Here is a 72,089-nt window from a genome sequence, read left to right on the forward strand (position 1 = left end):
CAACAGTTAACAGGTCTTCATGTTCACTAAAGAATTTCCTACACAGATGATGGTGGAAACCATAATTCTAAAAGATTTAATATTTTAAATCAGAGCCATTTGTTAGTTTTCATAAATGTGCTTGTTCCAGACTATCAGTACATTTGTACACCTCACTGTTTCTTGTTGAGATGCACCTTGCATGATGTCCTATCCTTTTATTGCAGTTCTACTCACTGGTCTGCTGTGAGAGCAGATACTAGAGAATTTCATTGATAATTATGACCTGATGAAGTTTCACTTCATGTATCTGTGTCACTAGATTTATTTGGAGCCTGCAAGTGTTTTTAAATAATAGTTCCATTATTTAAACCTGTTTCATTTCATTCACACATTATATTCAGATAAAATTGGTGTCAAATTGACCTCGGATTGCTCAGCAGAAAGCCAGTCTAATCCCAAATGTTTGGCTGATGGCATCTGATAATGTACAAACTAAACCCACCTTCCTAGATTTAATCCATATTGAATTTCCTTAATACTAAACCATCATAAAATAAGAAAACAGTCAGGCACTACCAACACGGTCTACACTAGAATTTCACACTGCCTTGACCTTTATCTTCCTTTGCTTAAAGGAATTCTCTTGTGGAATCTGTGAAAATTACTCCTCTATTTCTCAGTATAAAGACAGATTTAAACTCTTTCTAATTTCCCCCCTTTCATTGAACAGAAATATTTTGTGGCTTGTTAATGATGAAGAGAGAGATTCAAATTAGATCTTTGTAAATGTTATAGAAAGACCTTTCATACTGATGAGGAAGGAGTGGGACTGTAATGCAGGGCCAGTTTTAATTAGGCAAACAGAATAGGAATGTCACAATTTCTTCGTATAAGAGTGAATACTCTCCATGAATCACTGGGCAAGTCCTCCCTAGCTGCTTAAACCAGGGCCAATACAAAGCATTTATGTACCTGACTGGTCTTGACACAACCATTTTGTTTTCCAGATGTACCCAGGCAAATCCAGTATGACACCAGGTTGGTGTCAAGCTAGTCCAGCTGGGCTGATATTACATCAAACCCACTAGACCTTTTTCCTCCTTGTCATTGTTGCTGCTTTCCTCCTTAGATAACACCTGCCCTATGCCTCTGGATAGAGACTTCTCCCTTGTCCACAGAATAATAGAGGCTTCTATAAAGTAGATGGTGAGGTGCAATGTTGAGGCCCACTTATCCCAGACAAGGGTGAGGAATACAAAAGTGAGAATGCTGAAAGTTTCCTATATTTACTCATTGGGTTGTTGTAGGTTTTTCAGACTATATGATCAAGTTCTAGAAGCATGCTTCTAGAACATGGCCATGAAGCCTGAAAAACTTACAACAATCCAGTGATTCCAGCCATGAAAGCCTTCAGCAATACATATGTACTCATTGTTAGACTGTTAGACATTGTACTGTTTTTATTTGAATGCTATGCTTTGTTTAAATGTTGTTGATGTTAGATCTATCATACTCAATGATATCACCAGAGACTCTCCCATCATCAGGGACTGTTTTCTAGCCTCATGTTTATATAAGGTGCATGCACATGCGCGCACGCATGCACACACACACACACATTCGTACCTTGAACTTGCTGTGAATAGGTCACATGATATATTGCTGATTCTGCAGCAGCCAGCAGTCTGTCACAAGAAGAGCAGGAAGTTACTTCAGAGTTTCCAGGAATCTCTGAAGTGACCCTTGGTCTTTTTTATTTTTGGATAGCTGGATCAGGATGGATCTGAGATGTTCCAGTGTCCACACATAAAAAAGACCTACTGCTGTTTCCCCAGCCAGAATCAGATCCCTAGCAGAACATTGCTGGTGATGTACCTTATGGTGATCACATGGCTGGGCATCAGCTTTGACCTCAGCAGAACCAAAGCTCTGCTGGTGAGCTTCTTCCAGTATGTGAAACCATGGGGGCATCGCTCAGGAGTACAATGCACCAGTACCAATGTACTGTCATCCCGATAAGCTATGTGGACTACAAAATGGCTTTAGGGGACTTCCAAAATGGTATATGTGAACTCCATGTGGTGTAGTTGAGGCAGTACCAGAACCGACTACTGCAGAGTAATTCTCTAGACATATAGATAAAGCCTAGGTCTTGACTTTTAACCCTGGGATGTTACTGATCTGGTAGCCTTATACAGTTTGAATGCATTTTCCTTTATCCCTCATTATTTTAAGGGGTGGTGTTCAATAAGAACATGCTGCTTAGGTTTGAATTGACCCATAGTATGCCACACACATCATTGTTTTTTCCAGCTTTTCAGACACATTTACAGCAAGGGTGGCTGCTTCAAGCTCCTCAATTCATGCCTGCCAATATGTCCCTCAGATTTACAGCAACCTCTGGGAGAAGAGACATATTCATTTTCTATGCGCAGCCCAGGCAGCGTACTACATTCCGAGAGGCATCTACAGCTCCTGTTTTATCATCAGTCAGGGCCTGAGAATAAGTTCTGAATAAATGAGGAAAACTTTTGAAATATTAATAAGGCCTTCATTGCAAGAAGCTTTGATTTGTACAAAACTGATGCCTTCCTTCAGAAATCGCCATGGACCTGAGCCAGTTCCTTCAGTACAACCCGCCGTCATTTGTGTACAGCTGCAAATATTATTCAGTTGGCACTTAGTGAAGAAAAGAAAATATTGATTAATTGATAGGCCTCTTGCCATCTCAGCTGTTCAGAAGTTAATTACGGGAGTGCCGAGTGGAGAGAGAGAAAAATCCTTCACTATTTGCCCAGTGTAAAACAAGAAAGAGAACAAAAAAGATACAGCGAGAATCCATAGTCATTAAGAAAGTAACCAGGGAAAAAATCAACAAAGCCAACAGAAACATTTCACTAAATGTGCTATTAAAATGGTGATCATAAAATAACAGGAAATTTGATCCAATTACCACTGGAGCCCAAAGAACAGTAGTTATATTACAGGAACTATGTGTTTCAAGCTTACAATAAGCTTATTGTAGAAAATAGCAAAGTGGAGCTTTGATGACATACAAGGGTCCACCAACAAACATTTCCATTTTTCTAAGCATCCTAGAAGGTTACGGATAATGTGATAAAATGTTCAATTTACATTTGCTTCTTCTTTTAGATTAAAGTAGCACATTGTGATTTGTCCACAAGTATTTCCTTTTTGACATATGTTCAGATGTGTACATTTTGAGATACACACTTGTAAGGCATGTTGGAGTAGTACTTTAGTTCTACTTCTCAGGGAGATGTTTATTTAATGTATCAGAATTAAGAAACATAGAATGCTCACTTTTCATGGAATTACTTGTTTGTAAGAGTCATCCAGTTAAGAAATTCTAATGAATTTGAAAAGGAAATTTATTTGCTTCCTTGCAACAGACTATCTTACATATAGTAAACATATCAGACAGGGAACTAAGCACAGTATAACTCGAGTTTGATATGGGGAGATCGTCTCGTGAAGAATACACACACTGATTAAAATATGGGTTATGAGGTTTGAGAGTAAGACTGTATCTATGTGGAGCTAAAGGGGTATATTCCATTTTTAGGGGGTTGCAAGAACTCTAAATAAACTAAGGGTACCTCTACCCTGTTGAATTAACACAGTTTGACACCATTTTCACTATTGTGGCTCAATGCTATGTAATCATGAGCTATGTAGTTCGCAGAAGCACCAGAATTCTTTGACTAAAGATCTCCTAAAACTAAAACTCTCATGAGTCCATAGCATTGAATCATGGCAGTTGAAGTGGTGTCCAGCTGCATTAATTCTACAGTGTAGATACACTCTAAGAGTGTGAAAGACTTTGGAAGAGAGGCAGGCAGAGATTACTGCAGGTCAGAGAGGAACTAAGAAGGAAAGTTGTCTTGGGAGACTTGTGTCATTCATGGGTTAGAAAAACTAGGACCTCTTCACCTGCAATCCAACTCCCCCTTCTCCAGTTCTCACACACTTCTGAAACAGTTCTCTGGTCAAGCGTCCCAGAGCCCATCAAATGATACAGACAGACTTCTGCCTGTCATCTGTGATACTCTTGTCAGAAAACCATCATAAGACATTATCCCACACAGCCCTCCTCCCATTTCTAAACATGTGTAATACAGAAAAGAAACCATATATAATTATGTATATCAGATGACACAGGGGAACTTCCTCTCTGTGTCCATCATGTCTCATCAAAGCAAAGATCATCTTCTGAACTCAGGAATTACTATGAAACTTGATAAAAAATGGGGAAAAACATTTGGGATGAATCTGTCAAATTTGTGCATGTTGAATCATTTCAGAGACATGGAGTAAAGGGTTTACCTATGGGCGGTCTCCTATCAAGCATTGACATTTCTCTCCCAAGATTTTGCTTTGTGAGCCTGGGATGATGATTTTTTAGAATAAAACTTTATTTATAGACCTTCCCCTCTCCCCGAGGGGACTCAAGGCGGTTAAAATTTAATTTAATAATGGTAATTTTAAAATCAATATAATTGTTAGAAAAACTGAAATGTCAAGATATCACTTTGTTTTCCTGTCATTTCTCCCATTTCTCCTTCATAGTAATCTTGGCTTTCAAAATTGCGCTACTGCTAGCTTTTTAAGCTTTGTTTCAGACTTCCGCGATTGAGAGTAATGAGATTGGGAAGAAAGGAGTGGCGCCACTAGAATTAAGAATAATACTTTAAGAATTATACCTCCTGTCTCCTCAAAAGTATGTGGATTGGGAAGGAACATAAAGGAGCCCAGAAGTCATATCTATTTTATGAATGGTACCTTGGGTCACCTCTAGAACAGTGGTCCTCAATTTATTTTTATACAGATGGCTAGTTCATGATCCCTCAGACTGTTGGGAGGTTGGACTATAGTTTGAAAAAAATTATTGTTTTTATTTATTTATTTGCAATATTTGTATACCGCCCTTCTCAACCCCTAAGGGGACTCAGTGTGGCTCACAGTGAACAAATTCCTTTGCACACTGCACATATCTTATTTGTAGTGCAAAAAAAAATGAAATAACAATACAATATTTAAAATGAAAAGCAATTTTAACCAACATAAACTCACCAGCATTTCAATGGGAAGTGTGGGCCTACTTTTGGTTGATGAGATAGTGAAGTTAATTAGAATTGTTGTTGTTGTGTTCCTTCAAATAGTTTCAGACTGAGAGGAGAAGGGAGGGCACACGGGGTACTGTGAGTCACCCTGCACATCTTCCCTTTCCCTGGCGAAAATCAGCAAGACAGAATGGCCCAGGTGGGCTGTGTGACAAGATCCTAATGCAGATACAGATGCTATACAGATCCTGTGTTGTATCTTGCCATAGATTCCCATGTGCTGGTTCTCAACAAGTTTCAAGGTGGAGATCAAGTGTATGTGTAGTTTCTTCTTTTTTCCACTACCACTACCTCAACCATCACCATTACTTGGTTTTCCTGAGAGATCCATGGCTACAAGAACAACTTATATCAGCGTTCCCCAATGTGACTAATAATTTGGACCATACCTATATCTTAAGCTAAAGGTCAAAGAGGGAAAATATCACAAGTTTACCAAGCTAGAGAAGGCTGATCTGCACAAATACAATTGGTTTTTGGAGCAACCAATTGCATTAGATTTGACCTGGGGGGAGGGGGGATCAACCTGCTCCACAAAACCCACAAAACAGAGTATAGTTGACTCAATTCCACCCCTCCCTACCCAAATTACCAATTTTGGCATATATCATCAAACAAATTATCACCAGACCAATAGCATCTTGACCACATAGAGTTTTCATGCTGAAATCTATGCATTTCTCAAATATAACTGTGATTGAGAAAAAGAAAGTGTGAATGACAAGGCAAGGAACTTTTAGATTTGTTGGTATTTTTCTTTTCTTTTCAGGTAGGTGTCATCTTAAGGCAGATGATGATTCTGAATGAAAAGCTGCCTGGTTTAGCTGTCTGGCAATGCCCTGTGTGACACTTTCTCATCTCCAGTTTAAATGACATTTGTCACACTTAAGCACAAACAATTATTAATAATTTTCATTTCATTAGAAGCACTACAATGAAATGTCAACAACTTTTAAAAATGCAGCAGGAGTGTACAAATTAATTTTGATTTTCAGAACTGTAATTATTTTTGTAAGTACCACACTGTGTAATCATTTTGGGTGCTATTACTCGTGCAATCAATTATTCTGAGAAATACTTATCTGGTTTCAAACATGATTTCCTACTGTCACCTGTTGGCAGGATAGATGTTGCTTGATGAAAGAACATTAGGAATTGCTTCCCAGCTTTGTATGCAACCCAGGGGGCTTATTTTGAATTTTTTTAAAGAACAACCTATTTTAATTTTGCGGATAAGTCTGTTTATCAGTGATGGAAAGAGGAGAGCGTGATGTGTGTGTGCATTTTTATTTAATCCTCAGTTGTCTAGTTTTATAGTAGAGACCAGATCACTGTATTTTGATGGACATTAGTTTGTGTCCTTCAGAAATGATGCAAAAGTTGTTGTCATTTTGCAATCAACATAATAAATAACTGGCCCCAAGTCCCTTTACATATCAAAGTAAGTATAGGCATTTGAGAACTACTCACTTGTGTCAAGCTGTAATAGTTCCAGCTCTATAATGCCATGCATTATAAAGCAAATTAGGCATGCTGCATTTGAGAACAGTTTTGGCACTCGAGAGTTCTGGTTTGGTTACTCTTGTTTTATAGTGTCTTGACGTTCCGATGTATTGTTATTGTTATTGTTTATTCTGCTTAACTGTTTTTAATTTGCTTTAGGTATTGTATTGTTGTATTGCGTTTGAGGCCTTGGCCTGTGTGAGCCGCATCAAGTCCTGTGGGAGATGCTAGCGGGGTACAAATAAAATAATAATAATAATAATAATAATAATAATAATAATAATAATAAAAAGCCACAGTAAAAATCAGCAACAAGAAATGTCCATGAACAAGATCAAAAACCCACAGTAACACTGTTAAATCCTGGAACCTGTTAGCAATCCACTAACCGTACTTGAAGCAACTAGAAAGCCTCTTAGGAATAAGGCCACTGGAATCAGGAGACCTGCCAAGGATGATGCTTGAATCTGGAACGATGCCTGGTCTGAAGATGCATCCAGGCGTGAGGTTCTTAAGGACGAGAAATCTATTACGTGACACGCCTGCCGGCTTTGTTTGCATTTCTCTCAGTCTAACTGACCTTCGTAAACTTTGTGATTCTCCCCTGCTCTGCCAAATCTGCCCTCTCCTATCCTCATTAGAGAGACCAGGTGTCAGATTCTCTGGAGAGCTAAGACTGGGAGGAAAAAGGAGTGAAAGTTCACCACTTGGTTCTGAAATATTCTCATGGGAATTTGGACTTTCACTTTCCAAGGCTGCAGGAGTTTCACTACACACACCATCATCTTCTACATTGCCCTCAGAATCAACATCTTCATTGGCATCAGGAAATACAATCAGAGAATCAGGTTCAGGTTCACACACAGGCTGAACCCCAACAACTTCATGGACCGCTGTTACCTTCCCACTGGAGCAATACCTATTGATTTACTCACATTTGCATGTTTTCAAACTGCTAGGTTGGAAGAAGCTGGGGCTAACAGCAGGAACTCACACCGTTCCCTGTATTCCAACCTGCGACCTTTCAGTCAGCAAGTTCAGTAGCTCAGCGCTTTAATCCACTGCACCACTGGGGCCTTGTTTTTATTCGATGTAAATTACATATTTTAATTTGTTGTATATTGTTTACTGTTGTTTTATGTTTAAATTACCACTTGGTTTTCTGTTTCATAGACATTGAATGTTTGCCAGCTTTGTTGGAAATTGCCCGAGAGATAGGGTGGGATACAAATAAAGTTTATTATTATTACTTATTATTATTGCAACAAGCATGTGTCCAGAGGAGAGCCACTAAAATGATAAAAGGTCTGGAGAACAAGCCCTATGAGGAACGGCTTAAGGAGCTGGGCATGTTTAGCCTGAAGAAGAGAAGGCTGAGAGGAGATATGATAGCCATGTATAAATATGTGAGAGGAAGCCACAGGGAGGAGGGAGCAAGCTTGTTTTCTGCTTTCTTGGAGACTAGGACGTGGAACAATGGCTTCAAACTACAAGAGAAGAGATTCCATCTGAACATGAGGAAGAACTTCCTGACTGTGAGAGCCGTTCAGCAGTGGAACTCTCTGCCCCAGAGTGTGGTGGAGGCTCCTTCTTTGGAAGCTTTTAAACAGAGGCTGGATGGCCATCTGTCGGGGGTTATTTGAATGCGATGTTCCTGCTTCTTGGCAGAATGGGGTTGGACTGGATGGCCCATGAGGTGTCTTCCAACTCTTAGATTCTATGATTCTATCTTATAGCCATTCGGTTCTGATGGTTGGTATAACCTCCTAGGGTGAAAACTGGCATATTGTATAACCATGGAGCTCAATTTAATCATGAGAGTGGAAGTTGTAGTAATAATCTTGAATGTTCCATTGCACCTTCATTTTTTGTAAGGGAAATGTGTTTTCCTCTGTGTTCCATGATTTCTACTATAACTACTCCATTATGTAAAACAAGTTTCTGCAAAGATCAGCAAAGGGAAGTAAGCATGCCTGTCCCATATTATGTTTCTGAGGGACATAAGCAGAATTTGTTTAAGTGCTTATGTGTAAGATTTTGGTTTGCGTATTACAGAAGTCCTGTTGCAAAAAACAAAACAAAACCAAACCAAAAAAAAAAAAAAACATGTTGGAGCTGCCAGGGCAGATCTGACAATAGCTTGCCTATCCCTGCAAGGCTGACAGAAAAAAGAGTTGATCTCTTTCCAGCAAAGGAGCTTGCCAATTTTCCCCTTTAAGCAGGAATCTCCAACTGGTTTAAATTTCAGATGCCATATGCTTGAGAGACTTTTACAGCTGTATTAGACTGCTTGAGAGGGCGGCCACTGTCACCAAGCTGAGAACTAGTTATGAGATCCTACCTTCTTTGTCCCTTGCGTTAGACTATGTTTATCTCCACAAAATCATCTAGGAATTGTTTGAGTCTGAGCATTTAGTACAGCTTGCTGCATTGCGAATTAGCATCTGTTGATGAAAAATAAATAATGCAAAATAATTTTGAAACCAAGGAACATACTAACACAGTTATGTTGCCCTTTCAGGATTTTTCTGCTTTCTAAAAAGGTAGGAAGGATGGGTTGAAAACATATTTTGTACTAAATCATCCATATAGCTGTGATGCCAGACTAACATGGGGAGAATTAATTGCAGTAGCATGAGATGGTTCTCGTTCTACTTTCATATCCATTGAAAATTAAATTTGACTGTTTTTGCAAATTTCCCCTCAACACCACTGTGATGTGAATTTCTCCTCAGAGGGCCGACCACACACCAAACAATTTGGCTTATCAAGAAAACTAAGAGATAATTAAGGGTTTTTTTAAAAACCAGATTTAAATTCTCAGCAATTACAAAGAACTGAGTTCCAAATGAAGTGTGTGTGTCCAGATCACAGCAGCTACAAGAAGAATATGATTTTTTTGTGTGTCAGTGTAGATGAGCCCTCTTAAAAGAATTCAGGAGCTTTGTAAAGATGTGTGATTCTTTGAATAAACATTATGACCCTCCCTCCTTATCCCGCCCCAGTTGTTTTAAATAATAATAATAATAATAATAATAATAATAATAATAATAACTTTATTGATAGACCACCCACTCTCCCCAAGGGGACTCAGGGTGGGTTACACACAAGAAAGGCAAACATTAAATGCCCCACACAAATACAAACATTTCAAACAAAAACAAAAGAATACAAAAATAATCTGTAAACTTATGACAAAAGATAAATTAACAGCAAAATGAAAACCAAATAAAAATAATCGGACAAATATAATTATACTAGTAACATAAATTAACCATTAAGACATAAATCCTGAAAAGGCTATTAAAATACATTAAAATGACTATCATGGTTGTTCTTTTCTCATGTAGTGTAGCAACAATGGAATACAAATATGTTAGCTAGTGTTCCAATGGAATTGAAATGTCCTTGTATTCAATCACTGGAATGTTGTGTGCTTTCCAGGCTGTATGACCATGTTCGAGTAGCATTTTCTCCTGATTTTTCACCTGCAACTGTGGCTGGTGAAATGTCAGGAGAAAATGCTACTAGAACACGGCCATATAGCCTGGAAAACATACAACACTCCAGTGATTCTGGCCATGAAAGCTTTCAACAATACGTATTTATTCATTTCTTGAATTTATATCCCACCTTTTTCTCAAAGTGAGATCCAAGGAGGCTATATCTAGACTTAAGTGCAGTGACATTCATAGTCATCTTTACAGAATCAAAATTCACTGTAGGAAAATCCAGATAACTCTCTATAGGATGTCTGGACAAATAATTTGGATTTATTAAATCGTTGGAGTAGTGGAGGCACAACTTTTCCTTAAGAAGATGCTTTAGGTTGCATTGAAGTCCTCCAGAGCCATTCTGTACATTATCCTCCAGAGCCATTCTGTACATTACGCATCACCCCTTATGAACCAGTTAGGACATTAAGATCGTCCGGGGAGGCCCTGCTCTCGATCCCGCCAGCCTCACAAGCACGGCTGGTGGGGACGAGAGACAGGGCCTTCTCAGTGGTGGCCCCTCGGCTGTGGAACGCCCTTCCCGCAGACGTTAGATCGGCTCCCTCCCTGCTGGTGTTCAGGAGAAGAGTGAAGACCTGGCTCTTTGAACAGGCGTTCAATTAAGCAGTGCAATCAATTGACTGAGTTTGGAACTGGAATAATGGACGAGGAGATCGAATTATGACTTTACTGATGAGACGTGATGGATTAGTTATTTAGATGTATTGATGTTGTGTTGATTTACTGATGTATTGTTGTATTGTTTTAACTGCTTTAGTGACTGTTTAAACGTTAATGCTAATGCTATGCACTTTGTATATTGACCTGTTGTAAACCGCACTGAGTCGCCTACGGGCTGAGATAGTGCGGTATACAAATAAACTAAATAAATAAATAAATAAATATCATGGTGAGCTTCCCATTCACTCCTAGACTATGATGCAATGCAATGCAATGCAGAGTACGTTTTTCTATCTTTACTCTTCATAACTGGCAGAAGTGGGGAATAATAGCTCTCTATCTGACAGACTTGGTTTACATGGTAAGTTGCACCACACCAACACTAGTGCACATATGTATGTACACACATGTCTTCCAGGATCATGTCAACAGTTCTGTTCTGATTTTTACTCCAGATATCTTCAGTATCCTCTAGTCACTTTGATATACTTTGTTTATTTTAAATAACCTGACTCAAAGTGGTGATAGTGAACAATTTATCTTCCATTTTTAAAAAGGTGAGATGAGAAAGTCGAAAAATGAAAAGAAAAAAAACCCATCTTGTCAGTTGCAATTACAATTTCCACAAGTAGCAGCTGAAAAATAATATAATTCAATGTCTCTGTTAGCATTCAGCATTGTTAATTCATGGACAAGTAATTTAGATGAATTCTCAATGGGGAATTGAATTTGAGGTGACTCAGCAGGAAAATTGGTGCATTCTATTACTGAACAGAAAACAGTTATGAGTTATCACTGGTTTTACTTCTGATATATTGTGGATGGCAAAGGCAGAGGTCTACCCCTTTGGCAGTTGATCATGTTTTCTTGAAATAATGAGGAAACAAATCAGAACGAGAGATGGATGTCTATACAGGAGAATTTGATAATATAAGCAGAACCAATAGCAACTATAGAGTGCATTGGAACAAATATTTGAGGGCATGTATTCAGCATTAAACATTAAGGAAACTTGAGGAGCAGTGCAATTCTGAAGTAGAGGAGCCTGCAGTAAAAAATTTAGCTCTCCAAGACCTAATTTTTCTCTTTCTATTATTTTTTCTATATTTTATTGAGCTTACCTTGCTTCTGGCCTCCCGCTTCCCCATTTCCTTTCATTTATTTTCAAAACTACCTGATCTACTTCCTTGCTTGTCTGTAGATGTATGGAAACTTAGGGATGAACTCATGTTCATCCCTGTGGAACTCCCTCCATAATAAGATCAGATTCGCCCTCCTCCCCACAACCTTCCGGAAGAAACTCAAATCCTGGATGTGGGATCAAGCGTTTGCAGAATAGACTGATTTTCTGGGAAAGACAATGTTTTAATGGATGACAATGGACAGTTTTTAAGATGACGTTTGAACTGGCAAACTGTTTTAATGCAATGTATATTTATAAATGTCTTAATTTGTACTAACTGTATTTTTTGCTGTTTTGTTTTGTGTTAGCATTAAATAGTGCCTGGTGGTAGCCATCCTGAGTCCCTCTTCAGAAGTTGAGAAGGATGGGATATAAATATTCCAAATAAATAATACTGATGTAGGTCGTCATGTTATTACAAGAACACATGATATTACAAGAACAAGCCCTTCATTTCATTCAGCAAAAGATATTAAACATCAATTTGAAGAGAATATGCCATTTATATAATAAAAAGTCTATCCTCCAACTGTATCAGTTTGGTAGGGACTCCCATTTAATTAATTAAAATCCCCCGGTTTCTCTCTCTTCCTTCCACTTTCCCTCTTTGCTCTCACACTTGTACTTCCAATGTTGCAAACAGAATTCAAAATGCAAATGTTGTTTGCACTCAAGTTAGTAAGGAGGAGAGCGGGAGGGGAAGAATATTGCCTTTCCCCATAGAATCTGGACAAAACAAACTGCTGCAGCTTCTCTCCTGGCTTGTGTATTTTTCCTCATTAATGACTTTTGCCATTTTGACCACACTCTGATGGTGCTTGACAGACTTTTCATGTTGGAGGGTATGTGGTTTAGGAGGTAGGAAGACTTGTCAGCTTCCTTCCGTCATTCTCTAATCAATCCAAACAACACCTCATTGTTCTCCTTCCTTTCCCTTTCTTATCCAATTCCCTATCCAGTTAATTGGTATTCTGAATAGCATCCAGACATTTCTACAGACAAGATGTAAATTTCCTTCCCCTGTCAAGTTCTAAATTTGAAAAGTTAAGGTTCATTGTTACTTAGAAAACAGGTGCTAGAACCTGATTTTCCCAACAACATTTGGGCTTCTTAACAGCCACTCAGATTTAATGCTTAAGAAAGAGGTCAGGAATATGTGTGTAAAGGAGATTATTTCGAAAATGTACATAGATTTTAAGGACATCTTGGTACCATACAAATAGAGGTGGAGTTCAGGGCCAGTGTAGTGTAGTGTCTTCACTGTTGGACCATGATTCTGGAAACCAGGGTTTGAATTCCCACTGCATAACGTTTGGCAAGTCACAATCAGCTTCAGGGGAAGGCTATGGCACATCCTTATGAAATATTCTTGCCAAGAAAACCCCATGATAGTTTATCATAAACTGGGCAGAACTTGAAAGCACAAGAATTTTTAAGATGACTCTGGCAGTTACAAGAAAAATGTTAGGAATAAGATTAATCCAAACTATTTTTTGAGGAGAACAGCATTCATTATTGGCACCATTGTCCAGCTGTGTTTTTGCTACTCCTGTTCTTCTGACTGCTTTCCAATTGAGGGTTTTCTCTCTCAGCCAATCAAAATCCACATACAAATACAAACACAGAGATAGCTCTCACATATACATGGAATGACTCAATCAAGGAAATTATGGCCCTAAATTTGCAAGACATTGACAGTCTATTAGCCACAATTACTTTGAGATCTCTGATTCAATAGGATTACCATATGTCAAAGTCAATTTGATGAAATATAATAACAACAATGCTGACTAAACATAACAAACATAACATATATTTAGATCATTAGACCATTTAGCCCAGTAATGGTACAGGTTGAGAATACTTTATTTATTTATTTATTTATTTATTTAGGGCTTTTATATCCCATCCTTTCTCAACCTCTGCAGAAGGACTCAGGACAGCTAACAAACTTGCACCCCATGGCATCCACATCGAAACATAAATATACAATTAACAGCAATGTAATAATAACAACAATATAAAATAGTATAAACAGTATAAAACTGTATAAACAATATAAAACAATATAAAAACAGACAACAAATAGTCAGTGGTCACCGATTTAAATCATTATCCAAGGGCAGTCCATCAGTTCTAAATAAGTCAACACATCAGTAGGTCAGCCTATTCTCCAAAAGCCTGATCCCATGGTCAGGATTTTACTTATTTCTGGAAGGTCAAGAGGGATGCAGCAGATCTAATTTCACTCGGGAGGGAGTTCCATAGCCGGGGGACCACCACAGAAAAGGCCCTGTCCCTTGTCCCCGCCAGACGCAATTGTGACAATGGGAAATTGGAAATCCAAGATCTCAAATGCTCCAAAAATGTCAATATGGATGGATGAGATAGTGACACTTTTTGTTGGTTCAAGGTACACAACTTCATGCACAAACTCATGTAAAATATTGTATTTCACATTACCATCACTCTTTGTATACCAGGTGTGTACGAAATATTAATGAATTTCATGTTGAGATTTGGGTCCCATCTCCATGATGTATATGTGATTATTCCAAAATCTGAAAAAAATGGCAAAATCCCAAATGTTTCTGTTCTTAGGTATTTTAGATAAGGAATAATCAGTCTAATAGTAAAGCTTCTTCATTACAGGGGCTTCGATACTACTTGCTAGCTAGACCTTGTAAGTGGAAATATATAGAAAACCAAGGACTGTAGTCATAAACTTCTCCAGATGAACAAGCAAGACCACAGAACTACAGTTCCTCCCTCCTTCCTTTGCATATATATATGCAAAAGAAATGTGAAATAAGATATGACAAACTCCTTTGTTACTAATGAAATTTGCTGTTTTATAAATTGCATTTATAATTTTTGGTGCATGCCACTTTGCGGAACTTATTTGGCTAAAAAAGCACATAAATATATATATTTAAGTAATATACATACATAAATACATACATACATATATGCTGCTTTTTTAGCCAAAGAAGTTCCTCAAAGTAGCATACATCAAAATTATAAATGCAATTCATAAAACAGCAAATTCAATTAGTAACAAAGGAATTTGTCATATCTTATTTCACAGTGAGTGATGTGACAATTGCATGTTCAATTATCCATAACTGATTGACATGTTCTTCTCTCATTTCCATTTTTAATATCTGTCACTTCTTGACTTCCTCCCCTTTATTTTGATTTATTAATTTATTAAAAGATCTGTAATCCTGTCTTTTGTACTGTGGCATTTCAAGGCAACTGACAACATAAAAATCAAATACAGCAATTAAAACTGAAGGTATAAAATGAAGACAACCAATAAACATCAAAGCAGTAGCAAACGCTAGAAAATAATGGCTGAGAATCCCTCGAAGAGTAGTAGTTCAATGGGTCCCAGGTGCTCTCTGAAATGAAAAGAGCTTTGTTTTCCTGATATAGAGCTGACAGAAAAGAGTTCCAGAGCTTTGGACCTATTATATAAAAGGCCCTATCCTGAGTGATTGCTCAATATAGTTCTTACTGAAGAAGACCTAAAACAGGACCTATGACATAGAATCATAAAATCAAAGAGTTGGAAGAGACCTCATGGGCCATCCAGTCCAACCCCCTGCCAAGAAGCAGGAATATTGCATTCAAATCACCCCCGACAGATGGCCATCCAGCATCTGTTTAAAAGCTTCAAAGAAGGAGCCTCCACCACACTCCAGGGCAGAGAGTCCCACTGCTGAGCGGCTCTCACAGTCAGGAGTGCTTTGAATGCATTTCTCCTGCTTCTTGGCAGGGGGTTGGACTAGATGGCCCATGAGGTCTCTTCCAACTCTATGATTCTATGATAAAAGCCCAACCTTCCACTGCTGAATGGCTCTCACAGTCAGGAAGTTCTTCCTCATGTTCAGACGGAATCTCCTTTCTTTTAGTTTGAAGCCATTATTTCGTGTCCTAGTCTCCAGGGAAGCAGAAAATAAGCTTGCTCCCTCCTCCCTGTGGCTTCCTCTCACATATTTATACATGGCTATCACATCTCCTCTCAGCCTTCTCTTCTTCAGGCTAAACATACCCAGCTCCTTAAGCCGTTCCTCATAGGGCTTGTTCTCCAGACCCTTGATCATTTTAGTTGCCCTTAAATTAGAGGTAGGTTTGTTTTGACATTAGGTTCACATGAACTGCTACATCACCCTATATTCCAGAATATCAAGGCAGAAAATCCCACAATATTTGCTTTGAACTGGGTTTTCGGAGTATACACTCAGATAATGTGGCATTCTCTGCCTTGATATTCTGAGATATATGGCTGTGTGGAAGGGCCCTGAGGCTGCATTTAGAACAGCATGCAGAAAGTACAGAATAGAGATTATATGCAACTCTAGGGTCATTGTTAATCCACTTCACCTCTTAATATGTTTTTCTTTAAGAATTGCACTCAACTGTCTCCAAAATAACTCCTATGGGCCTGAGTCCTATTTTATGTCATTTATATGCTTGTAGGCAGTTTTATGCATAGATGAGAACTTTTTTCCCTAACTGGAACTGAGCTTCCAGATCAGAATAAATGCCTTGTTTGGGTCAAAATTGACACAGAAAGGGTCAGAATTGTGATTATGTTCCCCTCATTCAGATTACCAGAGAGTGTTGGAGTGCATTTGGGGCAAATATTATTTATGGAGTGTAGCAGGGGTGGCGGAACACTGCAGGTTCCCTAATGTGGTTCTAAACTGTAACAGCTGGTCATTCCAGTTTTGAATACACATGGTTTTACAACTTTGTTTATATCCACTGAAATGCACACAATAATAGAATTGTAGAACTGCACCCATGGTATCTTCAGATCTGCCTTCTTGAAATGGGATTTAGATGACAAATAGCTATTTTAAGGGTTGAAAAACTGCATGAGCTCAAATGCAATCTGCAAACAGAAATGTACATATGCTTCTCCCAACATGCATGCACAGAGGAAAATGAAAAAAAAAATCCCAAAATTATTTTTAAATTGGTTTGTGCAGATTATTAATGCATCATTGGCTCAAGGGAAATTTCCATCTGGTCTGAAGCAGGCAGTGGTGAAACCAATCCTGAAGAAGACCTCCCCTGACCCTACGTTTTTGAATAACTACAGGCCTTCCCTTTTTGGGCAAGGTGCTGGAGTGGGTGGTCAACTCGCAGCTCTAGGGATTCTTAGAGGACACTGATTTTCTAGATCAGTCACAGTCTGGGTTTAGGCCTGGTCACGGGACTGAAACAACTTTGGTTGCCTTGGTGGATGACCTCTGCAGGGAGCTGGACAGGGGGAGTGTGACCCTGCTGATTCTCTTGGATATCTCAGCAGCCTTCGATACCATCAACCATGGTATCCTTCTGAGCCAGCTCTCTGGGATGGGTCTCAGGGGTATGGCTCAGTTGTGGCTGTGGTCCTTCCTGGAGGGTCGTTCCCAGATGGTGAAGCTGGGGGACACCTGCTTGAACCCTTGGCCTTTGACCTGTAGGGTTCCACAAAGTTCTATTCTGTCCCCCATCCTTTTTAATATCTACATGAAACCGCTGGGAGAGGTCATCTGGAATTTTGGAGTTCAGTGCCATCTCTATGCGGATGATGCCCAACTCTACTACTCCTTTCCACCTAATTCCAAGGAAGCCCCTCGGGTGCTGGACAAGTGCCTGACCACTGTGACGGTCTGGATGAGGACAAATAAGCTGAGGATCAATCCCAACAAGACAGAGGTCCTCCAGGTCAATTGTAGGCTGGATCGAGGTAAAGGGTGGCAACCTGTGCTTGACGGGGTTGCACTCCCCCTGAAATCACAGGTCCACAGCTTGGGTGTTCTCCTAGATTCGGTGCTGACGCTTGAAGCTCAGGCATCGGTGGTGACTGGGAGGGCCTTTGCACAATTGAAGCTCATGCGCTAGCTGCGACAGTACCTCGTGAAGTTGGATTTGGCCATGGTGGTCCACGCCTTAGTTACCTCTAGACTGGACTATTGCAATGTGCTCTATGTGGGGCTGCCCTTAAAGACGTCCCAGAAATTCCAATTGGTCCAACAGGCAGCAGCCAGAATATTAACTGGTGCGAATTACAGAGAACAGTCAACCCTCCTGTTTAAGGAGCTCCACTGGCTGCCATTTATTTTCTGGGCCCAATTCAAGGTGCAGGTTTTGACCTACAAAGTCCTGAGCAGTTTGGGACCCGCCTACCTGCATGACCTCATTTCTGTCTATGAACCCACACAATCTCTTTGATCTTCTGGAGAGGGTCTTCTCTCACTCCCACCCGCATCACAAGTGCGACTTGTGGGGATGAGAGAGAGGGCCTTCTCTGTGGTGGCCCCCCGGCTCTGGAATTCGCTCCCCAGAGATATTAGGCAAGTCCCTACACTGGCAATCTTCAGGAGGAATCTGAAAACCTTGTTATTCCAATGTGCCTTCAATGATTGAATGTAAGATACTCCCTGACCAAACTTTGCACAAAAGTTTGCACAGAAGCACTTTATTTTATGGTTTGTGCAATTATATCCTTCCTCATTCCTGGATCCTCCTCTCTGATAATCTACATTGTCCTATCTCCCAGTGTTTTAAAAAGTTTTAAATTTTTATCTCTGAATTTGGCCCTGCCCAGTGTAATCTTTTGAGTTTAATGTTTAATGTTTGATTTTAGATTGTTATGTCATTATTATATTGGTTTTGCATTTTGTGTATTTTATTTTTGGGTTTTGTTATGCTTTTGTGTTATATTGTGTGTACTGTACCGATGGGCATGGCCTCATGTAAGCTGCACCGAGTCCCCCTGGGGGAGATGGGTATAAATAAAGTTTTATTATTATTATTATTTTCCGTTTTTTGAATTAACAACACATCTGTTTTCTGCAAGAAAACTTTTCTGTGCAAAGTAAACTTTAAATAATTTTAAATATGGGTAGAATATGTATTGTTGAAGCATTTCATGTTATTGTTGTGAATTTTCTGGGCTGTACGGCCATCTTCCATGCTCACAACAAACCATGGGGAGAATATTTCAGTGGAAAATTTATGTGGAAACAAGATGCTAATCTACACCAGTTTAGCCCAGTGCAATTGTGCTCGGAGCAGCGCTGGATCCATCACTTTCATACCAAATCCAGGGGTCATTGTTTACATAGTTGGGGAGAGCATCCACTCCTTTGGGGAGTCAGGATTCCCATTAACAACTGTACAGAACCTTTTTTTTTCCTCCTTTCACTGTGTGAAAGGGCTATGAAATCTATTAATCATTTAATGAAAGAACAAAGAACATGAAGATTGATATCCCTAACTGGGACCTGCGGGGAAATTCATGTAAAGCAGCTGTGCTCTATCTACTTTTGGAAACAGAACACTATACAGCTCTTTCCTTGATTCCATTGAAGTTTCATGGGCTCAAGAAAGCTTGGCAAACCAGCTTTGGGTTATAATGCAATTCTTGCCCTACAATCAGCAGTTGCAGTGTGTGACTGGGAGATTTGCATTATAGTCCTGACAATAGTATCCTGTGCAAATCTTCCCACTTTCCTCTCAACCATATCTCCCCTCCCCCCATGAAAGTCCATTTCACTCACAGGGCTGTTTCTGTAATGCCTGAAACATCTTAATGCTATTTTAATAGAATATACAAATATTTCACTGGTTGCAAATTAACTACAAAAAAAGTCTGGAAGTGCTGCTCCCGTGGCTTCTATAGTGGTATATCTCATTAATATCCCTCCTTCCAACTTCCCTATAGCATGCTCATTTGAACAAAAGGCTTCATCTTAAATACCCATTTTTAATCCAACATCTTGGCAAAGTAGCATCTTAAACCAGTACACAGGGGGACTCTGAAGACTTGTTCTGATCAGAGGGGGCAGAAACAGACATGCTGTGATGTGACACATGCTTTCAACAGGAGAGTGCTGGATCATTTGCCTGCAGGGCTGATAGAGTTCAAGGCGGCTAGAGAAATTCATTTACTGAGGAGATACTAAAAACAGCAAATGGTATTTATCTCACATGGTGTTTCCTTCCAGACAAATGTTATGGTTGTTCAGAGAGAAAACTGATTTCTATTTTTTATTTCTTTTGTAATTGTAATTATTCTTTTGTAGCCTTCTGGACATGATATATTTGAATCAGATTTACAAATGCTATGAGATCTGAACTTCTACCATGCAAGAATACATAAGGAAAACACTCCTGAAAGATGTCCACCCAATCTCTGTTTAAATTCTTCAAAGAAGAAGAGTCCACTGCTCTCCAAGAAGTCTGTTGAATAGTTCTTATAGTCAAGCTATTTTCCCTAATATTCAGATAGAACCTATTTTCTTGTAGTTTGAATCCATTGGTTTGTATTCTAGTCACTGCAGCTTCTACATGACATCCCTTTGTGTGTTTAAATCTAATTATAATATCACCTCTCAATTTTCTCCTCTCCACTCCAAACATATCCAGCCTCCTCAGCTGTTCTTCATATGGTTTAGTTTGTTCATCCCTCAGATCCTCAATCTTTCTCCAGCCTTGTGTTAATAGGTGGGTAGCTGGTGACAAAAAAACAAAACAACAAAAACAAAACAAACAACAAAAAACCCGGCTTTTGGAGTTTATTGGATTTTAGATTTCCAGATAAGGGATGCTCAATATGGATTTAGTTGTAGAGATATGGCTCCACTTTAAATGCCAGTTACATCCTATGGAAAATTGAGAGGGAGGATGGAGGAGGGAACAAGCTTATTTTCTGGAGACTAGGACGTGGAACAATGGCTTCAAACTACAAAAAAGGAGATTCAATATGAACATTAGGAAGAACTTCCTCACTGTGGAAGTTGTTCAGCAGTGGAACTCTCTGCCCCAGAGTGTGATGGAGGCTCCTTCTTTGGAAGCTTTTAAACAGAGGCTGGATGGCCATCTGTCAGGGGTGCTTTGAATGTGCTTTTCCTGATTCTTGGCAGGGGGTTGGACTGGATGGCCCATGAGGTCTCTTCCAACTCTATGATTCTATGAGATTCACAATTTAGGGAGGAGCATTGAGAATTCTGAGCCAAAGAGCTTAACAGCCTCATCAAACAACAAACTCCTAGATACCATTGGATGATAGCAGTTGAAGTGAAATCATTATGCAATAATTTTGGGTGGAGATGAAAACAAGAGACACTTCATAGAACCTAACTATTTTGATGAAAGTAGCAGGTTTGTACTTCCCAAGATTTGTTGTGAAAAAATTACCTCCCTTTGGGCATTCATATATTATAAGACTTAGAAAACCAACATCAGTAAAGCCTACAAAAATACAAAACAGAGGGGAAAAATGAAGCAATGTCCTGTAATTAATGGGGAAGAACTGAATAAATTAGGTAAAACTGTTCATACAATTAAAATGTGTGAATTAAGAAATATGTATAAAGTAATTTCAACACAGCAGAAACATGCATGCATCAACTAACGTAGAGTCATTCAATCAAACGGTATTCCATTACAGGGTGGTTTGGCAATTAATGGTTGATTAATTATTGCACAAGTTTTCAAATTAAATTGAATGTGTTATTGTTGTTGTCATTGTTGTCATTGTCGTGCCTTTCTCCAAAAATAGGGGATTCAAGGCAGCTAACAACATTTCAGTGCATGCATTTTTTCTGCATAATGTAGATAGGATTCTAGGCTTTTTAGTTAATGCATTCAAGAGTAGGTCCATCAGAAGACAATTTAGTCCACCTGATCTATTTGCTGCATACATGCAAACAATTAAGTCATCTTCTATATTTCCATTTCTCTATGCCCAGCTCTATCATAATGACTGAGGAGGTAAAATGCAAGGTTAGAGGACCTAACTGTTTATGCCACGTGGCCCACACACCTCCCATGCATGGTTAGCTACTGTTTTCAATTGTCCTGAAAAAACCCTATTTTCTGCCAGTGTTGGTTTCTTAATGTGGAACAGGGCAATGTGCGGCACCATCTTGTTTTTTTGCTTTAGGCAGCTAAATGTGCTGTAGTGGTCCTATCTCTCATCTATGGAATGAAGAACAACAAATCCAAGTGAAATGCAGGCATTTTGGCTTCTCAATCTGTATTTTGACTTATATGATGCAGACTGTGATATCATGGGCTTTTTGTAGAACATGTTGTTTTGTATAATATGTGATTTGAATATGTATGTATTGAATAATAGAGGCATTCCTGCCAAAATACTCTGAATTGACCTGAAGGCAGATATGAACAATAGCTTACAAAAAAAAAAATGGAGGAATGTAGTTTGGATTCAGTGCATCCCAAGTCCAAAACTCAATCAGGCTGCTTGAGATAGATTTGAAAGATACTCAAATCAAAAGGGCTAGATCAAAATGGACTGAATCTGAATGTGATTGTTCCTGGGGAGTCCTTAACATTTTGGGTGTGAAGGAACAGAATGAGTCTTATCTTTATAAGCAGACAGTAGTGACATAAAAAGGTTGTGCAGGGAAAATATGTGCCATAGAATCTGCTAGTGGGATAAATATTGCTATGGATATTCCCCAGATGTAAGGAATGGCACTTTGGTATCTAATTTAAAACCATTCTAATGTGGCCAATTCAAGAGACTAAAGCGATGAACATTGAAGTCAGCCTTACTTGCCAATAAGAATACATTTCTAGGCATGAAGACAAAGCAAGGGCAAGCAGATTGACAAAACTTGCTGTTCTTCTGAATGCATGTGGCCTCTGGCAATCAGGTTGATGACACTAGCGAAATCTCACAGCTGCAAATCCCATTTCCGAATTTGCCATCTGAAAAAAAAAATCATGGAAATGAGAAAGGGAAAAGAATTGTTTCTAATATAGCCTGGTGCAGAACAGCTATGGAGAGTGATCTGGCCATCCTCACTGCTGTGAGCTGCATGGGTAAGTAGCTCTTTTCCAGAAGTCATTAAGTCCCAGAACTAGAGAGCCACCCTTGCGGCTGCCATTGCCCTCACAGCAATCCTGGGAATCAGTGGGTTTGCCTCAAAGGCGTTTCAGCATTTCCCTGTCCTGTATGCCAGAGTTACTCAGCAGTGTGTTGCTTTCTCCCAGCTGGAAACCACTGCCTGAATGCTAGTGCCTTGCCACAAGGCAGGAGAGAAATAGCAAGAAACAATATCCAACTCTGCAGCGTTTACGATAAATGGGACACACATGGATTCTTTGAGTGATGGAGGGTATTCAGAAGCCAACTGCATATTCAAAAGATGAAACTGAATATGTAAGGATTAACTACTTCACTGAAACTGAAATCACCATTAGCAACCCCCTTCTCTTTTTTTTTTTAAATAAAGAGAGAGTGAAAGAAATGAACAGGTGGTGTTTTAAGTGTAACCAAGATTAACCCATATTCAATAACTTTAAAGCTTTCACATTGACTCTAATAAACGTTCCCTAATTACACATTCTTGGGAAGGATGTACATTACGTTGGGTTTTTCCAATTAGACTTTGGAAGCAGCTCCAGTTATCTTCTTGCTGCAGTACAGAGTGTATAATCGGCTAGAGGATTTGAAGGGTGAGAAGTATTCAAAGTTAACTCTGCTTTCAATGCAGCTGTGATGGTCTTCACAGGATAACTGTAACCCCCCCCCCTTTTCTGAGAGTGGCAATTAAATAACCATTTATCAAAAAGATACTTGTGTCAAAGCAGTCCCCACATTATGGAGGAACTATTTTAATACTGCACTTTGTTAAATATGCCACCAGAGTCAGAGACAGCAAAAAGGCAAAACATGCTGTGAAGAAACTGGACATATAAAACAGTCAATATCTTTGGATATCAATCTATTCTGCATTAGTGAGACCTCACTTGGAATACAGAGTCCAGTTCTGAGCATCAGACCTCAGGAAAGATTTTGACAAGCTGGAATGTGTCCATAGAAGGGCAACTAAAGTGATAAAAGGTATTGAAGCCAAGCCTTATAGAGAGAGTCTTAGGGAGCTAAGTATCTTTAGCCTGAAGAATAGAAGGCTGAGAGAGGACATGACAGTCACGTTTAAATATTTGAAAGGATGACACCTTGAGAAGGAGGCAAGTTTGTTTTCTGCTGCTTTGGAGACTATGATACAGAGCAATGGATCCAAATTGCAGGGGGAAATCCCACCCAAACATTAGGAAGAACTTCCTGAAGGGAAGAATTGTTCAGCAAAGGAATATGCTGCTTCGGAGTGTGGTGGAGTTCCTTTCTTTGAAGGTTTATAAGCAGAGGCTGGATGGCCATCTGTATGGCATGCTGTCACTTTCCTACATGACAGCAGTGTGGATGGTCCTTGTGGTCTCTTCCAGCTCTTTGATTATAAGCTTTTCTAATGAGAAATGAAAATAAGAGTATTTTCTAATTGGAAATAATGCTTAGATTATATATCATGTAATAATTACCTAATGATTCAAAGTGCTGCTTATGAGATTTAAAGACCTATGCGACTTAGGTGCAGGGTTGTATTCTCCCTTCCAAATGAGCATTTGGACTTTGAAATCTACTGAAATCTTTGAAATCTACTGGAAAACCTCTGCTTTCTGTCCTACCATTGCTACAGGTGTACGGTAGCTCATCTAATCTAAGGCACTATTGAATGTAAGATGTACCAGAAGTCATCTTGTCTGCATGAATCTATTTTATTAAGTCTTTGGGCCCATTAGGGAGGCAGCAAAAGCAGAAAGTGGTGCTTAACTAAATACCAGTAAACAGCTGGCTGGCTGAGGATAAAATGCTGGGGGCTGGCAGAGCCCTTTGGGACTGGGGCTCTTCCTCCTATTCTTCCTCCCTCTTGTAGGTAAGGCAGTGTTTTTAAAAAATGACAAGTCTAAGGACAAATACCATTTCGAAGCCCCTTAAACAGGAAAAAATGCACCTTACAGAATACAGTATCCTTTGGGAACATGCAAAAGAGCCTTCTCAGTGGCTGCAACTCCCTTCTCAGAGAAGTTGAACTGGCACCTTCCTTACTTCTTTTCACAAATTAGTAAAAATTTACCTATTCTGACAAGCATTGAATTTTAATGACATGTGTTTAAATCTGTTTTTGAATGTTTTACATTTTCCTTTATTGTATCTTGTTGATTTTTAAGAATGTAATTTTTAATAGTTGTAAACTCTTTTGTGATGTCAGCTCAACTAAAATTGTGGGTTTGGGGCCTGAAGTGTCAAGCTTCCAGAAGGCCAGATGAGACACAGATGGATTGATGGCAAAATCAAAAATTTATGTTCATTGGCCAGAGAGGATGTCAGCGGAGACAGCACTCCAAAGAACTGATATGCCCCTACTGCGGATGTATGGGTTTATTTATCGAACATTTGACAGAAAGGCAGATAGTTTCAGAAGAATTGGAAATTGCCACACCAGATCCTCATTTGTCTTGGAGGATGCTGGATAGGATCTATAGCACCATTGGAGGAGGCACGAGTCTGCTTCTACCTCTGAGCTTATCAAAGGCAATGCAGAAAATTTAATAAACTATTATTCATGAATTTGAAGTCTTGTGTATGCTTATAAGTCCTTTTTGGTGTGTCTGGCTGAAATGCAACTTGATGGGTCCTGATCGTCCAATGCCAGCTAAATAAAGGAGGTGCAGGCCAATGGAAAAAAGATGTTTAAGGCACAATTAGATACAATGGAAAATCTAAAGAGGGGGTCCAAATACATAGATGAGGCAATTTTCCCAGGATAAAGTTTTAGATAAAATCAGATAAAGAGCCCCTGGTGTCATAGTGAGTTAAACTGCTGAACTGCTGAACTTGTTCCCGCTGTTAGCCACAGCTCCTGTTAACCTAGCAGTTCGAAAACATGCAAATGTGAGTAGATCAATGGGTACTGCTCTGGCGGGAAGGTAACGGCACTCCATGCAGTCATACTGGCCACATGACTTTGAAAGTGTCTATGGACAATGCCGGCTCATCAGCATAGAAATGGAGATGAGCACCACACCCCAGAGTCAAACACTACTGTCAGGGGCAAGCCTATACCTTTACCTTTACCTTAAGATAAAGATGGGAAACTTTTGTGTCTCTTCGTGAGAAAACTCATTAGGCATGTAAATATATATGACTTGTAATAATCTCTTTTGTTATTCTTCTCCACCTATATGCTCAATGGCTATGTTGGGATGTAGTAAAGACATTAATTTGGTTCAATTAATGCACACACCACATGGCTGTTTCCTTTGTAAAATAGCAATTTCTACATGTACCAGTAATTTCTTCATTGTTAAAATCTAGATCACCAAATGGCCCAGAGCCATCGTGATTTAGAATTAGAGCTTCTGGAAACAAAAAAAACAGATCTGAACATTTTCATGGGCCTCCATTTGTACATAATCAGTTTGAAAAATTCAATTGGCCTCTGACTTTGTCATGGTGCCTTAGTGGAAATGATATTAGTGTGTGTGCGTGAGCCTCTGAAATAATATACAAATTGAATTAGTAGTGAGTTCACTTTGTCAAATGCTTCAAAGTAGAATTGGATGATAAGAATATCGGTGATTACTTTTCATCATTTGTGTGAAATAGGCCTGCTTTTGTGAGGGGAAAAAAAAGGAAAACTATTGGCTGATCCTAGCTGAATTGTGATAAAAGTATTACAGTAGTTGCTATAGCCATAACATTTTGTTGCTTCAGGCTACTCCTTATTGGCTGTGATAAAAGAAAAGCTTATGCTTTAATTCTCCAAAGGCCTTTTATTTAGTGTGTTTCTCCCAGCTAGAGCTGCAAAATCCTCCACTTTTTGTTCCAAAAGCAAATTCTGAACTTTTTCTTTGTGCAATTTCATACTCCCTGCAATTGTCACTGGATTTATAATTTTGATGATATATCTTTTGTAAACATGAGGTGAAAACCAATTTCACATTGTCAATAATCAGACTGTTCATACTAAGGGAAAGGGGTCCAATTTCACTGTGAAATGGGCCTGCATCTCATTTGTTCTAAACGGATGCAATGTCTGCTGAAATTACTGGGGCACAGAGATATTTCTCCATATACTGAGAATTAAGTCTTCCTCGTAATATATTTCTTGTCATAACTTTTGACGTTCTTCAGACTTATTCAGGATGACATCATGCAATTGTTCACTGATTTCAAGATGTAAATTCTAAGTGTTCTGCCAGTGCCACCCAAACAACCCTATTTTTGTGACACTACCATTATACCAAAAATTAGTTTTTCTTTAAAAATATATTTGTTTACCTAGCTGCAACCCGAAAATGTAGAACTATGAAAAACTACCAGTATCATCAGATATGATGCCTGGATGAAATTGACACATCAGGACTGAAATCAGAATAGAATCTAGAGGCAGACTTGGGGTACTTATCGGTACCCTGTAGGTAGATTTAACATAGAAAATTATGCTGGTCCAAAGGGAATGCTTCTGCACAATTTAAGTTTACTGAACTTTCAGACTCAAGGACTCCGTTGTGGATGTACAGGGTATTCTAATGGAATACAGACTGGCTGAAAAAACTGACCTAAATCTAACTGCAACCCCCGCTTAAGAATTCATAGATGAAAATCAGGACAAGTATATGAGAGTGTGATTATGATATCAATAGTTATTAATGAAGAAGAACAGATAAGCTGAAAGAGGCTGCAACAGTTTGCTTTCACTGGAGTCTCCAGGTAAGGGCATGATTCCATCTCCTTTGCTCTCCTCTCTTCCCTGCTGAGCTAATTGTGCACATCTATATATATAAATTTGTTAGGGGCATCCAACGAGGAAACAAAACTCAAAAACCCCCCAACGAAACTTAACCAAAATTCCCATGCCCATAACACAACCCACAAGGTACAAACATATCTACTCAAAATGAAAAACAACACAACAACACACTCACAAAACGGCAAAACAACAAAACTCATAAACCCCCCAACGAAACTTAACCAAAATTCCCATGCCCATAACACAACCCACAAGGTACAAACATATCTACTCAAAATGAAAAACAACACAACAACACACTCACAAAACGGCGAAACAACAAAACTCAAAAATCCCCCAACGAAACTTAACCAACATTCCCATGCCCATAACACAACCCACAAGGTACAAACATATCTACTCAAAATGAAAAACAACACAACAACACACTCACAAAACGGCAAAACAACAAAACTCAAAAATCCCCCAACGAAACTTAACCAAAATTCCCATGCCCATAACACAGCCCACAAGGTACAAACATATCTACTCAAAATGAAAAACAACACAACAACACACTCACAAAACGGCAAAACAACAAAACTCAAAAATCCCCCAACGAAACTTAACCAAAATTCCCATGCCCATAACACAACCCACAAGGTACAAACATATCTACGCAAAATGAAAAACAACACAACAACACACTCACAAAACGGCAAAATAACAAAACTCAAAAATCCCCCAACGAAACTTAACCAAAATTCCTATGCCCATAACACAACCCACAAGGTACAAACATATCTACTCAAAATGAAAAACAACACAACAACACACTCACAAAACTGCAAAAGAATAAAACTCAAAAAAAACCCAACGAAACTTAACCAAAATTCCCATGCTCATAACACAACCCACAAGGTACAAACATATCTACTCAAAATGAAAAACAACACAACAACACACTCAAAACGGCAAAAAAACAAAACTCAAAACCCCCCAATGAAACTTAACCAAAATTCCCATGCCCATAACACAACCCACAAGGTACAAACATATCTACTCAAAATGAAAAACAACACAACAACACACTCACAAAACGGCAAAAGGATAAAACTCTAAAAAAAACCAACGAAACTTAACCAAAATTCCCATGCTCATAACACAACCCACAAGGTACAAACATATTACTCAAAATGAAAAACAACACAACAACACTCAAAACGGCAAAAAAACAAAACTCAAAAAAACCCCAACGAAACTTAACCAAAATTCCCATGCCCATAACACAACCCAAAAGGTACAAACGTATCTACTCAAAATGAAAAACAACACAATAACACACTCACAAAACGGCAAAACAACTGAGCATGCGCATTGGCGCCCAGCCGCAAGTTCCCTGGCGCGTGCACATGCCCTTCCGGCCAACGTTCCCTCTGCGGAAACCATGCCCACTCCAAGCCCCGCCGCGCCGCTTCCCGCACACACACACACCCCTGCCGCACACACACACACAACCCCACACTCCATCACTCCCCCCGCCGCCGCACACACACACGCAACCCCACTCCCCCCGCCGCCGCACGCACACACGCAACCCCACTCCCCCGCCGCCGCACACACACACACACACAACCCCACGCTCCATCACTCCCCCACCCCAATCTTACCTCCTTTTACTTCACGCCCCCTCCAAACCCCACCCCGCCCCTTCCCGCCCTGTCAAAATCTAGGAAAGACAGGAAGGAAGGAAAGAAGGAAGAAAGAGAAAGGGACGTAAAGAAAAAGGGGGAAGGAAGGAAAGTTAGAGAAAGAAGGAAGAAGAAAAGGAAAGGAAAGGAAAGATGGAAGGAAAGAAAAGAGAGACAGCAGAAAAGAAAGAAAAAGGGGGAAGGAAGGAAAGAGATAGAGAAAGAAGAGGAGAAGGAAAGATGGGAGGGAAGGAAGGAAGGAAGGAGGGAAAGAAGGAGAGAAAGAGGGAAGATTGGCCACAGCAACACGTGGCGGGTAAAGGTTGTTATTTCTATTATTATTATTATTATTATTATTATTATTATTATTATTATTATTATGCTATTGTTCCTATGAGACCCTTTTAGGGGGAATGGGAGAGGTGTCAGGTCCCAGAGGCAATGCATTGCATTATTGTTATTGTTATGATGGTGGTGAAATAAAAGGAAATAAAAAGTGAAAGAAGGAAGCAAACAGGGAGGGAAGAAAGGCAAAGGAAGAAAGGGGGAGGGAATGAAGGAAAGAGAGAAGGATGAAACCAAGTAGTGAAAGAAAGAAAGAGGTAGAGAAGGAAGAAAGGAGAGAAAGGGGGAGGAAAAGGGGGAAGGAATAGGTAGGTACCTCTCTTTCATAATAGTCCAGATATCTACCTCAACTTTGATAAGTTTTACTATAGGCCACAGCAACGCGTGGCAGGGCACAGCTAGTGCTGTATATTTTTTTTCAATTTTTTTTATATTCTTCTCACCTCCATTCGAGGGACTCAGGCCAGTTTCCAACATCCATATTACAGACAGTCATTAAAACATCATATTCTAAACCACACTAAAACATTAAAATATCAAATGCAATCATATGATTACAGTGGTCACTTGTCATCAAAAATCATTATTTGTCGTCATCCATCCATATCACAGGACCATGGCTCATTTGTCGAAAGCCAATCCCCAAAGCCAAGTTTTCACATGTCTTTGGTACACAAAATATGATTTCCTTCAGAGCTATGATATTTGGGGTGGAGACAGAGGAAGTAGAAATATACTGTCCCCTGCTTCAACATAAATACAGTATTATAAAAATATAATTGTACACTGGTAATGTGTGTGTGCTTTGTCAATCTTAGTAGTTCTAATGACTACCATGTGATGGTGATGAAATGGCTTGTGTTACCATTTTATTACAGTAAATTTATTATGACTAATGAAGATATATTTGTTGTTTATGAAACAATCAAAGTCAGTAGAAAAAATGGAATTTGGGGTCAGAGTTAAAGATTTGGCATTCCACTTCCAAAGCCCTAGTTTCCTGTCAGTATGAGAGGGTGTTTTCTATGAAAAATAATTGTCTGAACTTCATCTTCAAGTGAAAATATTAGCAGAATACTATGCAGAAATCCTTGTACTCTTTTACAGCAGACATGATTCAATGAAAATTATTCACCCCTGCATGTGAGGGTGGAAAATGTGAACATTTTTACATTTATGTATTTCTTTCTTTCTAAGAATCTTTACATTCTCCAGTGTGACTTCATGGTTAATCGACACCATAGAGATGTGCTGGAGAATCTACAGATTCCTAGAGATAAATCTTCTCCAGGCATATTTTAGGTATTCCAGTGTGATTATTTGATCCACTGGAATACCTAATACCTGGATCCACTGGAGGACTTCAAGATTTCTAGAGAGGTGTTTTGTCAGGTTAAAAACTGGGGGCTTTGGTGTGTTTTTCTCTCCCCCCCCCCCATTTTTACAGGGGTCCTGTAACTCCTGCAAATGTGGAAGGATGACTGTATATTTCTGAGTGGAATCCAAGAGCCAAAGTGGAATAGGGATTTGAGAGATCACACTTCCAATTGCCATTTGGTCCTGGAAACTCACTGAATGAACTTGAGTAAGTCATACTCTCTAAGACTCAAAGGAAGGCCAGGACAAACTTCTTCTAAACAAATCCTATCAAGAAAATCCTGAACTACTATGGTGACGTAGGGTCATCATAAGGCAGAAATATCTTGAAGGTACACAACAACAGGTGGTACCCATGTTTATGAATAGGCACAATCATGATATCTCTGTATTCTGGTGCAATCAGATGAAACTATGAAAAGTACCTGTGTCTTTGTGATCAATGAGTTGTCTCAATATGGACCAAAAGAATGAGAGCAATGCATGCAAAAAAATACTAATGGTTCTTGCTTTCATAATAATGAAAGTGATTAATAATAACCTCTACTGAAATCATTTCGTCACAACAAGATTAGTTTATTCTGTATCACAGTCTTCTAGTATATGCTGTTAATTATGGGGTAGAATGAATCACTAGAGCTATAACTGGATCCTCTAATGAGTTTCCCATAAATCTGGTGTTTTCATCTGAGGTCAGATTGATGATCATTAAGCATGAATATCAATTTGCTACATAATTCCTGAAACAATTGCATACCATCTTTTTTTTAAAGGAAACAGTCCCGTCTTCAGATGTTCTACAGAAATACTTGTAACTGCTAGGGTAAAATACTTTCAAACTGTGAAAGTTAATTAATCATAATATTTTGTGTTGAATGATGCAGTCATTGATGTAAGAGTGAAGAATAAAAATGCTGGTAACTTTAAAAATGAGCTGGGACTAGAGAAAACTTGTTTACCTGAGACTATTTTTTGATTTGGTGTTTCAGCATTTACAAACAAGGGTTGTAACATTCCAGTTCATAAATTCAGTTGTTTGGTATGAAACTCAAGTGGCAAACTAGCCTGTGTGCTAATGTCTGACTTAAAAACATCTCTTTTCAAAATTACTTCAAAAATATAAAATAGAATGTTGTGTTTTCTTAGTTATTTGCATGTAATGCAGGGCTCAGATATTAATCAAAATGGGGAGTGTAGTCAAGAAATCAGATGAAAGCTAAACCTTGGGAAAGCAGCAATGAACTAGATAAGCTCCTCGAAAATATATTATTAAATATGAAAGTCAGCTTCATATATGCCTTAGTATTTCTGACTTTTATGTATGGTTATAAAAGCAAGACAGCGGAGAAAACTGACAGAAAGAAGATCAACACATTTGAAATGTGCTAAGACTGTCAGAAATACAAATAAATGAAACTATACCCATTCTCAGCCTGGCCCTATATCCAGGGCCAGTCTGAAGCATTGCTCCTTCGAAATGGCCTCAATGTTTCACCTGTCTGCTTCCAAACCATGGCAGCAGCAAGAGCAAAGGTCTGAACGTAGTGTTGGACCAAAACTAATTCAGCCTGGTTGGATGGTCACCCTTGCATTTGCTGTTACTTGTTGCCACAGCAGCAGCCATAGTGCTCCAGAGGGAGAGAAGAAGTTACAGGTTACACAGGTATCTTTGCTGACATTGGAGCCAACATTGCAGTGACAAACAATGACAAAAGTAAGTGCTCCCCTTTCCCCCTGGGCTGTGGACTGCAGGTAAATTGGAATGGTGGCACTGGCCCATGTGAACATTAGGATCGGTTCTGAATTAAACCCAATCCAGCTGCTCACACAAACCCTGAAGCTCTGGAGCATTCCCTGAGTTCTGCTAAAATTAACCCACATACCCAGTTTTCCCCAGGAACCAACGGACACGGGATGTTGTCTGGATGCCCAGGAGCAAGTTCCAGCATGATTTGGGGTTTATGGCCAGTGGCCCCCAGATCAAACTTATACTCTCATTAGAAGCCAATATGGCTTTCTCATTGGGAAAGTTGATAATACTGGCCAACACACATTTTGGTGTCTCAAGTGTTCGATCTGTTTGATCTGCTGATTCAAAAACTGGCACCAGTACAGCCTATCAGCTCTAGCTTTTGAGATACATAACTTATGTTATATACCAGTCTTCATTTGCTTGCCTATAGAAAATCATCATAACCATATTTAAGGAACTAGAGCTGATATGGTCTATCCAATGCATTTTTCTGAGCCAGCACCCACCTAACCCCAGGAATAAACCTAAAAAACAAGACATCAAGGGTTTTTTTTTTTGGGGGGGGGTAATTTTCAGTAAAAATGGAAGGCAGTAGAAAAAGGTAGAAGGATGATATGGTCCTTCAGACAACCTGAGCTCAAACTATATAGGGATACATAGGTCACAAATAGTACTTTGAATTGTGCATGAAAATGGACGGGAAACTTGTGGACCATTTGCAGCAAGACAGTTCTAGGGTTTTGTAGTTAATTCCACTTAACAATCTTGCTGCAGTTTTTGCATCAATTCTAATTTCTCAATGCTTTTCAAACGCAGCCACATACAAAGCATGTTTGGATGACACACCCAAACAGGATGTAACTATGGCATATGGCAGATCGGCCATTCCCAGGAACAGGCATAAAAACCAGTTTTCCCTGAACTGCTTTTATTTATAGAAGACACAAGTTTTTTTTCAGGACATAAGAACAATTGATCATCAAGTTGGTCTTCACTTCACTTAACTGCCAAGTAGTAAAGGCTACAGCTTTCCAAGAGGTTAGGCAAGCATTGTTTTGAGCCACGTTCACCAGAGCAGGGAAGAAGGAGGGGAGAGGAAAGGAAAGGGTGAAGGAAGTTAGTGCAATACTTGGCACAAGGGCACAGGGAAAAGTAAAGAATAGCAAAGGCAAGACAGTGATCATATTCTGGCAAAACAGTAGAATTCTCACCCTACTCTCCAGCATAAAGTCTATAATGGGAGAACTATATAGCTATGCTCTTTGTTTTATTGTTATGTACAGGAGAATGAACACACATCGATCCCTGAGAGTACTTACCAGGGTCTCTCCAAAATCCACTACAGAGCACTATAGTTACAGTGCTACACATTACAAAATGATCATATAGGATTTGTACTCAAATTTTCTTTTGAGGACATTTATTGAGGACATTTTTTTAAAAAAAAATGCTGGACCTTTTAAAGTTAATATAATCTGAGACTTTTTTCTCACTTTGCCAGCTCTAATTTAGCACCACAACCAAAGTTGAAATACAAACACTCGAAGTGAGATTTTTAAGAGCTACAACCTTCTGCTTTGGTAGGTGTATCTTTCAATTTTGCTTCCACATCCAGTTATTTTTTTAAAATCTCCTTGACTTTGTGGTAAAATTCTGACTTTCTCTTTATCTTACCACCCTCCCCCACAAAGAAACCACATGAAATTTTCATCTATCATTCCTAGTAGGAAATATAGTTCAACAAACAAAATTTCTCTGATAGTGTTAAAAGAAAATGGATATTGTCTTTTTCATTTCCCTTTATGCTAACCATGGATTAGTGAACTGAATAGATATAGGTTTAAGTTATCTTTATCATCTATAAAACACTCTACTTTTTGTTTCTTTTCTTTGTATAGAAACCTTTTAACATCTTTATTCATTTTTTTCAAAAGCATGTGAGATGATTACAGGTTTTTGCCTGTGGATAGAAGAATAAAGAGATGGGATGCCTATGTTAGATTCAAATAAGTGCCACAACTTTGTTGAAATGTAACAAAGGGCAACCTTTGTAGCCATCTTTATATTTAACTTTTAATTTCAAACCATAGAAATGGGTACAAATCTGGGTAGGGGAAATTATAGAGCTACTCCATTTTATCATAGCAGGTCTGTCCAGTGTAAAGATATTTATACCTAATATAAATATTATGCATATATATCTCTCATAAGATTAGCACAGTGACTTATTTTAAGACACAGTAATTTAGCAAACCTATTTTATAAAGTTTTTGCCAGTTATGCTATATAAATTCACACAACTGATTACAAATCTGTAAGAACTCAAGGCCCATCTACATGGACCACAAAATCCAGGTGTGGTCCAATGTATTGTTTGATTCTGCCATGTTGTTTACACTACTCTCCTCCCAAACCATGTCTGAGTGGCTTCAGTACCTTTAGATTTCTCCACTAGAATCATAGAATCATAGAATCATAGAGTTGGAAGAGACCTCATGGGCCATCCAGTCCAACCCCCTGCCAAGAAGCAGGAATATTGCATTCAAATCACCCCTGACAAATGGCCATCCAGCCTCTGCTTAAAAGCTTCCAAAGAAGGAGCCTCCACCACACTCCGGGGCAGAGAGTTCCACTGCTGAACGGCTCTCACAGTCAGGAAGTTCTTCCTAATGTTCAGATGGAATCTCCTCTCTTGTAGTTTGAAGCCATTGTTCCGCGTCCTAGTCTCCAAGGAAGCAGAAAACAAGCTTGCTCCCTCCTCCCTGTGGCTTCCTCTCACATATTTATACATGGCTATCATATCTCCTCTCAGCCTTCTCTTCTTCAGGCTAAACATGCCCAGTTCCCTAAGCCGCTCCTCATAGGGCTTGTTCTCCAGACCCTTGATCATTTTAGTCGCCCTCCTCTGGACACTTTCCAGCTTGTCAACATCTCTCTTGAATTGTGGTGCCCAGAATTGGACACAATATTCCAGATGTGGTCTAACCAAAGCAGAATAGAGGGGTAGCATTACTTCCTTAGATCTAGAAGGAAGGCCACTTCTACACTGCCATACAAAATCCAGATTATTTTCTTTGAACTGCATTATACGGCAGTGTAGACTCATATAATCCAGTTCAAAGGAGACAATGTGGATTATTTGATTTGATAATCTAGATTATATGGCACTGTAGAAGGGGCCTTAGTTTCCAGACCCTGTTCAGACAACACTAAGTTTCTTATCAAAAGCAGTCAAACAATAGATCCGTATCTCGACTTTTAGTCTGCTGTTGTCTTCTACATCTGTGTACATACTTTATTGGTGTTAACCTGCTTTGGTCCAAGAATTTAAGCAGTAAATGGTCTACTAATATTAGTACCATGTTAGTGAGAGTAAGTTCACCCTTGGTTTTATTTCAAGGAGCTATCCAACACCCAAATGAAGTGTTCAGCATTATGGACATGTCATTTAAAGTTCAGTCTACAATCCTCAGTGATTAACTGCTTAACTGTCATGGAACCTAACATTCACTAATTTAATTGAACTCATTAAAAGTGTGTCATCGGCAATGGCAGTTTTTAAAGCCATGTAGAACTTGGTCCTTTATGTTTCAAACATGCCTTATTAACATTGTTTAAAGTTGTCCAAGTGCAACTCCATAATCCAATAGTATAAGCTAGCTGTGCTGAAAAACTGCAAAGTGGTAGGGAACAATGGAATGGATCAATAGAAAATATCTAAAAAGGCTTAAGATGTATTTTGCAGTTTAATATACTTCAGAACTGTATGAGCAGAAAAAAATTGTCTTCCAACTGATTTTCAAAAGCTGAATAATTAGAGGGAAACAGGATGTTTTTGGCCCACATTTCATAGTTGGTGAAATTATATATAATATGTAGACAGATGAGTTATGGGAATAATAAAACTCTTGAAAGTGATCATAGCAATATGATCTCATATGAGTTTATATAGATTTATTTTTCACAGGGATAGCAGATTTTACCATACTACAAGACATACTTTTCTTTCATTATAAAGAATGCTCAAGAACTTTTCTTCTTATCTTGTTTACCATGTCTTAAATAAGAAGAACTCATTTATGTGCTCTTAGGCCACATCTAAATGAAAGAAAGGAGCAACAACAAGTGGAAAGAATCAGATTAGAACTTAGAAAAGTAATACCACTGCAGTATAAAATAATAAATCATAAGTACACAGAAACCATGTTGTTTGGGGGTGAAAGGAGATGTATTTATGATCTTCCAGAGAGAGCCTGAATGCTTTGGAAGTTCTAAAGGAAGGATAGTTTTTGATATGGGGTGGAATTGAATAAAAATGATCTCTTCAACTGAGCCTGAATCAAAATATTTGTCAATCCGGACTACATTTCGAAAGAGCAAAAAATAATTTACATGCATTTTTTAGTTATTCCATTTTGAATTATGGTTTTTAATCATGTATGCATCATTTCATAGGGTTCAAAATATTGTGAAGAATTCCTCTAGTTAGACTGGAAGGGCAGGAGTAAATGTTCAACTGATCAGATAGTGAAATAGCGATAATACTTAACATAAATATCTATGTACCTTACAGAAAATATATTCAATGCCTATCCTGCTGTTATTCTGGAAACATAGTGTGTCGCAGTATTTTTAGCTAGCATGAGGAAATTTACTGGTTTCTGCAATTTTAAAAAATTGATAATCATAAATTTAATTTTTCCAAATTGCTGAGAATCATGTTGATCTTATGTCCAGCTCTACCTAAATTCACTTAGAAGTCTATTTTCCTTTCCTTTCCTTTCTTTTTTTTGTTTTCTTTTTCTTTTTTTGCATATTTCTCCTTACCCATACTGTAGTGAAAAGAGGGAGCTCCACCAGTGACTTTGTCATACAGCAGCTCAGTTGACTGTGATAATCTAGCTGACTGCAAGAAGCATCCATAGGCATTGTGATGACAGTCATCTGTTCAGATTAGAAGAAAAAAAACTTTGATTGATAGGGCATCTTTAGAATGGAGACATTGTATTCTTCATAGGGGAAAAATCCAACTGAGATGGGGAGAAAGGAGAGCAGGCCTTTGATTGTCATTGAAGAAGACCACAATGTGGAGAAGAAGGGAAAGAACTTTGAAGAAGGTAGGTGGTCAGCTATCCCTGATGGACAATCCCAGGCACAACAGCTATTGAATCTCTCACAGTATTGGATAGCAGTTCCAGCTATCAGCTTTCATTTTCTTCACATGCCTGCCAATCCCAGACATATATCTCAAGTTAGAAGATTCTGTTATGGATAGAAAAAGTAGGGGTTGTATTTCCATTAAGGCTTGCTACCTGTGACACTCCCTTCTTGTTAATATTTCTGGTGGAGATAGCACCTATTCAGGACTTACCATTACTGTCCAGTCCTGCCAATACTGACCACCAGTTCAGACTTCATCATGCCAAGATCTAGCCTCGCCAGTATTTGCCATTATGTTATTATAACACCAGTGTTTCACGAATGGCTGTGAGTTGTCATTGAGACCATGGAGGCAAGTGGGTTTGTCATACTTCTCTCTATTGAGATATAAATCATTCCCACACATGCATTTTTATATTCAATCTGGCATCATATAGATATTTTCCCAAGCAAATTTCTTAATACAATGCATTTTGAATATTATGTTTGTGAACTTATGGATATGCATGCACTTTTCCATACATGTCCATACCGTATATTCATTTTTCTATACATGTTTGATAGGAAAACATGCATTACAAAAGTTAGATAAATCCAAATTGTGGGTTTTCAGCTTTTAATCAATTTATTATAGAACAGTATATGCAATTTCTTTGAATTTAAGGCTTCAGTTTGACAGAAATCATGTTTTGGGCATATATCTTTTCACAAATAAATTGTCCACTTCAATTAAATAATGGTAATTTAATACACATCTTCCTTCCTAGTGTTGCTTGTTTTTGGCTGCAGCTCATTTGGTTTTATTTATTTATTTACTATTTGAGTCATGGGTAATTTTTTTAAACTATATTTCTGAAATCTGGAGCTTAATGAACAGTGTGATTACATCCTGTGTGTTTTCGCTGTAGCTAGAATACTTCTACTGTAAAATTGAAAAGTCAAGTATTCAAACCTCCATTGTTCAAAGGTCAAAAGGTCTTGCTTCTTCGGCTATATATGGATGTGCATTCTACAGGCATTAACTGCAGGGGATTTGGGGAAAGACTTACTGTGCTAGATACAATTGTTAATCCTAACTGAATTTACAGAATTTGCACAGACATTTCCTTTCCATGTCCTTATTGATTTAATAGGTCTACTTTCATTGAAACTAACAGCAAGATAAGGGTCATATCCTATATTAATATACAAGCAAAATCATCCAGGGTTGCCCAGTTTAAAAATCATTGGTTCCATCCTCCTACAAATTATCTCTCTCCTTTTCCACAGCCCAACCTTTCTTTTCTGAGCTGGTCCTTCTCAGACTTCATCCCGATATCCATGCAGTTAGGTCCTAGGTGTCTAGCGGAAAACAACCAAAGTGGTAGAAAATTTGGAAGCAGGGTTATATGAAGAATGACTTAGAAGTTGTTATGTTTAATTTGGGAAAAGTCAAGGTGGAGACACAACATGGTACACATCTTTAAATATCTGAAATCATACCATGTAGGTGTATGCTTAACTTCTACTGGTCTAGAAACTTTAACAGGAACCAATGGTTTCAAATTACAAGAATTTCTATCTAAGTCTTGAAGAAATCTACTTGATTGCAAGAGGTGTTTGGCAGTTGAACAGATTGCCTCAGAAAGCAGTTGATTCTCCTTTTTTGGAGATCTTCAAACATCTTACGTGAATGTTTTAGTTGTGCATTTCTGTCTAGCAGGACTAATGGCCCTTCTAATTATATGACTCTCTCATCTGTATCATCTTTCTCTGAGTTACAAATTTATTGGTTGCTTTCAACTTTCTAAAGATTCTGTTCCCTCCATTCTGACCTATTGGTACTTTCTTCCATGTTGATGTTTATTCCGCTTTTCCAACACCTATTTCTCCTCTTTTTCTTCATCAAGAATTTTGCTGTTTCAGAGTAGACAAAGTCTGCATCCAGTGTTAGATATTGTAGAAATTATTTGCTCATTGTGCAAACATAGTGAGGAAAAGTTGACAAGCACATATACATCACAAAGTTTTCATTCAGAGCCATTCTTTTCAAAGCTGCTTTATCAATATGTTTGAATTTCTTGGGACACATAATGTAAAGGTGCACAACTGACAGACCAAGTTGCCTGGTATAAAAAGCCAATGGACAAATCAGCACGGCAATCCTGGCAACCCACCTTGCCCACAGTGATACTTCCCCATCATAAGAAGTGTCACTGAATGGCTCCCCCCCCCCCCCCCCCCCACACACACACACACTGGTCTCACTGTTCACAACAGAACACAGGAAGCTTCCCATGTTTGGTTTAAAAATGAAAGTCTGTAATAAATGTAAACTAAATCAAAGTATCTTCTCATACTCCAATCTTGTGAGACTGTGCCTCATCTAAGCAATTGATTTTCCAACCTACACAACCATTCTTCTTTAACATCTATGGCAACATCCTGTGGAATCTTGGCATTTGAAGGTTAGATACTGGAGATGTCGAGTTAAAAATTCTAATTATTTTCCCTAAACTGCATATTTAATTATTCCACAGGATATTGCCATGGGAGCTAAACTAGGATATTAGTGCCTTATTTATGTAATATGAAAGGAGTGGACCCCTGAAAACTATTTTCAGGATTCTACATGCTTTTGTCATTGATGTTAATTATCCTCAAATGGGATTCAACTTATTGCAATTCTATGAATGTGAGACCTTCAGATTGCCCTTTTATCAACAGTTCTTCTCATGTTTCCAGGGCATGGATTGGGTCTATCCACTTGTACTACAGTTTTCCTCTTTTCCCACCTGACAAATGTATCTCATGTCTCACTATGTATACCTGAACAGTTAAAAAGACTAATAAATGGGTCTTAGAACAATTTTAACCTTTATTCTTTCTAGAAGCCAAGATAACGGAACTGAAACTGTTGTACTTTGGACATATCATGAGAAGACATGACTCTTGCTAAAGTACTACAATGCTTGGCAAGGTAGAAGGCAGTAGAAAAGAGGAATACTGACTTCAAGGGCTTTAATTCATGGGGTAAAATGGGTCAAAATAAGCAATTAACAACACCTTTTTTGCTGATTTTCACAATTGTGCAGTTGATTGTGGAGTGGGTTCAATAATCTTAAGCTTACTTATTACACAATGGTAAATTGGCTCCCCACCTACTAAGTCTAAAGTGTGACTGAGCATCCTTATGAAATGGATTTGAGCCATGCTAAGGACTAACTTTACAGCTTTGGAATTTATTTTTCAGCAGCCAGTTTACATTTTTCAATATTTGACTAAAGAAACCAAGAAGCAAAATGCATCTGACAAATGCATCTCACCTTTTATGCAATTATGCTTAGGAACCAAAAGTATGAATCATTTATAAGTGCATTTGAATGATGTTTTCCCCCTTGTCAGTCAATCTTCACTACATGTAATTATAATGTTTAGAAACTGGTTTATTTATATTTGGAAACTGAAAACTGCTGGTATATTTTGTACAAATTGGTATATATATCATCTTAATTCTACATTTATAGATTATTTTAAAATCATACTTTGCCTATGACGTTATTCTAGTCGTGCCTTTGTAGATTATATTCTGGGTGTATTTAATGCGGTTCTCTGGTGTGAGTGATCAAGAAATACTTTTGCTTGATCTAGCTCATGTATAAGCAAGAAAGGGCAAGAAAAGACAGTTTAGAGCCCTATTTTTTAGAAACCCTCAGAGAATGTTCTGGTTTGCATTTTAAGCTTCCTGAAATCACTGAAACTTCATGAATAAAATAGAGTTTGCTTTTGCTACTATGATGCTAAAAATACTTCTTGGAGAATGAGAACTGTATAGCTTTTGAAACTAAGATATAATGCAATTTACTGTATAAATAATAATGCCCAAGCTTCTATACTTCTTATACAGTGGATATCTTCAGTCACATAATTACATGGTGGCTGTACTATACCATCCTCCTGCATTGTGTAACCTACATTTGCACAAGCAAGGTAACAACCCCCTTTCCTGATACAAGTCACACACAGGATAGGATAATAAAGGCCACAACTTGTTTGTTCATTATAGCTGAAACAGGGTTGGCAGCCACACATGGGTTCTGGATTGCCGTATTGGACAGTCTGCCTGCTGATACATTGACACCAAAGGAGGACCCTCTGGACAGTATCTAGGTGGCACAACCAAGCTGGAAATGGCAGAAGCTGAGAGGGAGCACAATACAGGCTCCTGTTCAATGCCTCTCCAGGTTCCCTGCACCACCATGTCCCCCAACACACAAATAGGTGACACATCACATGAAAGAGAATGAACCAGAACAGGATCCAGGGCCCAGGCCAACCATCCTCCAAATTGTGCAAGGTTTCCAGGCTTCTCTACCAAAGAGTTCTGGTGCCTCACAGAATTCCAAAATTTCCTACCATTAAGCTATGGCAGTTGAAGTGATATCAAACTACATTAATTCTATAGTGCAGGTACAACCTATGTTTCTTCCCAAAGGAAACAACAAGCCATTTTAGCAATGTTCTTTCCATTGTAAGAATGTTTATGAAAACAGTAATTTTCCAAGCCTATTCACAACTTGGGGCTTCTGCACAAAATTTACATAGTTCCTCTGCACAAAAAGCATCCCTACAGGAATGAGATTCCACTGATGCTGAGGTTAAGCAAGGTCATCCTTGGTTCATACTTGTATGGGAGACTGCCAACAAATACCAGGTTCTATATGCTATATTTTAGAGGAAGGAGCTCAGAAAACCATTTCTGAATATTCCTTATGAAATTTCAGTGTTACCGTAAGTCATTGGATGACCTCAAGGAACTTGCACACACATGGCAGAGGCACTGCAGGGCCACTTTGATGTGATCTTCTTCCTTCCATTCCTCTCTAAACTATCTTTAAAAGGTTTCGACAGAGATGTTTTGGGGAGCATTGGTGTGTGTGTAGTGGGGGAGAGTGGTCCCTGTCTTGGTTCTGCAGAACTGGCCTATCACACTAGTGGAATTTAAATATTGGATCTTCCCATTGATTGTCACATAGCTTGTTTCCTTAGAAAGCATATTCCCTAATTAAAGTACACAAATTGTAGGTGGTTCAATTCAATTAATGTCACGGCTTCTGATTAGCCATATGCATAAATGCTTCTATGCAATCAAAATTTCTGTCGTTTCAATTTTGTAGAAGAGTATAACTTGGATCAACTGACTATGGAATATGTCCCAGAAGCACCCTCTAAGTTAAATAAATCACACATTGCTAATCTGATTTCCTTTTTTTCCCTCCCTGAAGTTCCATCCTTTTTACTGAAAAGCCTGTTTACCTGCAAACAGTCTCTAATGAAGTAAATGGATACAGCTGCACTTATGTCAAAACACAGCAACAAACAAGGATTAAAAAATCAATGGGGCTATGCTGATCTACTTCAACCGGCAAGAGTTTTCTTGTAAGAGAAAGAAAGACAGTTGTTTTTTAAGACTAGGATTTACAAAATCTTCCATCTAGTATGTATGTCAGTTTTAAAGTCACATTCTTAGGCAAATACAAAGTGTGTGTGTGTGTGTGTGTGTGTGTGAGAGAGAGAGAGAGAGAGAGAGAGAGAGAGAGAGAGAGCTGGCCTGAGTCCCTCTACAGAGGTAGAGAAGATCAGGATATAAAAGTTTTAAATAAATAAAAATAAATAAATATTTGTGTGTGTGTACACACACACATACACACATATGTTGTTGTTCATTCGTTCAGTCGTCTCCGACTCTTCGTGACCTCATGGACCAGCCTACGCCAGAGCTCCCTGTCGGCCGTTACCACCCCCAGCTCCCTCAAGGTCAGTCCAGTCACTTCAAGGATGCCATCCATCCATCTTGCCCTTGGTCGGCCCCTCTTCCTTTTGCCTTCCACTTTCCCCAGCATAATTGTCTTCTCTAGGCTTTCCTGTCTCCTCATGATGTGGCCAAAGTACTTCAACTTTATCTCTAGTATCTTTCCCTCCAGTGAGCAGTCGGGCTTTATTTCCTGGAGGATGGACTGGTTGGATCTTCTCGCAGTCCAAGGCACTCTCAGCTCTTTCCTCCAACACCACAGTTCAAAAGCATCGATCTTCCTTCGCTCAGCCTTCCCTAAGGTCCAGCTCTCACATCCGTAGGTGACTACAGGGAATACCATGGCTTTGACTAGGCGGATCTTTGTTGCCAGTCTGATGTCTCTACTCTTCACTATTTTATCGAGACTGGACATTGCTCTCCTCCCAAGAAGTAAGCGTCTTCTGATTTCCTGGCTACAGTCTGCATCTGCAGTAATCTTTGCACCTAGAAATACAAAGTCTGTCACGGCCTCCACGGTTTCTCCCTCTATTTTCCAGTTGTCAATCATTCTTGTTGCCATAATCTTGGTTTTTTTGACGTTTAGCTGCAACCCGGCTTTTGCGCTTTCTTCTTTCACCTTGATTAAAAGGCTCCTCAGCTCCTCCTCGCTTTCGGCCATCAGAGTGGCGTCATCTGCATATCTGAGGTTGTTAATGTTTCTTCCAGCAATTTTCACCCCAGCTTTGCATTCATCCAGCCCCGCACATCGCATGATGTGTTCCGCATACAAGTTAAAAAGGTTGGGTGAGAGTATGCAGCCTTGCCGTACGCCTTTCCCAATCTTGAACCAGTCTGTTGTTCCGTGGTCAGTTCTGACTGTTGCTACTTGGTCCTTGTACAGATTCCTCAGGAGAGAGACAAGGTGGCTTGGGATGCCCATCCCACCAAGAACTTGCCACAATTTATTATGATCCACACAGTCAAAGGCTTTAGAATAGTCAATGAAGCAGAAGTAGATGTTTTTCTGAAACTCCCTGCCTTTCTCCATTATCCAGCGGATATTGGCAATCTGGTCTCTTGTTCCTCTGCCTTTTCTAAACCCAGCTTGAACATCTGGCAACTCTCGCTCCATACACACACATATACTGTACTACACACATATACTGTACTATTATCAAAGTTTTATATCGTGTTAACTGTCATGGCTCCATCCTACAGAATTCTGACATCTGTAATTTGAGGCAGTACTTAGAATTCCTTAGAAAAAGTTGCCCTTCCTTTTACCATTTTGGGAAGTACCACAAAATGGAGATATTTCCATAGCAGCCCTTCAGACATTGGACTGCAGTTCCCAGACAACTGTGTGACTTCTGCAGCTTATATTCCAACACTTCTGGAAGGTACCAATCGTACTGGACCTTGGCATCCTAACATAATCTGTGTAACTTTCAATAATACATGAGCCAAAGTCTGGGATTCAATGACAGATATGTCAAAGGATTCTTACTAGTATACAGAAAGCAACTGAATATCCCTACTGACTACAGGATGCCAATGGATGCACAATTTATTGAATAAAAGACCTCTTGTCCTACTTTTTGCTATAGAATAAAGGGTGGAAAAGTAATATTGCAGTCATAAGCTCAAGAGATGTGCAATGGCACACAAACTCAATAGAGTTTCTTTTGGCAATGGTTGGTGTCTTCTATGGCAGTGGTATGGAAAACCTACTCTCAGTTTTTGTTGGCAACCTTCCACAAGCCTTCTATACTAGTTATTTCTTATGTATATAATTGGGATTGCTTACTATATTGTATGCATATATTGGTATGCAGTTTTTCCCATAACTCTATGTTGTTTGGAATCTGGAGGGACTGCAGACCATATGACCAGATCTGGGACTATTCAGACTAAGACTCCATTTTAGACGTCAGTTGACTATGCATTAGAAGTATGTAGTTGAGTTAAGTATGCTGCAGAAGTCAGTTAGTATGCATTAGAAGTTAGTTGAGTACAGTATGCATCAGAAGAGAGCGTTAATCTGTATGCAACTAAGAAGAGTCTGAATGCTTAAAGAACAGACTGTTTAAACTTTGAATCAATAAACAATGTACCTGTATGCTGAATACATGATGTTTTGTAAGTAAATCAACTATGCTAACTTTTAATGAAGATAACTTATTTTTGATCTCTTGAGAGCATGATTTAAAAGCAATATATTTTATGAAAGAGTAGATTTTTGGTGAGGCAACTGAAATGACAGTTCTGAAGATCTGCTATATATGTTATGCATTGGCATATCTTTGTTCCTAACAGTTCAAAGAGAAAACCAGGGATATCAGTCTAACAATTGAGGAACCTAAATTGCCTTCCATGAATACAAGTGGATATTTACCACTAAGGAGAAGATTGACTTAAGTGAGTTTTTAATTCTTCTCAGGAAGGACATATTTTACAAAATATTATTATTATTCCGAATAGTGTGAATGCCAATTAATCTCCAAAAAGGGTCACACTTCCAAATGGCTATGGAGAGTCTGATTTTCCAAAAATAAAATTGTCTGAACTTTTAAAGAGTTATCCCTGAAACCTATCTCTGCTGTTTCCATCTGATCTTAAAAGTCTACTGGCTGCCCAGCCTAAATAATGTGTAATTTAGGAGACATAGCTAGTTTCTCCTTGTTTCCAAAATGAAGAAATTATCCATACATTTCTGCAGCACTGGCCAAGCATTGCAGTACTTTGGTTAGACACAATTTGTATATAATGAACACTTGCAAATAATTCATTATCTTTCTGAGCACTACTGGAACTCACAAACTTGAAGTGATATTTCTGTAATAAGGCAGTGGGAGAGAGAAACTCTGGCTCTGCATAAAAGAAAGCCTGATGAATCCAAGCAAAAAAGGGGAAGAGGAAAGATGGCATTTGAAGGAATATCATCAGTAAACACAGATGTAGATTCTAGATTGAGCTAATAATTATGTTTGTCAGTCATGCTAATCAAGTTTGATTACATGAAGCAGGAACAACTTTCAGCACCAGCATACTGAATTGTAGTGAAAACTGTAACTACTGACATTGAACTGAAAGCTAGAGGTTAGACTTCAGAAGATGGTGAAATATTTATCAAAGTTCCATGGCATCATAAAGCCTCACAAGACTCTGAAAGCATGAGATCTGGTGAAACATAGTGTCCACGGAAACAATACAGACTAATTCATCATTGTCTTTAATTTTATTTAAACTGAATACAGTGCACAGAAAGACAGACTTCACCCTTGCAGGATACTTTGTTTGGGGGATAGCTGGATATACAACCTACTCCAAAAGTATCCATACATTTCTGCAGCACTTGCCAAAAGTTGCAGTACTTCGGTGACACACAATTTGTATATAATGAACACCTGCAAATAATTTATTATATTTCTGAGCACTACTGGAACTCAGAAATTCAACAGATGATGCCAGTCATATCCTGCATCCCATGAAATACACCATGGGTGCATGTACATGGCAGAATTAATACAGTTTAACACCATTTTAACTGCCATGACTCAATGCTATGGAATCTTGGGAGTTGTCATTTGGGTAGGCACTAGGCCTAGGTAACAACAGAAAAATTTGTTTCTAAAATCGATTCGTTTTGGGGGGGTTTTGCGTTTCGATATTTAAAAGAATTCCGAAATTTTTCTTTAAAAAAGTTCGATATTTACGAAATTTCGTAAATGTTAAAAAAAATACGAAAAATTAACAAAACAAATACGAAACAATAACGAATCGATTCGTTAATTGCGGACGCGACCGCGCAATACGCTAAAAAACCTCCAAATGGGACAGGGGGAACTTCTGAAGCTTCCCTCTCCCTCTGTTGTTGACTGTTGGTGTGATATTATAATTTTTTTTCACTAATTAAACAAAAAACAACTATAAAACTTGCCCCAGACATGCGGAAATAATAACGAAACGACCTCAAACCGATAACGAAACGAATACATAACGAATCCGAAGCATTTACGAAATGAATTTAAAAATTCGTTTCATTTTTAAGTTGCTCCAGAATGGTTCGTTATCGCTTCGTTATAAAAAAAATAACGAATTTTTAACGAATTACGAATTAACGAAACGAAACTGCCCAGCCCTAGTAGGCACCAAGTGTCTTTGGCAAAGAAGGCTACAGACCATGCAAAACTACATTTCCCAGGATTCCAAAGCATCATGGTAGTTAAAGTGGTATCAAACATAAATGTTCCCATGTTCCCTGTGGGTGTTGTGGAGTGCAATCCTTTAAGACGGCACGAGTTACCAATGTGACCTCTCTCTACAGTTGACTATTTCTGTGTTCAAAGGACACATGCTCAAGGGAATGCTCTAGTACTGTCTCTTTTATTATAGCTTTGATTTAATGAAAAGTGATGGTTTTGAAAAGAAACACTCCTTAAGTCCTTCCCTTTAGAAACATCACTGGTCCCATCTACACTGACAGGATAATGAAGACTGAACTGCATTATATGAGTCTATACTGATGATATAATACTGATCATATAATGCAGTTCAAATCTGCATTATAATGACAGTATAATAGCACTCTTTGCATGATCAAAGCAACAAAAGAGGAGGTGGAACTAGTGATTCTCTTTGCTCACATTTTGTTTTAGCTCTTTTTGAAAAGCCTGGAAAAGGCTATAATGAAGACAGAAAGGCTTTCACATCCTTGAGCCTTAAAATCCACTTAATTAAATTGCAACTTTGTTCTCCAACTGGCACTTCTGCACCTCTGTTGCACCTTGCCCCCCTTAATTACAAGAAGATCAGAACCCTAGACAGATTTGCTAAAGTCTTCATTAATTTATGCATTCAAGTTTTATGAAACCTGACACTTAACTAGTTGTTAGGTTTTACTGGGGTTAAAACAGTGTGTTGATAAATGTTGCAACTAGGTCTTTCTTCTTCCTCTTAAGTATTTCAGTTCAGACACAATTTCCTTTTTTCTTTTATGTCTTTCACTGCATTATTTTACATTTAGTTGCACTGCACTGTAAATCCTCTTCACAATTATTTCTTATCCAGTTCCATTCTCTATACATTTGTATTATTATGTCTTCATTGCATTGACCTGTAATAGTTTCCTTAGGATCAGCAAATTCCCATGAGATACATTCCCCACCTTTTTTCTTTTCAAGCTACTGCTACATTAAAGCTGAATCACATGAGTTTCTGGAGGTAGTGTTTGTACTCTGGCAAATCTGTACAGAGGGAAAACAGATCAGGCATTAGATTTCCTTACTTAGGTGGAACTTTGCTCTGGAGGCCTTAACCTACAGCACTACCAACCAATGATGAAGAAGTGCTGATGGCCTGATGTTGCGAACATGATATTGATCTTATGAGATAAGAATTTGGAGTCTGCTGCTGAAACAAGGACCTTATTTGAAACCTGGAGCATTAGCTACATAATGAGATCAAGCTAAATAACTGCTTGATACTTTAAAACTTTTAATGGAGATGCTAAAGTTTCTTCTAATGGTGGGGGCTGGACATGTCAGATAAGAGACAGAAGGTGCATATTCTTGAAACCTGTTGTGTGATCCAGTCCTTCCTCCACATTGCTCTATCAGCTTATCTTCTAGTTTGGTACTGCTGCTGCTGAATATAAGATCAGACCATAATAAAACAATTCCCATTCATGATTTGAGTATGAAAGGAACCAAGCTGGCACACATTTGAAAGACCTGAGTGGAGTGAATCTGTTGCAGCTTTATCCATCTTGGTATTCAAGTTAGTACCAACCCAGACTAGAGGGCCAGAGGAGAGGAGGAATTGCAATCATTCATGAGGATTCAATCTCCTTGGTGAGAAAATCGATGTAGACTGCCATCAGCTTTGAAAATGTGTCCCTTGTGTTAGGCCAAAGAAACAAAAAAGGGATTTTACTGATCTATGACCAACCCAATTGTCCGATTGATCTTCTTGAATGAGCTGGCTGAGGTAGTCTTGAAGATGTTACCCGAGAACCACGGAATGGTAGTTTTGGAGTACTTCAATATCTATTTTGAGGTTTTTTCTTTATATTATCTGTGGTTGGACAGATGAACTATTATTTGAATTTGTGGGTGGATTTGCAGTACCCCTGTTGTCACGACCAGATCAACTCTTTGTGACTGGTTTTGTGGCAGTAGCTCACTCTTGAGGGATGTGGGAATTATTTAGATAGTCCACTACAGAAAGTTTATGGAATCTAAAGGATTTCTGAATACTCTAATGGGTTTCTTTGTATAATGCATCAGCAAATGATTTCTAAAGTTTTTGTTCTCTCAAGACATTTTGAAAGGGAATTGGTTTTTGTTTGCATATTATTTTTGTTTCATTATTATTATTATTATTATTATTATTATTAAAAATGGGACTTTTTGAGAAAAAAATTGAAAATGCAAAAATTTTGAGAAAAATTGGCCAAGATCTACTATCAGACCTCTCTACAAGCACATTGACCTACAATGCCTATTGTCTGCTCTGATCTGTAAACGAAGACCTTTGTTGATCTCCATAGCTCCTGATGTTTTTGCCGTGAGAGCCTTCTGTGTCACTTAATGTAGACTTTGAGCCCCAGGAAATCCCACAGGCAATCCCCCAATCCTCTCTAATTCATCAGTCAACCCATCAGCCTCAGGAACCACAGGCTGATCTGCAACTGTTGTGAAACTATAGAGGATCAGGTGTTTTGTCACTGCAGCGGCAACATGACAGGCATCCCATGTTGCCTTTGAATCAGGAGAAGTCAGGAGGCTGACACTTCCCTTCATTGGATGGGGCAACTGGTGAGTAGGGTGATGCATGGCATGGGGCAAAAGATTCCCTCCAATGAGCATTGATGGATTTGCCACAATGCGTGATGATTCCAGCAGCCTGTCTAATGAGGTCATTTATCAGCATGGGTTGTTTTGAGGTATTCTTAGTAAACAAAGAGCCAAAGAGTACCTTTGGGAACACATTCTAAAGAAAAGGCTAGTTTGGTACAGGTGTGATACCTAAACAGCTATTTTTTTTTCCTCCAATAACCTCCATCTTAATTGTGCTGTTCTAACATTGGCCTTACTTTTCAATGAAAAAGAAAACTGCAGGGTGTTCAAAGGGAAAGAAGTATCATGTTACCAAGCAGTGTATTTCCAGATACGAAAATCTTTGCTTTCTCAATTCAGCTGATGAAAGCTATTCTTTAGCAAGATAATCTACTACTAGAGGCCTTCTCCAAATGTTCTCCAAAAGACTTTGAAGGATGTGAGGGAAAGCACACGTACCACTGCAACTTGTAACAGAATATGAGGTTATTCTACTTCTGCCCTTTGAATATTTATTGGTAGCAGTGAATATAAAGCTCTCAAAGTGTCACTTGAATGGTTGACACTTCTGGAAATTTCAAGAATGCAAAGATGTAATAAAATGTTTGTTTGTCATTGTTGCCGCTTTCTGAACAACAAGTGAGAAGATCACTTAGGTACATCAAGATTATATTCTCCTTGGTTTTGCTATATTTCAGATGAATGCTGTTGTCCTTGAATTGACAGACACGTTTTAGAGAGTCTTGCATAAAACAATTAAAAACATTTAAGGGAGCTATTTTTTCCCATCACACTATACTAGAATGCTAGTGCAGTAGAACAGGAATTAATGACATCTCAAACTGAAATCCAACTGAAATCCTAGCAGAATGTAAAGTTTTGCCAGCATTACTATTTTAGGCTCCCACTTGCCTTAAAAATTAACACACTGTTACATCTCTAGAACACTCCCCACTCTGGAACATGTGTGGATCTTGTGCAGAAGAAGTACCAAATTTTACTTCTTTCAAAACTTCCAAAACTTCATGGTTTTTGAAGACTTTCTCACAGCAAGAAGAAAATTGCCGAAATTGTGTGTTGCTTCCTTTGAGAAGAAACATAGTGCAGAAGTATTGTACATTCCTAGCCATGGTGACAAATGACTGATGTGAAATATGCCTGAGAAAAATGGTTATTCAGAACACTTGGAAGATCCTTATTAATTCCAGTCTAGCTTTTGGTTTTGGTTTGTTTTCTTAGATAGCAAAACAAGCAGGGAAACGACCCCTGGGGGAAAATATGAATAAAACTACTTTTATGGACCATTAGAAATTTGAGAGGTTTTTAAACTTAAGAGACATGGGCAGAAAGAAAATGGTTAATTTTCACAGAATCAGTAGCTGTTTGTTCCTGGAGGGAAAAGGGAAATTAAATTATTTTCCAATAACATGAGCCAGGATTTAACAATAATCGGAGGGTAATTGTTTAACAATTAAGAGATGTTTAGAACAGAGATTTCTGGAGTCATTTTAATAACGTGTGCACTGAATCGCGTGTGTTTTGGCATTCTATTTTTTTTACAGAAGCAATTCAAATAAGTAATTTAGTGGTAGAAATAAACTATGAATTTAATTTATATGTTCATTAATTGTACAATTAAGCAGAATACTAATTGACTGTAGAATTATAGCTAAATGGAACAGTGAACTAGGGTAATTAGTTCTACTTCTGAGGGTTTTTACTCCCTCATTGCAAATATAATTTTGAGTAGTCTTACCCTACCCAATTAGTTTTGTTTGGTTTTATTGGTGCATAAATCATACCAGCATGGAGGTTTAATCTTTCAAAATATGTCTCTTGGCATCTTTCTCATGTTGAGAAAATGGCGATCCCTTGAAGTAGGGCATCTGATAGCAAAGTCTAGGCATGTGAAGACAGTAAGTCCTTATACAAATTATCCAAAGATAATCTTGTATTGAAGCATAATTTAGTGTCACTTCATCCCGTAGCATTTCCACATCCATAAGAAATAAATAGAATTTATATTTTAAATTACATGAGGTTGCCTTTGAAGACTGTTTGGAAGTTTCAAATAGTCCAATGCACAGCAGCCATGTTGATCCCCGGAGTGCTGTACAGGCAGCATTAAACCCCCTTGTTGATTCAGCTCCACTAGCTGCCAATTTGCTACTGAGCACAATTCAACATGCTGGCTTTATCCTATAAAGTCCTAAACGATTCTGGCCCTGCTCTCAGTCCTGCCACTTGTACAGGTGTGTCTGATGGGAATGAGGGATAGGGCCTTAATAGTGGTGGCCCTTCGGCAGGAGAACTCTCTCCTCAGTGATATTAAAGTAGCTCCTTCCCTCCTTGCCTTCAGAAGGAAAGGGAAAACCTGGCTCTGGGGTCAAGCCTTTGCAGATTAATTACATTGCAAAAATAACTACAAAATATGTGCAATGATTTTTGGAACAGCCTTGTATTATGATTGTGGATGGCATGATTTTAATAAGGATTATAATGTTTATATGTTTTAATTTGCATTTTAACTCTAATTTTTAAATTTTGATTTTTTTAAATTTTAACTTAAATGTATTTAATCGTTTGTTCTCTAAAGGCATCAAATAGTTGCCATTTGTAAAGCCGCCTTGAGATCCCTTTGAGGTAGAGAAAGGTGGGATATAAATAGAGTAAATAAATAAATAAATAAATAAATTTGAGGCAAAACTCAAAACATTAGTATGTCAAGATCTATATCCCCTTTGTCCACAAATTTCTGAAGAACCTATTTTTCCAGTGAGAATGAGGTGCAAATGTCCAACCTGATAGGTAGAGTAATAAATAAAATACAAACAATAGAAGAGGGGAAAATAAAAAGGGGATTCTAGTACTGGATATATTTAAAGCCTTTGATAGTGTGGAATGGCCAACTATTCAAATAATAATGAATAAATTTGGAATAGGGAATAGGATTAAAATATAACAAGCCAAATGTATTCAGATAATTATACAAAGATAATAATAAATGATGGAATCACTGGAGAGATAAAAATAACACGAGGCAAAGGCAAGGATGTCGTATGCCTCCCATATTATTTGCAATGGAAATGGAATTCTTGGCCAATGTAATAAGAAAAAACAATTAATTAGAAGGCATAGAAACAAAATTAAGAAAAATTAGCTTATTTACAGATGACACATTGATAACATTTAAGGAGACAATGAAGAAAATGGAACTAATTAAGAAACAATTAACAGAATTTGAATAGGTGACCAGGTTGAAGATAAATTGGAATAAATCAGAATTTACATTATTATTTAAAAACATTTATCTCAATATTAAAAGTAGCCATTGCACATAATTCCAATCCTTCTATTGAACTATGGGTCTCCTCTGAAGATTTGATCCCAGAGCCATGTTTTCACTCCCTTTCTGAAGGTCAGGAGGGAGGGGACTGATCTAACATCACTGGGGAGTTCCACAGCTGAGGGGCCACCAATGAGAAGGCCCTGTCTGTCGATCCCACCAGTTGCACCTGCAAAGGAAATGGGACAGAGAGCAGGACCTCCCCAGATAACCTTAATCTCTGAGATGGTTCATAGGAGAAGATACATTCAGCCAGGTAAGCTGGGCTGGAATCATTTAGGGCTTTATAGGCTAAAGCCAGCACTTTGAATTGGCTAAACCTTGTAAATATAAGGATTACTGTTAAGTCAGAGTTGACCTGAAGGCATATAACGCGCAGCAATATTTGCAGAGCTTTGCCATGTCTTAGTACTGGTTGATTGGTTGTTTTAAAATATGTAGGCATTGCTTTACCAATATTCTAGAGTATATGAATAACATTGATCCCCCAAGGCACACAGCCAAATACACAAAAATAACACTTGAACCAGTAGATATAAATCTTCCTCTCCAAGATAGTGAATCCTGAGTTTCAAGTATTAATGCCATAGGTCTTGTATAAAAAAGTGTTCAAAGGGCAAATAATAGCAGAGAAAGTAAAGTAGCACATAATCTGATAGAATGAAAGGTGGTCTTTCTGATACAATGGGGGCTATCAACTTTCATGTTAGTGGGACAGCACATTCACTTAGGTGTTCCGACTGGACTCTAAAGAACTCTTCAAAGGGTTCAACCTATTTGAAGACAATGTCCTCAACTAAAATCTGAATCAGAATTAAAACCTGGATTCTTTGTCCTCATCCCAATATAGAGGTCTTCAGCTACCTTTACTGCAATGTGGAGTTTTAGGCCATGAAGAGATCAAAGACCAGACATCTCAAATTGGACCACGAAGAATTTCTGTAGCCTGTGCAATTGCAATACCTACCCACTGAAACTTCTCTTTTGTTAGGTCTATTTGCCCAGTGTTTAATGACAACTTAGTTCTGACTCAGTGCATGATTTATTCCTACTATATCCTAAAGAGATAATCCTCAGCACATCCTTTATGATACAGCTGGTGTGTCGGTTCCTTTTTGACCCCTACTGTGATCAAGGTTTATATGAAAGCATAGGGCATGATTACTATCCTCTTGACATCAAAGAAACATTGCAAGTCTTAGTGCTCATCATAAAATATCATGGGTCTTTTAATCATATGACTCTGAAAAGTCAAAGCACTAGTACCATATGTGTTCATGCCTGGGGCTTTCGGGTGCAGAGAGAAGCTGTATCACACTATCAATTTTTCAAGTTGTCTAAGCAACATCTCTGCAGTTAATGAGACTCTATCTGGCAGTACTGTGCAGATATGAAGATGATATTACATTCAAGAGCTATAAGTATAAAATTGGCCATTACAGGCCTGATCTCTTTATTTAGCAACTTCTCTTCCAACATCATATAACATGGAATATAATTTCGGAACTAGAAGAGATTATGATTTCCATGCCTCCATTGGCTGAGATCATGCATCTCTTTTGCATAGTTTAACTAGACTCACATAGTTACATGATGGTTGTACTATATCACACTTCTGCTGATATCATAGAATCATAGAGTTGGAAGAGACCTCATGGGCCATCCAGTCCAACCCCCTGCCAAAAAGCAGGAAAATTGCATTCAACACACCCCCAACAGTTGGCCATGCAGCCTCTGTTTAAAAGCCTCCAAAGAAGGGGTCTCCACCACACTTCAAGGCAGAGTGTTCCACTGCTGAACAGCTCTCACAGTCAGGAAGTTCTTCCTCATGTTCAGATGGAATCTCCTCTCTTGTACTTTGAAGCCATTGTTCCATTGCGTCCTAGTCTCCAGGGAAGCAGAAAACAAGCTTGCTCCCTCCTCCCTGTGGCTTCCTCTCACATACTTATACATGGCTATCATGTCTCCTATCAGCCTTCTCTTCTGAAGGCTAAGCATCCCCAGATCTTTAAGCCACTCCTCATAGGGCTTGTTCTCCAGACCCTTGATCATTTTAGTTGCCCTCCTCTGGACACATTCCAGCTTGTCAACATCTCCCTTCAATTGTGGTGCCCAGAATTGGACACAGGATTTCAGGTGTGGCCTAACCAAGGCAGAATAGAATATCAATTGCACATCTAGTACAATAAGTGTTTGCTTATTGTCTCATCATGCAATGGAAAATGGGCAATGATTGTTTCTACAATCTCTATGAATCAAGTAATACATTGAAAGCACTGATGATGAGCTATAGATCATCCAAATATGTGCAGCTATATATGAAATACCTGCAATACTCTGTTTAAGCAACCATGAACAAAATATGAAAAAAAATATGAACAAATATGAACCATGAACAAAATATGAACTATAAACAAAATAGTTTTGCATTGGCCCTGTACCAATATTTGGCTTTTCTGCTTTTGATTATTTCAAACATTGCTCTTAGGTACCCAATTCCTCCTCCTCTTCTTCAAGCTAATACAAAAATGCTTAGCTGAACCAACAGCCCTATGCTACACTTAGACTATGCCAAGTTTATAGCAAATACAAAGGCTATGCAGATTATCATATCTTTTTTTCTTTGTTCAAAATTGAATGCATAAGAATAACCAAACAGCAAAGAAGCTACAGTATAGGGTGAGCAAACTGGCAATTTAAAAACACTGACCTGAATTCTGTTGCTAAGCCTAACTGGAATATACCCATTGAAGTGATTAGACTTATTTATGTGTTGGCTTATCATTTCATAATTGAACATTAAGGAAAAATAATCAGGAGAAAATAATCCTACAACTGTTGTACTAAATGTAATAGCACTGAATTTATGTCAAAATATAATCATTTGCATGTATACATTTCAAAAAATAATGGAGCTCTGTGATCCTTTTAGATGGAAAAATATGCAGAATTGGATTATATGTAAAATAATACCATATCCAAAGTTAAATTTAGAATTATTGATTTAAAAAGAGAAAACAATTTGTATACTATTTGGAAATAACATCTCACTTTAACTTAGTGTTATAGGTGTGGCATTTAGTGTTTCAATATATTCTACTTCAGTCTTTCATCTTCTATTAATTGTACTAACATGTATACCTGCCACTCTCTCTGATTCTGTACAGTCTGATTGCTACTCAATGTTGTCAAATTTTATATGTTAAATAATAATTTAAGAAGTATGAAAAAAATGCCTAGCTAACAGGCAACTGATGGGATGAACTGATATGCATTGAACCATATAATAGTAGCTGCCACTAGGAAGATTGCATCCTATGTTCTCACCAAATACATATCCAATGCTCTTTAAATCTAGGCTTAAAGTAGCCCCCATCTTCACCCACCTTCACAGTTTGGACCAAACTTCAAACCTGGTGGTCTTATCTCTCTGAATATTTAATTAATGATTTCATTTATGAAAAGAAAAATAAATACTTGGATATCCAGACAAGACAAGATTGGTTTAGGAAATGGCCTTGTTTAATCGACAAAACAGAAGGAAAAGATAGGTACAGAATTTTAAATCACGCCTTCCAGACAAGTATCCAATATGAAGTGAGGAGAAATTAGCTACATTCCCTAAAACTCAATGGATGACCAAATTGTTCTAAACTTTGCAGGAATTATGCCCTACTCATGTTCTGTCTCGTGGACAACAAGTTAAACATGTGCCAACAATGTGATGTGGTGGCAAAAAAAGCCAATGGGATTTTGCCCTGCATCAATAGGAGCATTTATTTATTTATTTATTTGGGGTTCTTATACCCGCCCTTCTCACCCCGGGGGGTGGGGGGGGGGACTCAGGGCAGCTTACAAAAGCAAAGGCACAATTCGATGCCTGCATCATAAAACAACCATACACAAAATACACAAAATTACATCAGAACACAGTTAACAGCAATTCATGCATTATTAACATAAAATCAGTAAAATCAATAAAAACCAATACAAACCCAATTTCTCCTTTTACCTGGTCAGCGTTCGCTAACTCATAGATCTAGTTTTACGTTCCACTTCATCAATCCTGCTGGTCTTACTCGCCTGATTGTCTGATTTAAGTGCCCAAAGGCCTGGTCCCATAACCACGTCTTCACCCTCCTCCTGAAAGCGAGGAGGGATGGTGCTGCCCTGATTTCCCCCGGGAGTGAGTTCCACAGGTGAGGAGCCACCACTGGGAAAGTCCTGCTCCTCATCCCCACCAATCTCACTTGTGAGAGTGATGGGGTCGAGAGCAGGGCCTCCCCAGATGATCTCAAAGTTCGGGGTGGGACGTAGAGGGAGATACGTTCAGACAGATACACTGGACCGGAACCGTACAGCATAGTGTCTAGGTCCAGGGAAATAATGCTACCCCTCTATTCTGCTTTGGTTAGACCACACCTGCAATATTGTGTCCAATTCTGGGCACCACAATTCAAGAGAGATGTTGACAAGCTGGAATGTGTCCAGAGGAGGGCGACTAAAATGATCAAGGGTCTGGAGAGCAAGCCCTATGAGGAGCGGCTTAAGGAGCTGGGCATGTTTAGCCTGAAGAAGAGAAGGCTGAGAGGGGATATGAAAGCCATGTATAAATATGTGAGAGGAAGCCACAGGGAGGAGGGAGCAAGCTTGTTTTCTGCTTCCCTGGAGACTAGGACGCGGAACAATGACTTCAAACTACAAGAGAGGAGATTCCATCTGAACATGAGGAAGAACTTCCTGACTGTGAGAGCCGTTCAGCAGTGGAACTCTCTGCCTCGGAGTGTGGTGGAGGCTCCTTCTTTGGAAGCTTTTAAACAGAGGCTGGATGGCCATTTGTCAGGGGTGATTTGAATGCAATATTCCTGCTTCTTGGCAGAGGGTTGGACTGGATGGCCCATGAGGTCTCTTCCAACTCTTTGATTCTATGATTCTATGTCTGTGGAGAAATTCAGTGGGATACCTCTTTTGGTTTTTTAAAATATGTTTTATTTGTAAAAATATTACAAAATTTCTAAAAATCAGTGGATGACCCAAACTTTCTGAAACTTGGCAGGTGTATAATTATAAATGTGTTCTACAGGTATGCCAAGTTTCATCCTGAATGCTATTACAATGAATGAAATATAAACCTTTCCCCACCGGCGACAATGAAACGAAGCTTACCAAAATGATAGTGAAACTCCAGATTTCAAATTACAAATTAAAATGCCTCACCCCAAATCTCTCCAAAATGAAATGGGGGGAGGGCTCCAAAGTCCAAAATGAAACTGAAACAGATTTCTGCCATTTCACACACATCTAGATAAGAATGCAGGAGGGATTCAGACAGATAACAAAATTCAGAGTCAGAATTTTTCACATGCCTACCTCTATAATATTCTTATACAAGTAGCAGTGTGAGAATATATTTATATGAGATTAATCGACACTTATGAAACATCACTAGTTTGGCAGAAGAAATTATTTTTCTCTCATAGGTCCTTGAATACAGCCAAAGTATTAAAGAAATACAACTGAATGATTTTCCCTTCAACATATTTGAAAGATTTTGAAAAGAGCGAAAAGACTACTTACATTCTATATTATTCTTGCTGCAAGCCTATTTTGCTCTAGATATTGGAAACAAAGGAACTCCCAACAATAAGGGAATAAGTGATAAAAACTTGAAAATTTGTCTGTCATAAATAAATTATACTGAAACAGAAGAAGTGTCACAAAAAAGAAAAATATGTTTGGAAAGAAATAGAAATGACATAAAGCATACCAGGATACCAAAGAGAGAGGGTAATAAAGAACTTTCCCCTCTTTTCATAATAAAGTATTGATCAAAATTACACAATTTTGAGAGTTACCCACATATTGTCTAATATCAATAGTTTGTCATATTGCACTATACTCATAATGGCAATAGAATAATAATAGTGATAAAAAAATAAAGTAGAGAAATTTTAAAACAACTAGAAGAAATACTTGAAGTTCTGAAGAGCAGATATATTTTCCTTTCAGGTGGCATAAAACTATTGGAAAGAAAAGAGGTTCCTAATAATTTAATTATGTCCCTGTTGTTGCAGCCTAGGGCTTCTGCAGAGTTATTGAAAAACCAGCTTTCTGTTTTCATCTAGGTAACCAGGAATATAAGGAGCAAGAGAGAAGATAAAAGAGAAGAAAGAAATAGTTGGAAAACATGAGACTTGCAAAGAGTATAATAATGTGATAGAACCTTGCTGTAAGAATCCTAATGATATCACTTTGGACAAAAGTATGCATGAACTTATAATGACCAAAAGCTCTGTAGCTGGAACCAGAATTGTATGAGAGAATGGATCCATTGCATATAGAGCTAAGGGACTGAATATTTTGTCTAACAGGAGACATTTGATAATGGGATTGCTTTCATCCAATGGCAGAACCTTTGACACCCCAAATGGAACATCTTTAATAGCCTCTGCTCTGTATGAAAAAAAAAATATTTTCAGTAATACAGGTTGAGTGTTTTCTTTCAAAAATACTTGGGAACTGTTCAGTCTCCCAAGAAACCTGTTTTGCTTCAGGGCTGTTGCGGTTTTGCAAAGCCTGCAGAGTTAGCAGCCAGAGGCAGGAAGGCCAGTTTGCAGGCTCTCTGCAATGATTGGTCCAGAGAGTAACTTTTGAGCCAGCCCTTTTTACCAGGTCAGACTTCAATTTTGGAGCTTTCCCTGCCCCATTCAGTTCTAAAGAAGCAATTGGATGTGCTAGAGGCCTGTTCAGGAAGCTCCGAGAAATCATTGCAAGTATTAAAATAAAACAAATATATTGAGTAATTGAGACCTATAGATAGATAGATAGATAGATAGATAGATAGATTCATTGAGTTATTGAGACCGATAGATAGATAGATAGATAGATAGATAGATAGATAGATAGATAGATAGATTCATCGAGTTATTGAGTTATTGAGCTATAGGGAACAATTGAATACAGATAGAGTTTATTATGCTATAGAGAAATTATAGATAGATCAATAGAAGAGCTAATGAGTATTTAGATAGATAGTATTGGGCATTTGCCTCCAAAGCTGATTTTGAGTTATAGATAGGAGAAAAACCTGCTTTTTCTTACCATAGGTGCTCAAGATTAGGGTAGAAGAACTCCACAATTCATTATACCTTTTGGAGGAAAGCTGCCTCAATATCTGTACATAAGAAAACTCATCTCTATACTTTACTCATTGACTGTTGGTAACATTAATAAGCTGAGCCAAGTCTACAAGGACTTTGTTAATAAATACCCTGTTTGCTGTTTTAAACCTGAAGTGGACTCAGTTACTTCGAAGATTTGAGCCTCTAAAGAAAGACCCCAGCGGTCCGCCCAGGCAAAGAGAGTAGCACATCATAAGGCGTTTGGGTGTGACAGCACAGGAACAAAGGTGCTATCTTCTAAAAGAAGCAGTAATTAGACCACTGCTGAAAAAGTCCTCCCTGGATCCTCAGGATCTTAATAATTACAGACCAGTGTCTGTCTAACCCATCTATGGAATTGAGACTGTTATGGTCGCCTTAGTAGATGATCTCCATTTCAACACCGACAGGGGAAGCATATCCCTGTTGGTGCTTTTAGACCTAAAGAAGGGCTTGCCATGAAATCAAACTAGTAGCAGAACACCCTTGTAGGAGAACTTACATCCACTTTGTTGTTGATACTTATATATTGATTCCACTTGAAGAACTCTCTACAATGGAAAATTGGCTATTCTATGATTTCTATACCTTCACAAACTATCACCTGAGGAAGACTCTACACAGTTGAAACCAGTTGTTGTTTATAAACTTTGGGTTCAAAAAGGACTTACAAACTTTGAGTAATTGGATTGGATTTACAATCTGTGATTTACATAGTCCTCCATGTGGAACATGAACTTTGTATGATATTAGACTCACAAACCTTGATTTTTAGAGAGATACCTTCTTTGGGTATGTTTGTTTGTAATACATTGATCATATTCCTTTGGATTCTGCTTTAGGAATCATCTGAATTTCCCATATAAGGAAGATTTTGGTTAAGAGACTTGTATTTTTAGTCATTGCTGAGCATACTTCGAACTTCAACAAGCTTTGTTTGTACATTGAATGTTCTATGACTACAGCATATTTATGAAAAACATTCTTCTCCCCTTATCCTTTTTCCTTTTCCTCTCTTGTCCTTTCTTCCTCTTTTCTTCCTTCCTTTCTTCTTTTCCTTCCTTCTCTTTCCCTCTTCCTTCCTTTTCTTTCTTCACATCTTTTCTATCCTCCAACTCTCCCTCCATTTATTTCTTCCTTTCTCTTTACTTACCTTTCTTCTATGCTCCATCTATCTTCTGCTTTCTTTCTTCCCATCATTTTTTTTCTTTTCCTTCTATCTTTCTTCCTTCCAATTTCCCACTGTTTTCCTTTCTTTCTCATCTTCCCATCAACAGTTACCTGATTCTCTGGTGTTCCTGTCCATTAATGGAAGGTTTATTTTTTTAAAGAAGGCATTCTAAGAACACAGAAACTTTAATACATACCTTTTTGGAACAGTTTACAAAGAGTGCACTTTTTGCTGTTGTGTATTACATTCAACAGCAAATACTTTTATTGATTTTGGGATTTTTTAAATTGAGGTGTACATTATATTCAATGGTGCACTGGATTTGAGTAAATATAGTACCCCTATGGAATTCTTCTTGTATGTTATGAAGAGTTTGTAGTAAGGAAGATACTAAAGGTATGTTTAGAAAAAAAAAAACAACTGGTACTGTCTTGCTGGGCCACAGCTTGAGATGTATCTGAATAGTGTAGATCTCAATAAATATCATCAAGTGAAAAACTGTACAAATAACAAGAACTCATTTAACTTCACAAGGGGAAATGAGAATTCCCGGCACTGCACAGAGCTAGGAAAATAATGTCAGTGGGGACATTTTGGACCCTGTTGGTAATAGAGGTTACTAATGTATTGGGCACAGTTGTAAACAAGGTATACGATTATTGGGGGCATTTACCCTAAGAGTTTTCCCTGGTGGAACAGCCAGCCAAGTAAAAGACAAAGCATTAGATCATTGCTTCCAGCATTCTGACAGTCTCAGTGGCATATTCACATTGATTTCCTTAAGAGGAGAGAGAGAGATCAATAACTCGCAGCAGCCAAAGACTTCAGATATTTGTAGAAGACCCAAGAAGTCATGTTTGTGGTGGTGAAAGGATTCAAAAATTCCCTGATTAAATAACATTTAGTTTAGTGGTTATTGATAAGTGACAGGCTGACATAGGTATGAATGTTTACCTTGATTAACATGAACACCTGTATTGACTAGTTCTTCTTTCAAGCCTTTCAACAGAGACATTTTGTCATTTCGAGTTGCGGGAGTGTTACCACTAATGAGCTCAGAAATCCATCTTTGTTTACAGATAGGGCAGGAAGGAAAAGCAGAGAGTGGAGGGGAAACAAGAGTGCACACATTTATTGTGTAGCTAAAAATGAAAATGACATTCTTAATCTCCTTTGAAAGAATCATATTATCTGAAGTCAAGGCCAGCACAAGAAAGTTTGTTGAATTAGACTAAAGATATAATAATAGTGTCCACCTTCTAAAGCTAGAAACCATCTGGATTACAACTTAATCAGGTGGCCAGGTCAAGAACATCCTAGGCCAGTGGATGGGCTCAACCAATGGGTTCCCAGATGTTTTGGCTTACAACTTCCAGAAATCCCAGCCAGTTTACCAGCTGTTAGAATTTGTAGGAGTTGAAGGCCAAAACACCTGGGGACCTACAGGTTGAAAACTGCTGTCCTGGGCTCTGAGATTTCAGAGCCAAAATCCAAGATGTAAACGAGATCTGCATATGCCCACAAATTTGGATGTAAACTGCTCCAGAGCTGCCCAGATTCAGACTGGAAGCATCTCCAGAGACCTTTCGGTATCCAGATGGCCAACCAAGTGAACTGCTGCCACGGATCCCTCACAGAGGCTTACTGACAATGTTGCTTCTCCTGGTCATATGGCTTAGTACCTCTTGTGATCTCACTAGAAGTGACATTGCCAGCAAGGGAACTGCTTCATGCTAGCAGCACAGTATTGGTTCTGCTGGGCATATAGATCAGGTCTGTTGCAGCTGTCCATACTCCCAAAATACTAGGATCATCTTGGAGCTTCCTGGAAGTACAAAAGTAAATTCTGTTTCCTGTTGTACTGGATTAATAGCTGGATGCAGTGTCTGCTGTGAATCCTGCCATGCATCATGTGGAAACCCACCCACCCCCTGCAGTTGAAAGATAAGTGTACTTTATTTGGCAGATGTATACACAACTTTAAGCCCCATCCACACTGCCATATAATGCGGTTTCAGAATACTGTTTAGCTGCATCAAACTGGATTATATGAGTCTACACTGCCATATAATATAGTTCAAAGCAGTTAAACTGCATTCTGAAACTGCATTGTATGGTGGTGTAGATGAGACCTCAGAGAGTGCCACTTTTGATGTAATAGAGGCATATTCTCCATCAATTTGAAGATGAAAATTGGTACACATCTCATTAAGCAACATGACTGTGTTGAAGATGGAAAAAATATTAATGAAGAAGAACACACAAGCAAGGAGAACCTGCCACAGTTTTATTTTGCCTAGGCCTCTGGAAAGAGTAAGAGTGAATGGAATGCTAATTACGTTTGTACTTTGGCTTCATTGTGCACAGTTGAAGCAAGCTGGTGGCAAATGGGGAAAGTGGGAGAGACTGAAAAAATAGAGAAACAGTGGATCAATTAGAATTGCCCCTGGCAAATCAATACAGATGGAGAACATGAGAAAATGGACATAAACCGTCAACTAGATTATCTGACATCATGTAATTCAAATAATGAATACCAAGGTAAAAATGCTGATCATGTCTACATTTGTAAGTGACCCTAAGGCACAATTAATTAATGAGATGATGTGCAACAACCATGTCAATCCAGGAGAATACAGTTAGGTTTTGTCTCAATGTAGATGTTAGTGTAAGGATTTCGTCACACTGAGATCCAATCTGTGGGCAATAGCAGGGGGATTTGCCATGCATCAACCACACCGGCCACTTACCCATTCCATGGGGGGGGGGGAGCATTACTGCCTGGCTTCCCTCCAAGCTCACCTCATTGTTTCCTATGAGAGCCTCCCGTGTTCTCTAGGAAGCATCATAGCATGCTGCCAGGATACTGGAAGGGCAGAGCCCCACCAGAAGTAGCTGATGGCATCTGACAGGCTCCATCCTTCCAGCATCCTAAGGGTAAAGGTAGTCCCCTGACATTAAGTCCATGCATGTCTGACTCTGGGGTGTGGTGCTCATCTCCATTTCTAAGCCGAAGAGCCAGAGTTGTCCGTAGACACCTCCGAGGTCATGTGGCCGGCATGACTGCATGGAGCACCGTTACCTTCCCGCCGGAGCGGTACTACTCACATTTGCATGTTTTCGAACTGCTAGGTTGGCAGAAGCTAGGGCTGACAGCGGAAGCTCACGCCGCTCCCCGGAATCGAACCTGCGACCTTTTGATCAACAAGCTCAGCAGCTCAGTGCTTTAACCCACTGTGCCACCGGGGGCTCCTAGGACACTAAAATTCACAAATGCTCTGCAAACAATGGGGGTGAGGAAATCAACTTTTTCCTTTTCTGTTTTGAGTTATTTTAAGAATAAACCAAAAAAAGTTTTCCAAGCTCTGCTTTGAACAGAAATCAGTCTACAGTAACCACTCCAAAGCAGCCTACAGCAGCAGTGAAACCATAAGAGTGCATCTACACCATATAATTAATGCAGATAATAAGTTGAAAGATTTATACAATCTGAAGAGAAACTTGAGTATACAGTTAATAGAATGTACACATCTGACCTCATATGATTTCTGAAGTTATGCATGATTAGGACTAGTCAAACCTTTGATGGAAGACTAGTTCTAGGAAAAATCTACCTGAAATCTGAATGTTATGCACAGTCAGAACTGAAAATCACAAAAGAAGTCCAGATAGACCACTAGCTCAGTCCTATCCGTGAGCCAGAGGTGGCTACCAGAAACACTGTAATAGAAGTAGCGCTATCATTGATTTCACCACTCTTTCTACTACACCATTCTTCTGAATTGATGGAAAGGTCTGTTGGTATTACACCATACCTCCACTGCTTCAGTTCCCATTCAATTTGGATCAGTGTGAATAAAATCAAGGGTGAATTTGCTCACCTCTGCAATAGCAGATGAACTGCCTCAACCTGCCTTGGTCACCTTCCTCCTGATTCTTTTAAAATGGGAACAAAACCTGGGTAAAGAGAACACGAGATATTGGCAGCAGTAGACACAAAACATGTTCAAAGCTTCACAAGTCTTACTCTTGGCCCAACCTTATGTTAAGACACAATATATCTCTTTTCTGTACAATGACACTCATACATTAGGACTCCTTCAAAAACGTATTTCTAACAATTAGCAAATTAAGCATGTTTACCTTCCAATGACCAATGACATATGCTATGGTAAGTCATCATCTCTCCCCCCCCCCCCCCCCGGTGAGGACACTTATGATGAAAATATGCCATGTATGTGGTTGAATATGACCCTAAAAGAGCAAGTCAAACAATCCAATACTGCACTGACATTTTTTATTAGATCAGGCCGAAAAAGATGTTACCTAAGAATTGGATCTTCAGACAATGTAATTTAAAAGAGAAATACATTTCAACAAATGATACAGTTTGTACATCTAGGGGAAAAGAAGCCTTTTTTTCAAACTGAGGAAAGATGTAAACAGAAAAGAGGATTGTTGAAAGGTGAAACAATAATTCTCTCAGTGTATAATATCACATCTCCAGTGAAACGGCACTATTATTTCTTCCTAGCCTCTGTTCTGCCAAAGACATTATACATAACCTTTGATGTACATTAATTTTGTTTATTACTTAGCTGTTTTCCTCTGTTTTTAACATCTTACCATTTGGCCTTTCATGATGCCCCAAAGGCAATTTCCAATACATGGCAAATAGGAAATGGAATAAAAGCTATAATAATATGGAAAAAACCAAACACCATAAATAAAACAACATTAAATAGCAAAGCTGTATTAAAATGGTATATTTGACACAGTAATGAAACGTTAGAGCCCAAAGTCTTTGAGGGCAAATGTAGTGGTTATCATCTTCCTCAAATTCTATTGACATTGTTTTTGATTAGTGTAACTGCTCAGAGAAAATAATTTATTTTTGTTACTCTTAACAGCACATTACTCTTTATGAGAAAGAACTCTAATGAAATCCCTCTTCATGAAGTAGAAAAGTTTAGACAATACCATTTACAAAGAGACCAGTGTATGAGATGATCCATGGCAGAAGAGCTACCTGATTTAAAGCCATTCCCAGTTCTAAGACTGATACACTCTATCTACCACAGTTGTGGGTCCACGTCACTGGAATAGGTCCAAAATAGCCAATGTTTTTTTTCTCTTTGACCATTTCATTCCCCTTTTCAAGACTCAGAGAAGCTACTTTTTGCACTATAATTCCTCAAATCATCATCAAGATCAGCCTACCCCTATCATAGGCCTCTTTCACACTGTCCCTATATCACAGGATCTGATCCCAGATTATTTGCTTATCCCAGATTATCTGGTAGTGGATACTCGTATTACCCATTTAAAGCAGATAATCTAGGGTCATATCCTGGAATACAGAGCAGTGTAGACGGGGCCTTATGACCTCGTTAGATGGCTGCCAGCATCACTCCGCTTCGTAGAAGTGTGTGAGGAATCTGGCACTCCGCGCCTCACATCACCCAGATCGAAGTGAGGGCAATCAGATGGGGGAAAGCATGAGCTCACACGGTGCACTTGGCTCCCTGCCCTCATCGATTCTACAGCAACACGGGAGCCCTCCATGTTTCCCTGGCAGCGGCATGTGCTGGCTTTGCACATCAAGTATTTACTGAATAATTTTCATGTGAAATTGTGAATTTACTTTGTGCTTTCAGACTTTAATTGAGCTTTTCAGGCTGCCAAATCGTTATGCCAAAATGAGCCTAGTACCTTTGATAGATAATTTAAAACAGGATGGATAGCCTAGGATTGCCCTAAGACCCTCAAGTGACTACAAAGACTATTGTTTAAAAATCATTGGTATATTTAGGGTAGCCAGAAACCTACATTTGATTCTTGTAAGTGAGTATTTTTATGTTAAACAGTACAGGGACACTTTGTAATATATTTAAAAGCTAAAGTATTACACCCAGAGGTGACCAGGAACAACAATTTGAAGTCCACATTGAGTTTAGGTTGTGCATATTGACAGTATTGAGGGCTACAGAAACACACTCGATGAACCACATAGGGTCCCAGGATAACACTCTGCCCACAACACTTTTAAAGTTTATACAAAAACCCAGAGCATATTCACCATCCCACTGACATGAGAGACATTAACCACTTTTGTGTTTTGCCTTTAGAAAGTACGGGATCTCTTATCTTATTGTGCAAAGAGAGAGAGAGAGAGAAGGATCCAGATGGCCCTGGAGCTTTTGCTTTTCATATCAGAGCACTATGCTAATTAATGTTTCATTCAGCTCTCTGTTCTCTTTCTCCCATCTTAAAAAAAATAGGGCACCATAATGTTAACTGGACACTCAATAAAGACTGTGACAAGAAAGAAATGTTTGTTTCAGAGCACAGGGGAATGTCAGCTTTTTTTCCCTGCTGCTTTGGAAGATGAGATCTTATTTGAGATGGTCCACCTAATTCGAATAAATGAAGATGTTTTATTTACGCTTGCCCAGATGCTCTGATTATTTTTTAAACACAGTTTCTTTCTCCTCCACTGAGATCTGGTTACCAAATGGATACCTGCTTGCTCACATTGATATTTCAAGTGCTTTGGTGAGCTCTGGGAGGTGTCCAGGGCAATTCTGTCACTGTTGAGGGTTCCAGGTTTTCCAATCAGCTGCTGGTCTGAATTTTCAAGGGAGGCTAGGCTGGTTGCCAAAAATTACAAGGCAAGTGGCAGAAGAAGAAGGGGGTGCAAATCCTGCACCCTGCAGGGGGTCTCTTGCTCTATGCCAAGGCTCTGCTAGAGTTGCATAGAAGCCAAAGACCCAACCAGCAGCCACATCTGGAAACAGTATTAAGGTAGCAATATCTCCCCAACTATATGAACCAGATGGCACCAAAAGGCATCAAGAGGCTTACTCCACAGAATATCCTTTTAATGTGATATCTGAGTGTCTTCTGTGCATTTATAATGCAGTTCAGCACAAGAAGAGATTTTTGAAAATACAGTCATACTGTCTACACTTGGAATTCTCAAATCTGCAAAAAAATGTCTCTTTTTGTCTACTTAGTTTTAGGATTTTTGTTGTTATTGTAAGCTGTCATCAGTTGACTTTCCATGGTGACGCCATGAAAGAGAAACTTGCAGATGTGGGCTGTGGCTTCCTTGATTTAGTCTCTCCATTTGTAATGTGATCTCCTCTTTTCCTATTGCCTTCTACTTTGAACAGCAATATTGGCTCCTTCCACACAGCTGCATAAAATCCACATTGAACTGAATTATATGGCAGAGTGGACTCCGATAATTCAGTTCAAAGCAGATATTGTGGATTATTTGCCTTGATATTCTGAGTTATATGGCTTTGTGGAAGGGCCCATTGTCTTTTCTAGTGAATCATTTCTGCTCATGATATGGCCAAAACACGTCACTCTCAGTTTAATGAATTTTTAGGAAACAGATCTAAACAGAACAAAAAAGGAAATGGAAATTAAACTAATGCCCAGCATTAGTGTAGAGATGTAATAAAACACAAAACATTTTAAATTCACATTGAAAAAGATAGGGAAATTCAAATTAAAAATGGGGTCAAAATTCCACAGCATAGGTGTTGGATTAACCTATCTGAGAACAACACTTTAAAACTGGAGAGTGATTGTTCCAATGACCCTCTCTTCAATGGCCACATTACCAGCACATTTGGAGGTGGGATCTGGTTCCTTCTTTTCTTTTGCATACCCCATAAGAACCAACTCATCTAGCTGCTTATCTGATGGACCACACAGCTATCCCCCATCCACCTGAACACCCCAAAATAAAGGCATGCAAGCTAGAGCAAAGTGCTCATCATGCCAGTGGGCTCCTCCCCTGGCCAAAACCACCAAAACAGGCTTCCGGGAGAGGAGTAATTTCTCTGCTCTTCCTGACTCGTCTTCCGGAGCACACCCAGGTGTGCATGATCAAGAAGAGGCAGGTTGGAAGGGCTGCTGGCTTATATGACACTCTCTAAGCCCCTCTCATCTCCCAAAAGTGTGTGTGTGTGGGGGGGGGGAGGGGAAACACAGTTTCACAAGACCTGAACTCTGTCATGGGAGGTTCAAATGCTCCCCTATGACCGAATAGTGGGTGAGTAAAACCCTGCATTATATCTTGTGATACTTGGTTACCTTGAAGATGAACTCCAGACCGACTTCCTGGCTTAACCTGTTGGACTTTAACACCAGTTTGGATCTTTGGACTATGGTCTTCAGTTAACCTTGCTTATGTGTTTTGTTTTTGGAATCCTGACTACAGCTTGTGCCTTTGGAATGAGACACTTTGTTTGCATTACCTTAGTCATGTGCTATATTTCTGTTATGTAGTCTGTTATTGGAATGACTTTATGTTTTAGTTCTTTGCCTAATTAAAATAGATTTTGGCATATACTGGGTTTGTTTAGTTAAACTCTATTCTCGTTATTGGGAGAGAGTCCTGGAACAAAACAAGTTGCTAACTAGCCTCTTTTTGAAGATGTCCAGAGAAAGAGATCCTACCCACTTCTCTAGGTAATTGATTACATTGGGAAATCATCCTTATTGTCAATAAGTTCCTTCTAATGTTCAGCTAAAACTATCATCCTTTAATTTTAAAGCATGAGACCTGATCCTGCTGTCTGGAGTAGCAGAAAAAAAAACCTATACCTTCTTCTCTGTGATTTTTTAAATATTTAAAGACTGCAATTATATTTTCCCATAGCCTTTTTTTTTTCAGTAGGCTGAATATCTCCAATTTCTTCTACCATTCCGCATTGTTTCTTTCTTCTCCATACCTCCTTTGTTCACCATAACACTTATCAACCTTGTTGATCTTCTCTGAAGCAGCTCCAACTTATCTATCCTAAGAAGGATAGAAGTCACTCCACATATAAATGCAAATTCCCATTTATGTTGTCAACATCTGTTGCTAAGCAGGGTTTTTGATAGGTGCATAGAAAGGTGACCTATACAAGGATAGACCATTTGTTTGTCTAGCACGGTATTATCAACTCTGACAGAGAAATCCTATGATGGATTTCAGGAAGGGCACAATCCTAGTCCTACCTACAGATCTCTCACACTCTGTGGCAGTTTGCCATTGGAGGAGTTTATGTTCCAAAATCTACCCACACCTGTTGAGTTCAGAGTGATATAGTGGGGCAACTGTTCTTTATCTGGCCCCATGTTGTATTCTATTGACACAGATGTTTGCTTATTCACATGATCGAATAATTAAAAAATAAAACAAAATTGTGCTATACCAAATTGCATAGTCATTTATATCAATGGATTTCTGGGAGAAAAGGGACCAAAGTATACATAGACACATTTCAAAACTGGTTCCAAATAAATCACCATAGAAAACCAGATGGGTAAGTAGAATGAAGAACAAACCCAAGCTACAGACACATTACAAAAAAAAAGTGCGGTTAACCTTACCCTAGATTTGTTTTCAGAATGAGGTTTTTTTGACAAAGAATTGCAAACAATAGGGAACCTACACCCAAAGCATGCATTGACAGTAGATAAGAGAGACCAATTCATCCCACCGCTCCCATACATTACAGTCACAGGAGGGTCCCACTCTAGTAAAATACGTAATACAAAGTATAATGGAACACACATCAGGCACAACAGTTTAAATCTAGGTTTTCATTTCTTCCCCTGAGAAAATCCTCAGTATGAGGTCTTAGAGAAATCACTACTTCCTGGTCTCAACCCCCCTTTCCCGTCCATAATGTTAATGATGCCATGTAATAGCCTAGCACTGGGGTTTCCATAAAACGTTGTCAGACAATAATGGACTGAGCACAGCAGGGAAGTCCACATATACCTTGAGTAGTGAAGTAGACATGATGATAGCTAAGATGAGTTTGTCAAAGGCCAGTGAGACAATAAGAAAAAAATGTGGAAAGAGATTGA

The sequence above is a fragment of the Anolis sagrei genome, chromosome 4, assembly GCF_037176765.1.
Source record: "Anolis sagrei isolate rAnoSag1 chromosome 4, rAnoSag1.mat, whole genome shotgun sequence".
Taxonomy (NCBI): domain Eukaryota; kingdom Metazoa; phylum Chordata; class Lepidosauria; order Squamata; family Dactyloidae; genus Anolis; species Anolis sagrei.